General features: G+C 33.2%; 1 protein-coding gene and 1 non-coding gene across 2 annotated transcripts; both read left to right on the top strand.

The window, feature by feature from the left end:
* The first annotated feature begins 23,998 nt into the window (after positions 1-23,998).
* On the top strand, positions 23,999-24,965 carry LOC107621671 (dehydration-responsive element-binding protein 3). The gene has a single exon (XM_016323692.3). It carries the CDS (start codon positions 24,119-24,121, stop codon positions 24,815-24,817), a length of 699 nt encoding a protein of 232 aa, XP_016179178.1. The 5' UTR covers positions 23,999-24,118; the 3' UTR covers positions 24,818-24,965.
* A 34,042-nt stretch (positions 24,966-59,007) lies between these two features.
* Positions 59,008-59,115, top strand: LOC148581676 (small nucleolar RNA R71). The gene has a single exon (XR_015895530.1). It is a non-coding gene; the product is annotated as a small nucleolar RNA R71 (small nucleolar RNA).
* The last annotated feature ends 12,974 nt before the right edge of the window (positions 59,116-72,089 follow it).

Genomic DNA, 72,089 nt, shown 5'->3' with positions numbered 1-72,089 from the left:
TTATAATCAATTTGGTGTCACTGCCATTACCAAATTACAAAGCTATGAAGATATAAAGATGACGTTATCAAGCAAGTGGTATTATCAAGTAGTTACAATGCAAGATTGGTTGGCTACATACACCGCCTTTGATTCTTAGCAATTAAGAAATATTATCTTGATTGAGTAATCTTGCATTCTTGCCTATAAATAGGCTTTAACTCATCTATTTTAAGGATGTGTTCCATAGAAGTTAAATGAGTATATATGGTTTTAAGATTTAAGCGATGCTTTTTTGTTCTTTTCTTTTATACGTGCTGAGTTTGAGAGATAATAAATATAGTAATGTCATTTATATAAGTGAATAATTTTCGAATCAATTAAGTGTAGATATTATATTTATATTGGTATTAGAGTTGGTTTAATTCAATATTAAGTGTTTGAGAGTTTGTAAAGTATGAAAGAATTTTTACATAATTATTGTTTGTTTCTAGATTTAGTATGATAAAGGCTTTTAATATTGTGTGATCTAATTTTAAATTAGATGAAAAATTTGATTATAGTTATTGGGAGATTTTTATGTATACTTATTTGAAGGTTCAGAACCTGTAGAATTTTATTGAACTAAGATTGTAAGAAAGATAATATGTTGTCCAACAGAAGAGAGATCAATTGGCACTATCACAAATTCATCAAGGTGTAGATTATACGGTGTTTGGCAAAGTAACAAATGCCAAAAATGTAAAAGAAGCTTAGAACAAGTTGAAGCTATCATACAAAGGTGTAGATAAAGCCCAAAAAGCAAATTTAGAGTCCTTGCGAATAGAATATGAAAGGTATGAAATGTCTAACTTAGAAACTATTGAGCAATATTTTATGTGTTATAGATCTTGTCAATAAGATGAGAGTCTATAAAGAAGATATGTCCGATAGTAAATTGGTAGAGAAAATTTTTTCGCACCATGCCGATAAAGTATGATTATGTGGTGACTACAATACTGAAGTCCGACGATATGGATACCATGATAATTGCAAAATTACAAGGAACCATGGAAAGTCACATTAATAGAATATTGGAGAAGTAAAAAAAAATCAATCGAAGAGGCTCTGAAAAGTTGGATGAATTTAAATAATGTTGCAGAATCAAGTCGTACACAAGAAGGACGAGATCGAGGTTTCAATTATCAAAGTAGAGGTAGAGGGAGTTTCAGAGGAAAGGTCATGTCAATTATAATAAAAAAAAAGTTGTAACAATTTTATACCACCTATCAAAAAAGAGGTGGAACAAATTTTAGGCTTGTCAACTGAGGAAAAGGTTGCAGCAATTTTTATCAATAAAAAACTATTTTTACTGCTTTCATTGTGAAAAGTATGGACATGAAGTAACAAATTACATATTTAGAATGATAAATATTAAATAACAATCAAGCAAATGTTGTAGAAAATCAGCATTGGAATACTGATTATAATCCATGTACTCAAACTTTAATTTTTACAAGTAATTTATGTGCTGAAATGAAAGTATATAGTGTTTGAACAATGCCTATAGTAATCATATGTCTGATAGAAAATAATTATTTTTTTTATTAGATGATTCAGTTAAACTATTATATTAAAATTTGGTAATAATACAAAGATCCATATTAGAGAAAAATGGTGAATACCAATTAGATTGAAAGAGGATTCTCGACGTTATACTTCTGATATTTTCTATGCTTCTGAATTTGATTATAATTTACTTAGTATGGGACAGTTATCTGAGAAGGGATATAAGATGATAACTTATTACGAATATTATACTATATTTGACAAAAATAGAAGGTTCATAGATAAAGTAAAGATGACTTCAAATAAAATATTTTCATTAAAAATTCAACACATTAATCCATCTTACAAGCTGGTTGTGGCATATGCGGTTTGGGCATTTTTATTTTTCTGGCCTAAACTATCTATCAAGAAAAAGGCTTGTTTATGGTTTATCACGGGTTTATATTTCTAATTGTCTTTGTGAGATTTGTCAACTAAAAAAGAAATACAGAGATTCATTCCCTACAAAAAAAAAGTCATGGAGAGCCAGAAAATTACTTAAAATTATGCTTTCAGATCTTTATTCTATAGAAGTTCCAAGCAAATAGTGGTAGCAGGTACTTTATCCCTTTTATTGATGATTTTAGTAGATACACATGAGTATATTTTCTGAAGCAAAAATCAAAAGCATGTGATACCTTCAAGACATTCGAGGTGTTGTCGAAAAACAAAGTGGTTGTAAAATCAAAATTCTCAAAACATTCAGAGGAACAGAATATCTTGCACGTTTAGATTACTTTAAGCAACATGAAATTCAACACCAACTAACTAGATATACTCCTCAATAAAATAGAATTGCTGAAAGAAATAACAGAACCACCATGGATGTGATCAGATGCATGCTCAAGTCAAAACAAATGCCTAAAGAATTTTAGGGGGAAGCAATCACAACAGCAACATATTTTAAATAGATGTCCAACAAAAAGTGTTCATGATAAAACTCTTGAAGAAGCTTAGAGTGGAAAACGATCTTCCATTCATCATTTCAGAGTCTTTGCGTATATTGCTTATGTCCACATACCAGATCAATTAAGAAAGAAACTAGATGACAAAGGCGAGGAATGTATCTTTATCAGTTATAGCACAAACTCATAAACATACAAGCTATATAATCCAAAATCAAATAAGGTGATCATCAGCAAAGATGTGACATTTGATGAGAAAGGCATGTGGGACTGAAATGGAAAGACAAAAAAGCAGTAGGCTGTAATTCTAAATACTTATGTTGAAGAAGAAAAAGTACAACCAGACATTGTTTTACAACCAGAATCTTTTAAAAGATCTCAAAGAGAGCAAGCTACCTGATAGATTGACGGATTACTAAGTTGGCAATGATAATGATCCATCTGATGAAGAATCAATTTTACTTTATTTTCAGATTGTGAGCCAATGAATTATAAAGAAGCTTCTAAAGACAACAATTGAAAGAATGCAACAGATGAAGAGATTCATGCTATTAATTAAGAAAAATGACACTTGGGAGCTAACAGATTTATCTGCAGATAAAAAGCCAATATGAGTAAAGTGGATTTACAAAGCTAAGTACAAACTCAATGGTAAAGTTGATAATTTTAAGGCAAGATTAGTTGCTAAGAAGTACAAACAAAAGCCAAGTATCGATTACTTTGAAGTATTATTTTCTCCGATCTTGTTATTAGATTAGCAATATTTGTATGATTATTTTACTTTCGGCTCAAAATAAATTGAAGATACATCAAACAGATGTTAAATTTGTATTTTTAAATGGCACTTTAGAAGAAGTGTATGTTGAGCAACTTGCAGGATAGAGTAAATTACCATTTTTACCCACGAAAGTTTTAAATGCTGATAAATCTATCCATAAAAAAAAACTACCAATCCTACACATGGTTTCGTACAACAAAATGATCAAAACACTAAAAAATCACCTAAAACCCTCAAATTACCATGAGAGCGGCGATTCTGACATAAAGGTGTCGTCGTTTCACTACCGTCCATGACACATTCAAGGTCGTTAAGAATTGTGGATTTCTTCAAGTGGTGCACGTGGGACGCTTGCTTTCTACCAGGAGGTGATGCAAGAAGGCGTGGAAGACTAGATCCAGTCCCTAGCGGCAGGCAGTGCACCGCCGAAGTTCCCTTTGTCTTTGAAGGTGGGGCTTACGGTTGGCAGCGGCAGTGGTGTTCGTAAAGATGGTAAAATCTATAAAAAGAATAAAGGGAGGGTTGAGATTTGGGGGAATGGTGTTGATATTAGGGTTAGAAAAATGGTAATTTGGGATTTTTAGGTGATTTTTCAATATTTAAATAATTTTGTCGTACGAAATCCATCTTTCATGGGTACAACTATAATTTCTCTTTTTTCATGAATAGATTTGTCAGCATTTAAAACTTTCGTAGGTAAAAATAATAGTTTACTCCTGCAGGATATGAAATTTTTGGAGAATAAAATAAAATTTACAAGTGAAGAAAGTTTTATACAGATTGAAATAAGCACAAAAAACGTGGTACAAGAAGATTGATTCTTATTTCACTTAGAATGGTTACAGAAGATGTCTATTTGAGCATATTCTTTATATCAAGTTCGTTGAATCTAGAGATATCTTGATCGTGTGCTTTTATGTTGATGATTTGATCTTTACCGGCAACAACTTGAAGATAATGATAGAAGGAAGACTATGATAAAGCATTTTGAAATGAAAGATATGGGGTTGATGTCTTATTTTCTTGGCATCGAAGTTGTTCAGAAAGATGATGGAATCTTCATTTCACAGAAGAAATATGCAAATAATATTTTAAAAGAATTTCAGATGGAGCATTCAAAACCAGTTCATACTCCAGTAAAAAAGAAGTTCAAGTTTCTGAGAGAAGATCAAGGAAGAGCAATGAGTCCCACTTATTACAAAAGCTTGATTGGAAGTATGAGGTATTTGATAGCAACCAGATCAGATATCGTATTTGGAGTTGGATTACTAAGTAGATTTATGGAGGAGCTTTATACCAACCATTTGTAAGCAATAAAAAGAATTCTTTGATTTATCAAAGGTACTTTAGATGATGGTATTTATTATGAAAATAACAATAACGTAAATTTTGTTGGCTACACTGATAGTGATTGGGTCAAGATATAGAAACAAAAAAAAAACCTTCAGAATTTGTATTTCATCTTGATTCTGATGTAATTTCGTGGTCATTAAAAAAATAATTAGTATTCGCTCTCTCTACAACAGAAGCAAAATATATAGTAGCAACAAATTGTGCTACACAAGCAATATAGTTAACAAAAATTCTTGAATAATTAAACTAGAAATACAGTACTCTAACAACGATATTTTGTGAAAACAAATCAGTTATTGTACTTTTCAAAAATCCAGTATTTTATAGAAGATTCAAACATATATTGATATTCGATTTTACAAAATTAGAGAGTTGATAAATGAAAATGAAGTATTAATTGAGTATTGTCTTATTGAAAAATAAGTAATAGATATATTTATAAAATTATTGAAAATCGAACTATTTTATAAATTAAAAAAAATTATTTAAAATGATTAATTCTACAAATTTATTTTAAAAGTGACAATATTAGTAAAATTAAATCAAATTGTATACAAATAACAAAGCTTAGAATGAAAGTCAAAGTCAGAATGCAATTTGAATTCAAAGTCATTACAAGTTTACTATTTATCACTAAGATTCTATAAACTTTTTGTACTATCAACTTGTACAAAATGAAATCAAACAATTAAGACTCCATAACTTTCATCAGCATGCACTATAATAGTTTGGTGTCACTAGGGCTGGCAATTCATACCCTACCCGCGGGTACTCAATTTGATCCAATCCGTTCGGGTAGGATATGCTATCCAATCCGCTGCGGGTAGGATAGGGTACGATCCGGGTATGCTTGCGGATAGGGTAGGGTACGGGTTTAGGGTGTACCCTACCCTACCCTACCTGTATCTCATATATAACACATATTTTATAAAAATTAGGTATATAGTGAAGGAAGTGAGAGTTGAACCTACAATCTCCCTTATATAATGACTTACAATAAGTGAACAACCACTAAAACTAGTTAGTTAATTTCGTAATTTAGAGCATTAGTTTTTTATTTTTTATGTTATTAATATGTATAAAATTCGAAATGATTGAATTTTATATTTATTTTAAAAAGATTTGATATTTCTGCGAGTATGGTAGGGTAGGGTAGGGTTTAGAATTTTAGGGTGCGATTAGGATTAGGGTTGAGAAATTCTCAACCCGCAGATAGGATAGGGTAGAATTTTAATAAAATTTTCAATCCGCGGGTAGGGTTAGGATAGGGTCTAAACCCTACACTACCCTACCCATTATCAGCGCTAGGTGTCACTGCCATTATCAAATTATAAAGCTATGAAGATGACGCCATCAAACAAGTGGTATTATCAAGTAGTTACAATGCAAGATTATCTGGCTATATATACACTGTCTTTGATTCTTAACGATTAGGAAATATTTATCTTGATTAAGTAATCTTGCTAATAAATAGGCTTAACTCATGTATTTTAAGAGTGTGTACCAAAAAAATGAAATGAATTATGGTTTTAAGATTTGAGTAATGTTTCTTTTAATACAGTGTTAATGAATTTAAAAAATGATAATATAAATTTGATAATATTATTTATATGAATAAATGATCCTAAAATTAATTAAATGTGGATATTATATACTTATATTTTATATAAAGAAATTGAAAAGAAGTTGTGTTGTGTCCTTCAACTTCGAGGAGCTTGCGACAAAGCATCTTATCAAATTTAGAATAGCATGAGTTTCGGGGGATATAGACAGGAAAACTTGTGCAAATATTCGTACTTTCTTATTTGCATCCATGGCTATGTTGCTTAAAGATGAACTAATAGTACATTTTTGTTCATTGTTTTGAGCATTAATTGGAAGAAAACATCATCATACCCGGTCCCACACAATGCGGACAATGCATACAGAGTACGTGTGCCAAGGTTTTAAATTCGCATTTGTTATGATCATTGGAATTCATACGAAGATTATAATTAAAATGTAAACAAATATTATATTAATTAATTTAATTAAATAAATTTATCAAATAATTTATTTACTCGAATCTTACATTTTCGTATGAGTATTCTATATATAAACTGACATAAGAACAATAATTGTAACTCAATTATCATAATTTAAAACCTTGATATTGTAAAATCATCATGAGGGTTCATAAAATACCATGATGGGTAAAATATATTTTTTGTTTTTAAAATTTGATAAAAATTTTAAAATATTTTTAAATTTTATTTTGTTTTAATTTTATCAAAAAAAGTTTTCGATTTGCATCAAATATATTTTTGACGGCTAATTTTTCAAAAAATTTAAGATCGATTCAACAACAATTTCATAAGAACAACCCCTCAACACAAGCAAATCAAGCATAATTTTCATGCATTATTGTTATATTAGTCTTAAATTTTTTGAAAATTTTGTCTCCGAATGTATATTTGATGCAAATCGAAAACTTTTAGGACAAAATTGAAACAAAATAAAACTTAGGAGTATTTTTAAAACTTTTGCCAAACTTCGAGACAAAAAATATACTTTATTCTAACATTATTAAATAACTCAAAAGATTTAATAGTGCGATAGTGTTACTTATTCCTCCATGTATATATGACAATACAAGTGACAGAAAGCAAAGATGAAACAGCATCTTTCTCTAAGGACTCTTAACTTTCTCAGTTCATGAGGATGGATAAAAATCTATAGGTCTTACCACTAACTATAGCCAGCCGAAACATCATTTCATGGGTTTAGATAATTTTTTAAATATAGAAATACAAAAATAATAAACCCAAATATTTGTTTAACTGTGGTGAAATAAAGAAACAGAGACACAATCTTTCTATCCAAAAAAAAAAAAAAATCAGCATTTTTCTCTTTATCTCCATATTCTATTTCATAGATAGAATCTAAACGCAACCTTTTTAAATAAAGCATTTGAACTTGTATTTTTGTTATAATATATAAGATAACGATGTTTCATTATGGTAGGCCATGAACATTTAATACTACAGCAGCCATGAAAGTGTTACAAACGTTGCAGTCACTTTCTTTTATGTGTTTGTGACATAAATAGCCATTTTAGTACCCATTAATTTGAGCTGCCATTGAAGCATAGCTTATTGCATATCATATGTATGCGGCATATATAAATAAATGCAATAGCATTATTATATAATTCTCCTACCACGTACCCACAAGGAAATAATGATTGATATTTGATACCTTCTCTTTGTTAATTTAATTGCTTGACATAGAACCATATATATAACTAATGCAATACAAATTAATATGATCAATGTTTTAAATCATACGTAAAATTATATGAAACTGTATATATACATTTGTCTTTATAAGTGAGCGAACACATGTGACATATCAAATAAATACTAATAATTTTACACGTTTAAGTTGGGAAGTTTCCTCCCAACAATTTCTCAATCGCAATAAATATGCATGATGGTGCGTGCGTGGCCAAGCAATTCTTCATTTTTTTTTTAAGGCGGAGGAAAATTTTAGGACTCAGTTACTTATTAAGGTGTGGGAAGTTTCCTCTCAATAATTTCTAGCTCTCAATAAATGTATATATGCCATGATCAAGTCCTTGATGCTAATTAATTAATTAATTAAGGTGGTGCTGCTATATGTAGGGTTTTTTTTTTAACGCTCAAGTGTAAGATTTTCTAAGTGTGTATTATAATCTGCATTTGCCACTATCGCTCAACGTTCATTGTCATCACTACTCATTCGTTACAGAATATAGTGCAGTCCGTAGTTTAAATTTTTAATTGTGATTTGTAATCGTATTATTCAACAACCGGTTGTATATATTAACCAAGTTGAGTTAGTTGAGTGATTAACTTATGATTAAGCAAGTATTAGGAGTTTGAATATTGTCTTGTACAACATACAACAATCAATTGACAGTAACAAATCCTTAAATAAAACTTTGACCCTTGACAGATTAGTCTTTAATCTATAGGAATCCTATAAGAAATAAAAAAAATTATTGCAAAAATTTAAATCAATAAAGAGTTATATAAATAATTATATCTCTATTAATAATTTATTAGACTTAATTTACCTATATTCAAAAATTCATTTAAAATATGAAGTTACTTAATATTTATAAATATAATTAAAAAATTAATAAAAAATAAAATTAAATACTGAGTGAATATTTTTACTAAATTTATAAAAACATGCACATTACACATGATAAATGTTTTTGACAATTTTTTTCTTCAGTAAAAGTATAATTTTCATTTTTGGCCAAAAAAATTTTACTTTTTCATGCTAGTATTACCCTTGAAACAATGTATATTGTTGATAGACGTGAAATTGTAACAACTAACAAGTTGCAATATCTGCAATCATGACAATACCGTAAGAATCACAGCCTGAATTTAAAATCCTAGCTCAAGATAGATGTCGTAAATGAACCACATTGGTAAACTCAAAAACAATAATAATGAGTGTGTTCTGTTCAAAAATAAAGTGCAATAATATAATGCATGTGTCCCATATGCTCAAAGATTATTAAAGGTTCATTGTTTTCTTTTCAAGCCAGTCACCACTGAACACCACAACAGGAATCCTGGAACAGAATTCAGATTTGGTAGCAAAACCTCAAAAGATCTTTTCAGGTTCGCCTTGTCGGGCACTTAGCACAAATGTCTCATTGTTAAGCTTCTTAAATAAACCGTACTCTTAATAAACAAAAAGCAGAACAAAAACAAAAGGAGCATTTTGTGGCTGCACTTCAATGAAATTTTGAATTGCAACGTGGAGACTGAAAATCATACCTGGGATAATAAAATTTCAGTAATTATTTATATGAAAATATATTTATGTAAAAATAATATTATAAAACGTTAAATAATTTAATATATTTGACTAAATATATTTGATCGAATTAATGTTCTTATGTGTATGAGTGACCGATGAAAATCTTTGTAGAGTGAGAACAATGATCATCGTACGGGCTCCGGAAGAAGGTGTCCACGTCAACACAAAAATACAGCTCATTTTCTTAGGTACATTTTTATCATCTTCTTAGAATTTTCTTTAGCTTTTGTGAAAACATAGAAAAAGCACATTCAAAACATATATACATCAATCCAATCCATGGAGGATTTTAATTTTCTGTCGTTATGGATTCAAAGGCTTAAAAGTTTATTTGGGCCGAAACAAAGATACTTAAAGTGGATAAAACAAGGGATACAATACAAAAGAAAAAGTTTGAATAGTATCTATCAAGCTAATCTCACTTAGCTTAGCTTAATGAGATAAGATTTTGTTATTACTTATTAGCATACATGTTAGGCAAAGAATTATGTCTAAACCACAAATTTAACTAGAAAATTACCATTATTCTTTTCGTCCAACAACCAAAAAAAAAAAAATAAAATAAAAATTATTATAATAATTAGATCTTTAAAAATTTCAATTTCAGTAATTCCTAAAAAAATATTACTTAAATTCTTTAAAATAACAAATACGTAAATTTTCGTCTATGAATAGTACGAAAATTTATTATTTTTCGTAAACTAATCTCATCACCTATTTTATATTTATTATAAATCCTTCGTTTCAAAAGTTATTATTTTTATATTGAGCTTCTATAAACATACACATCTTTATAATTAATGATACACGTAAATATTATCATTAAATTTTATATAATGAATCAATGAAAAAATATATTGTATTTATCTTTTACAATTTTAAAAAATTTAATTAATATTTTTTTAAAGATGAATTAATCTAAAATTTAAATTTTTAGAGATTTAATTGTTATTTTACGCTAAAATAAAATTGAATAAAATGTTAGCTAAAAGAATTAATTCTCAAAGAATAATTTCATTATTGATTCCCACAATGGCACCACTACTATATATAAGCTACAAGGAAATTTGTTACGTGTCACAAAACTATAGAACAAGGGCCTAGATGAATTTGACACCGAAATGTCTCTTCGATGTGTGGGGTTTCTCCATTTATCACAGGTAATAAATTAAATACTTAAATAACCCTTTCAATTTGCATGTGTGCTGATGTGCCAAAGTTGTAAAGTTATTAACGATGTATAATAAATGAAAAGTTTTCAAGTATATTAGCAATCAGATATTTCAGTAATTTTTAATTATTTATTTTAATTATATATATTATATATATTTTTATAATTAAAATAAACGATTAAAAATTATTGAACTATCCATATATCAATATATTTAAAAATTTTCTTTTTTATGTTTACATTTATTTCCATCGTATATTATACTACATAACTTAATTATAATAGTTACTTTATTCTTAGAAAGATTTCAATAATTATTATTAGTAAACTTTTCTTAGTAAAACTTAAATAATTTTTTTAACTATGTAATATTGTTTTAACAACATTAAACTAGAGCGATTACTGTCGTAATTAATGCTGCGTTTGTTTACGAGAATAGAATAAAATAAGATAATAAAAATAAGATATAAAAGATAAAGACATAAAATTTTGTATTTTTATATTCTATTTAATAATAAACTAAAATAAATGATGAAAATTAAATTTATTTTTATTTTTTTCATTCAAAAAATATAATAATAAAAATATAATTATAAAAAATTAACAAAAATAATAAAAAATAAAAAATAAGTTGTGTCTCTTATTAGTGTTTTTGTATCTTTCTTATAAGGATGGATACAAAATACATTAATTTAGTGTCTCTGAATACATTGTCTTTGTTCATATTTCCTCTGTAAAATATGATTTTGTGTCTATATCTCTATTTCAGTATCCTATTTCTGTAAACAAACGCAGCCTAATAATTTATATTTTAAGAATACATAATTTCGGAAGATAATAGGAAAAATTGTATATTCGTATGTCTTTAACTAATAAACTCATTTAACTAATAAACTCAAGAAAAATAATTAGTGTAAGGTTATACAGCGACTGCATTACTTTGCAATTTCTATCTAATAAACTTAAGAAAAATTGTATATTTGTATATTCGTATGTCTTTAGCTAGCTTGCAATTTCTATCTTAGACGACTGCATTACTTTGCAGATTATTAAAAGTGCATCACCTCGTACTCCATGAATAGTAAGTGTTTTAGATTATTAAGAACACTATATTTTATTTGTTTTCATTATTAATTCAAAGATGTAAGGCAGCAGCAAATTATTTTTTTTATTACAGCTGATATGGTGTGTTACCAGGAAAAAAAAAAAAAGTGTTTTGATGTTTTATGAGTGTATTATGCAATCTAAAAAGGGAGTCACTCAGATAAAGACGTCTAAAACGTCTTTTTTTAAAGATGTTTTTCAGTAATTAAAATTTAACATATATAATCGATTAAATCATGTTATTTTTGTCAAAATTAGACTAGACAAATTGATTTAACCGAAAAAATAGGGAATCAAATCTTGAACTGGTCTAAATTAATATTATTTTTTTTATAAAAAATGACTACAATACCTTTATTATAGAAAATAATTAAAATACTCTTTTATATATATATATATATATATATATATATATATATATATTAAAAATTCTAAATCCTAACCCTACGATAGAAAAATAAAGGACTAAAATTTAGGATTCTCAAAATTAATATATATAACAGAAATATTTTAGTCATTTTTTATAATAGGGTATTGTAGTCATTTTCTATAAAAAATATTAATTTAGACCAGTTGAAGATTTGATTTACTATTTTTCGGTCAAATCAATTTGTTTAGTCTAATTTTGACAAAAATAACACGATTTAATTGATCATATGTATTAAATTTTAATTATTAAAAAACATCTTTATAAGAAGACATTTTCAACGTCTTTATCTGAGTAGCTCCCGAAATGGCACCTAGCTAAATTCTTTCTTTTTATTTAAAAAAGAAAAAACAAAAATTTCACACATCAATTTCAAAAAATTTCATCCAATGATTTCACTTTTTATTTTTCTTTTTCAAAAAATAAAATCTCGTCCTCCATATATAGCTTGGTCCAGATGGTGGGATTGGTCCCTTATTATTACCAGATGAACCCCTTAACATCGTAGAAGCTCCACCACCTATTCCCTTATTTTTTTGCTCCATAAGTAAATAATTTTTGTAGACTTGCTGAGACTCCTTCATCCAGCAACAGCAGTAAGATTATGAAACATCAAAGTGAATGTATTGTGATTCTGATATTATGTTAGAAAGGTAATAGAAAGAAAAAAGATTTATGTGTATTTAAATTGTATGAAATAATATAATAAAAAATTTTCATAAATGTTAAGAGAATCAAAATAATAAAAACATAATATTTTATGAGAAAGTCTATGGGACCAGCAGTTTTATTAAAATTTGGCCAACAGTTAACCATTAAAAGAGAAATAAGTAATTCTACACCATTGGATGTCATCTTTTACCATTAAAAACACATATAATGGCTAATTGATGGTTAAATATCACAAATTCTACTGGCCTCTAGCACTTCTCATATTTTATAATAAATATTCAGATATGTTAAATAATTTTAATAAAAACAGAGAGATCCTAATATATTCTAACAAATATTTTTAAATTTCACGGAAAAAAAAACACATGTAAAAAAATTGCCGTAAGGCGGCGTATCATTTAATTAGAGTAATGTTAGGTAACCAATAACTTTTTTGAACAACATAAACAACCACTAATCAAATCAAAACATACTACACATCTAAATTACCTACCTAAATCTTAATATTAGAATAATCATTTGCACAACTAGTGAAATGAACATCCGATATATCCATTGTTCCTATTGTTTAGTATTTTCATTATTTACCTATATTTTTTCTTTAATTATTAACAATTTTTGTTTTGATATTTGAACTTAGGATAAGTAAAGTAGCTAGCGATGATTTAAAAGAGTCACGTTACATCTAATCATCACGTATGAAATTAAAATTAAAGTGGTAGAAATGACCACAGGGATATTGCTTCATCATTTACAAGTGGCAAATAATAATAATAATAATAATAATAAATAAAAATTATATAGTACAGTATCGTATACTATAAGGGCAAGGTATAAAAACAAGGGTCCAAAACCTAAATCATTGCTGGCTCTGACCTTAGCCTTAAAAGCACACACATGCATAGGTTGGCGATCCATGTACATGTTTTGTGTTAATTTATTTCAGCGCAAATTAAATGTATTTTTCTTCCATTTTACAAAATATAATTGATCCAAGACGTAATCAAAATGTATGTCTAAGTGGTCACATACAACTAACTACCTATTATATGTATTATTTTGGTTATTTATGTTAATTAATATAGTTTTTTTAGAGTGACAAATTAAATATTGTAAACAAAAAAGAATAATATATTTACATGAGAGTGTTAATATAATATCCACACACACAAAAAAAAAAAGTCAAAAATCACTTCCCCAATTTCTCTTATTTAATAGCCAACCCAAAGAGGTGATGAGAACCTCAAATCAAAATGGTGTAGGAGACATTTTAACGTGTGGTATAGTAGTACCCTATAGATGGGGATGTCCATGAACATGAAATGAATTTGGTGTTGGAAATTTGTTTGGGTGCAACTCACTCTTTTCATTTGATCGCTCATTATGTTGGGATCAGATGAGATATAAGTCAATTTTGTTTCTGTTATTATTATTTTTTATTTTTTACTTTTTTATAATAATTGTTTTTTCTACCATTTTTGAAGTTTCAAAACTAGAGGCTTTTAATGCAATAAATAATTAAGATTTTAAAAATACTCATAATATCTGTAAATGTATAAAAAAAATATTGAAAATCTACCACTTAAAAATTTTAAAAGTGTCTTTCATATTTATTAGCAAAACCATGCTCCTTTTAACTCAACTCAAAATGGATAGTAGATTTGGTTTACTTTGATGAGCTTGACATCAATAAATTAAGGAAAAGTCTAGGGACCAGCAATTTTATTGAATTTTAGCCAGCATGTAACCAGCAGAGAAAGGTGAGTCATTGGATGAAATTTTACACCAATCTCACACCATTAAATCATCATTGATGGCTATTTGACGGCTACTAATCACAAAAGTTGCTGACCCCCTAGCATTGCTCATAAATTAAAGCTAAGGTGCTTTTATCCCTTGTGTTTTGAATTTTGTTTGGTTTAATACTAGTATTTAATCGAAAAGTCTTGAAAAACAAAAATTTTTAGCCAAAAAACTATCAAAATTTACTATTTTAATTTTGACTTTATTTAATATACCATGTAATACATAAATATGAAATAAAATAAATTTAGGCTGGTTTGGCTGATTTTTTTCTCTTTAATACTATTGATATTTAATTTTTAGCTCAAAAAAATGTTGCTTTTAGGCAAAAGAAGATCAAACTTTATTGATAGATGAAAAAAAATATTACAAATAGATCCAATATCAAGAATATTCAAGAAGAATGAATATGATGAAGAACCAAACAATGAAGGTTCGCTAGAGAAGTAGAAAATCAAGAACAAAGAGAAAAGAGAGAGTGATATTGACTGAATATATAGTTTGTATATGCTATTAAGTGTGTTACATAGAGAGAACGATATATTGCTATTTTATAGCTGAAGTTTGGTGACAGAAAGCTATTAGATAGTAACTGAATTTGAATGAGTCAATTCTTGTTTCTTGGATGTTGAGTTGTTATTATCCTTTACATCCCCCCTTAAACTGAGAGAAGGCTTTAAAGCTACTCTCAGTTTGTCACGAAACTTGGAAAGTAGAGTGATTGGGAGAGGTTTAGTGAAGATATCAGCTACTTGGTCTATGGCTGGAATATTGGTGACAAATAGCAGTCACTTGGTCTCTTACAAAATGAAGATCTAGCTCAAAGTGCTTGAATTTACTACGCAAGATAGGATTGGCTGCAAGCAAGCAAGCACTTTGATTATCACAATAAATGGTAGGAGAAACTGGTATTGGTATGAATAACTCTTTGAACAGGTTTTAAAGTGAAGCAAGTTCAGATTGTGCTGCAGCTAATGCTCGAAATTCTACCTCGGTTCTAGATCGACTGACTGCGTGCTGTTTGTTGCTTTTGCATTCTATCAAATTATTGTCTAAATAAACACAATAGCTAGTGATTGAATTTCGATCATGACAATCTGCTCCCCAATCTGCATCAGCAAAGCAGAGAAGTCTAAAGTTAGTACAACTGTTAAACATTAAGCCTTGATCAACGGTACCTTTTATGTATTTGAGAATTCATTTGATAGCTCTCCAATGATTGATGGCTGGGTTATGCATATACTGGCTTACCTTACTCACTGAATATGTGAGATCTGGTCTTGTAAGAGTCAAGTATTGTAATGCTCTAACTTTGAACTTATACAACTTGGGATAATCAAATAGGTCTGAATCATGTAAACTCAATTTTGAAGAGGATACTATTGGGTTGGTACTGTATTAGCCATTAACATGTTAATACGAGTTAAAAGATCAATAATATACTTTTTTTTGTGTTAAAATAAGTTGCTGGTTATTAATAAATATAGCTTCTAAGTCAAGAAAATAACTAAATTGACCAAGATCATTGAGAGAGAAAATAGAGTTTAGTTTGTCAATGAAAAACTGTAACTTTTGAGGATTATTCCCTGTTAATAAAATGTCATCAACATAAACACATAGTAGAGTAATAGAGTTTGATGTATGTCTTACAAATAATGAGGGATCTGTTTTAGTATTGTGAAAATCAAACTGTTGCAAGGTGGCTGATAAGGTTAAAAACCAAGATCTTGGTGCTTGTTTGAGGCCATATATGGCTTTCTTAAGGCTACAAACTAGTTGAGTGTTAAGAAACCTTGAGGCTGTTCTATCAGGACTGTTTCATGCAATTCTCCATTGAGAAATGCATTATTAAAGTCAAATTGGCACATTTGCCAACCCTTGGATAGTGCTAAAGAAATCACAACTCTAATAGTTTGTCACTTAATCATAAGAGAAAAGGTTTGATCAAAATCTATCCCTTCTGATTGAAAAAAGCCTTTTGCCACTAACCTGGCTTTATATCTAATTGGATGGCCTTGTGGATTCTTCTTTATAGCAAACACCCATTTACTGCCGATGATAATAGCATTTGAGGGTGGCAATACTAATTCCCAAATTTTGTACCTGGTTAAAGCTGTATATTTAGATTCTATTGCTATTCTCCAATTTTGATGTTGAAGAGCTTACTATACAGTATTAAGTGGATGATGAAGAAAAGAGGGATCCTCTTTAGAGTCTAACAAGTGAGTGAGATTAGCAGATGTGTTAGAGTGTGCAGATTTTGATCTTGTAGTCATTGGATGAAAATTAAATTTCGGTGGTGGGTTTGAGGAGGTGGTGGTGAGGGAAAAGGGAGTTGAATTTCAATGTTAGAGATAGGGATCTGTCCAGAATGTAAATTGTGAGATTGTTGTGAGGCTGATGGTGTATTTGTAACTGGTGTAATGGGAGGAATGAGAAGAGTAGGTGCTGGTATAGAAGATGTAGGAGGTGAAGATGAGATATGTGATTCTGATTGAAAGCTTGGAACAACAACAAATTGGTGATTAGAGTAAGTATCTCTAAAAGATTCAGAAGTAGAATTAGTAATAGTTTTAGTAAAATCAGTTGAATATGGAAACTTACCTTTATCAAAAACAACATTACGAGATAAATAGAACTTACCATCAGGGGAAAGACATTTGTAGCCTTTATGTTGAGGATTATATCCCAAAAATAAACATAGATGTGATCTATAATCAAACTTGTGTTTATTATAAGGTCATAAAAGAGGATAGCATGTACACCCAAATATCTTCAAAAAATTATAATCTGGTTGTTGATGATACATCTTCTCAAAAGGAAATTGATTTTGTAAAATAGGGGTGGGCAATTTGTTAATCAAGTAAGCCGCAGCAAAAAATGCATCATTCCAGAATTGTAACGGCAAGGCAGCAGTGGCTAAGAGAACAAGACCTACTTCAGTGAGGTGTCTATCCTTTCTTTCAACAGTGCCTTGTTGTTGATGAGTATAGGGACAAGACATTCTGTGAATTATACTATGTTGGGCTAAAAAAGTCTTAAAATCATTAGATAAAAATTCAAGACCATGATCAGTTTGTAGTGCTTTGTGGAGAAGGATTGGTTTCTGGAATTCGAGATGGTGATGAGTCTGAATCAGGGACAACAGTTTCAGCGACTCGAGAAGGAGAGTCCGAATCCAGGGCCACCTAAAAACCAGTAGAGTTTTCAGCCTGGTTTGTTGAAGAAGCATGTCCAATATTTAAAGTTTGCGTTAGAGAATGATGGGTATGTTCCTCTATTAAATCAACTACTTATGTCCCAATGAAAATTGGAAAAGCTACTTGGAGAGGTTCAGCAGCTTGAATTGATGAATGAGATGCTGGTAGTCCTGAACCTTGTGGATGTTGTTGAGGTGGTTAGTCGGGTGCAAGTGATGAAGTGATGGATTGAGCAGCAGTAACAGACTAAAATACAACATACATGAGTTAAGATTTATGTTGATTGAACCGAAATATATTTAAAAATAATATAATGTTACCGGAACAAGTCTTGTTCTTCGAATCAATTGGGAGCCCGAATTTGAATCAATTGTATCATCAGAAGGTAAAGACGCTGCAAGGAGATTCTGGATGGATGGCTCACTGTCATCGGAAGAACTCTCGCTCGATGGCTGCAACTGTAACTGATAAAAGATTGAAGTCAAACGGATTGTAAGTGGATGTGGTTTTCGAAGAATTTTAGTTTAAATATATAAGTAGAAAGTAATTACCCTTCTGGAAGTTTTTGAAGGACTTCTTCGACTCTTTTTGGGAGGTTGTCGTGAAAAAGCTGTAGCTTCGATTTTTCTTTTTAAAGGCCTCTTGGGAGAGTCTTCTGCAGCAGGGACCACTCAAACAACAGAACGTTTGATCTCTTCTAAAGTACAATTGTACTTAGAGTAGTAGGTGGTCCACCAATCGAAGCAGGATTTTGTAATGTATGAGCTTCGTTCGTAAACAAGGTGATTGTAACCCTCCCTTTGTTGTTGATTCTTCGAGAGGTAGATGTCAAGCTCTTTCTTTGAAGTCAAAGTGATATGGCAAAAGGGTTTCCTGTTTCTGGGGAGTGGAGTTTGGATGGTTTGTGAGAAGCCTAGATGTCTAGCTGTGTAGTGAGGGGGCATACAGAGTTGCTTTGAAACGTTCTTTTTTATGCTAAGGTAGCCCTTGGAATCACCTGGACAGCTAGTAAATTGGTCCAACTCCTATTAGCAAGTTCGCTCTCTTCGGTATCGTTGGGGAAGAGGAGGCGTTCGAGCTAGGTAGGACCACAATTTCGATGCAAAAAGGGGGTGAAATTGAAGTCCTCATTATGGAAGTCTTTACAAGAGTGAAAAAGGAAAAAGAAAGCCCAAAATTGGTCTTCATCCAATTCAGCTTCTGGAAAATTTGGCTTGAAGTTAGCCAGTCAAAAACCCTCAATGTGCTGTTTGTTTGAAACACCACCTCCAGGCTTTATCATGTACTTTTCAAAAATGGCGTTTAGTCAAAGCTGGAGAAGCCAGAGAGGGCTCCCTGTACTGATCAAGTAGTTGTTTCGAAGACAGTTAACGAATTGGCCAAGTTCTTCGAAAATGTATCCTAGAAGTAGCTTGGCCAAATTAAGGTTGTTTCCTTCATGAAGTAGGGCGGCAAGAGGAATAAAAAGCTTCTGCATTTGAACACTTCAAGAGCAGAAGATAATTGTGTTTAACTAGTAGAACAAAAAAACCACATGTTCATCATCTGTGATAGGGCTACCATCTGCGCGCATATGATGAACAATGAAGTCACTGTAGGAAGTTGTGGGGGCAATGTTGTACTGTTGTTTAGGCTGCATATCAGAAGTGAAATCTGGAGGACTAATTGGGAGTCCTGTAATAGCAGCCACATCTAGAAGTGACATGCCAATCTTCCCACAAGAAAGGTGAAAATTATTGGTAGTCCTATTCCAGAAAAAGGTTACGGCTCCAATCATCCAAGGGAGCGTTAAAGGAGAAAAGTCAGAAGGTCTTGAATCCCGAGAGCCCTCCAAGCAGAACTCTTCGATGGAGCAAGACATTTATACCAGGCTGTGAAGTCGGTTCCACGAGGGGTGATTTTCGGGTTGTTCCTAAAGGGTTTTTGATTGATAAAGAAAGAAATATCAAGGTCTTGATTAATCAACAAGTCCTCCCCTTAAGTATTGGGAAAGAAAGGGAGTTTTTTGTTCGCCTGTTCCAAGTTCTCAATAGAACCAATAAAACAATGGGTATCTTCACCCACAGTAAAAAGAATGAGAATCCTGGAATCATCAATTGAAGCTGTGGGTCATCAATAACTTCATCATTTACCTGGTTTAGCACATGCAAGGCCGGAGGAGCCGGTGGTTGCACCATAGGATGTTTGCCCTTGTCCAGAGTAGGAACGTGAGATGAAGAAGCAGTCATTGATGAGCAGAAAAAAATGAAGGTCGAAGAATAGAGGTTGTACGAGAAGGGAGAATGCAAGAGAAGTTAAGAGAATAAGGATTCGAGAAAGTTGAACAAGATGGAAGTGTTGATTTTAAAGGGAGTTTTGGTTTAGCCGTTATTACAGAGGAAATTCAAAGAGAAAAGAGGTAACTTTATGAAGAAGGCGAAGTGGTGGAGAGAGAAAGTGTGGATCGTAGGAGACGTGTCCAACGGGTCAGAATTAATGGAGAAGGTAAATGGTAATTATTATCGGTTAAGGAGATTGACGATTGGATTAGGATTAAGTGTTTCATCTTCCAAGATATGACGTCGAAGGCAAACACATTAATCCTAGGGGACAATTTGTTAGTCGAAACAATTTGTTTCGAAAGATTAAGCTGATTCGAAATGCTGGTGAAGGGTCAGAAAGGAAGTAGATGTCGAGAAGATGCACGTGCAAGCATTAATCGGAAGTTATTGGATACGGACTTGATTTAGACACCTTGACAAATCGAACAATTACTCGAATAAAGAATCGAATAGTTTTTAGAATGGAGAATCGAGCAGTTACACGGGTAGGGAAGTCGAAGGTTTTCTCTGAGTTAGGAAATTATTGGTAATGCTCATGAGCAAAAAGTGGGAACAGTTACCTAAGAATTCGCGTACAAGGCAGCATCGTGTAATTAATGGTCACTTATAGAAGTGGGGTATAAATATTAGTAAGTTTTAGGAAATAGGGGTTGGAACTTCTTTTCAGAAATGCACTCAAGTACACTCATATCCCAGTGAATTCCTGAGTCTGCATTTGAGTTCGATTTCTGTAGGGTTCCTTCCATTGTCTTTATCTTTTATTTACAATTCTTGCAAAAACTTTATCTTTCAAGCAAATTTATCTTTCAAGTATCGTTTAATTTTCATGTTCAATTTACATTTTAGTACCTTTAATTTTCATGTCCAAAGCCCTTTGATCCAATCGAAGGCATCTTTATTGCTTTCTTTAAATTTCAATACAAACTTTTTCGATTTCAGTCAATTTTACTTTTCGAATCCTTTATTTTACACTTCTTTTACCCTTTTGCACTTTTTGAACTTATTTCCTGTCTTAATACTCGTCTATTCGAGAACTTTTGATACACTTATAGAAAATTGGTACCTGCAAAAGAGGAGTTGGTTTCGCTCCCAGACCATTAGAATCAAACTACCATCGATTTGTTAAAAATCGACAAAACAATTGTTTTTGATCATTAGTTAGCTATTAATGTTTAAAAATATAAGATAAAATATGTTGTTAGATTACTAAATGACTAAAATAATTAAACTAAAAAATTTGAGTTGATAACTAAGTGATAGATTAAAAATAAAATTTTAAAATTGTCTTTTTTTTTTGGATGATTTTAAAATTGTCTTTTAACTCGTGTGTTTGTTTGCTCTGTTAAGTACTAACGTAATAAGTTAAAAATTCACGTAGCAAATTAAACTGTTTACGTGACAAGATGTGCCATATTAATATCTAACTTCTTCTTCTTCTTCTTATTATTCATATTATTGTTATTATTATTATTATTATTGTTATTATTATTATTATTTAATAAAAAAAATTATAGCATGACCAAACTTAACAACTTTAAAAATTTACTAGCAAAAATATATATAAAAAAATGTATCATTGAAACTAAAACAAAAATATAATGCATGTATTTTACAGTGATCAAAATGTATTTAAACATTATTTTTTTATTATCCATGTACACCAAATAAATAAATTCTGATTTATGTCTACATAAGCTTAAAAGGAAAAAAAAGGTTTTCAACCTTCTAATTATCGAAAATGTTTGGGACTTAAAAAAAAAAGTCATAGTTTGCCGTTTCTGACTTTTATTTGCATATAATTAATATCACTAGAATAAATATATAATATTAAATATAATAACTATATAACTATAAATATTATATATAAACTTATAAATATTAAGTTAAATAAAATAATTTTTAATTATTATTTTCCCTGCATTACTCATAATAATTAGCATGCTCGTGTTAATATTAAGTCGGTACCTACTAATTGAAACTATCAAGTTATTTTAATTTTGAGATAGGATGAAACTCATTTTAAAATAATCATTTCAAAGTAATAAGTGGATCTCCACATACACCCATTGATTATTTATTTCTCTATCTCTAGAAAAGACAATTTCGTAGTTCATTTTGATTATCTATTAAAAATCATTCAGATGATCAATATTTTTTTATTTTTTTTTAATATTTGAAGTAATATTAGTTAACTCTTTTAATTTTTATATTAATTTAATTTAAAGATAACTTTATAATTACTTTAAATCTCGCAATATATTATCTATTATTCTGCCTAATAATAGTAACAAGTGTATTTATATTTTATTTGGTGATAAATTAGAATAAAATAAGAAAGTTTAATTTATTTATTATATTTTTTTATTAAAAAAATTTAAAAAAAATATAATAATAAAAAATATAATTATAAAAAATTAATAAAAATAATAAAAGAAAAAATAAAAAATAAATTATATATTTTGTTAATATTTTTATATTTTTTTATCAGAATAGACACAGAATACATTAATTTAGTATCTTTAAACATAATATTTCTGACTATATTTCTGCCAAACACAATTTTATATTTCTCTATCTTTATTTTAATATCCTATAACTATAAACAAATGCAGTCTAATTATAGACCTAACACATTTCATAATTAAGATTTAACTAAGAAAAGTATATCCATCTATCATCTATATATGATGGAATCTTTTATTCAATTGAATATTAAAAAGTTTTGATCTCCTTTTCTTTTTGTAGACTTCAATCAATATATATATATATATATGAAACATCAGAATAAATGCAACAATTCATTTTGCAAACAGTAACACTCTTTAATAATTTTCCAACGAAGATGTCAGAAAATTTTCATATATAGTATTCATCAATGATGTCATAGATTCTGATTACAAAAGTACCATGCAATAAGGCTTAGTTAATAACGTACCATTAGAGCGTCGTCCTTGCTAACTCATCATAAACATTAATGAATTCCACCTAAAAAAAAAAAAAACTCACCTTGCCGCAGCCATATTCTGTGCTAATTAATTACTTATACATCATAAAATAATACTGAAGCATGTACCCTGAGAAAAGGGTAAATGTATTTTGAATTTTTAATGATCAATTTTAACTTTTAAGTTAAAGTAATAATCAACAAATTATAAATGAACAACGCATATAGCCATAGCTAGGTGAAAGTGGGGCCTACCTGCAAGGTAAAAAACATTAGGATAAAGTGAATTTCTATAGGTAATATCATAAATAGTTAAAAAAAAAAAAAAACTCAAGAAGAAAAGTTATAAGGGTGGTTGCGTGATAATTACTACCAAGGATGACCCATGCATGTTGACTCATCTGAGTAATCACCTTCTTTTCTTGCTGTTATTACCAGATATTTAAATTATGCTATTAAGATGTTTTAAATTGCGTTACCATGCATATTCTATAGTTACTATGATTTATTGTTGAATATGTTATTGTCAATTATATTTATGTGAGTATTTAGTGTCATATATACCGTATCACAAAAATAAATAAAATGTTTTCCAATAGTTCAACATGAGCATAGTGTCTTACAAGTACAGTTCCTTTTTATAGGAAAAAAGATAGTAACCACTTTTGCTCATTTTAACCATAATAACGGGATAACGTATAGTTTCTGTCTTGTGAGCAAATTAAAGAGCAGATATATGAATAAGATTTGGATAACATAGATGAAATTCTATATTGAAATAAAATTACGCAGCCGACGTGAAAAATTGAAGGGGACCAAGCGGACTGATTTTCTCATTGTGGGGTCGCAAGGAAAGTCCTCCATGGAGCTTTATAACAATTGTCTCAACAAATTAACTAAATTCACTCCACTTCCTTTGCATTTGCATGCCTTTGCTTTTAGAGCTAAGAGGGCTTTCCCAACTCATTTCAATTTTCTTCTCATAAAAGACACTTTTACCCTCAAACTAAAACAATGAGCATTACTGAACCAAATTACAACACCTCAGAAACCGAAAGCAGTAGTGCTTCAAACTCAACTACAAAAACTGTAACCGCAACCGCAACGGAAACCGCAACTGTAACCGTAACTGCCAAGCGCATTCGAGATTCTTCTAACAAACACCCCGTCTACCGGGGTGTACGGATGAGGAATTGGGGGAAGTGGGTATCTGAAATCAGAGAGCCACGCAAGAAGTCTCGTATATGGCTTGGAACATTCTCCACTCCGGAAATGGCCGCCAGGGCTCACGACGTCGCCGCCTTCAGCATAAAAGGCTCCGCCGCTATTCTTAATTTTCCCAACCTCGTACACTCCCTCCCCCGTCCCGCCTCCCTCGCCCCTCGCGACGTCCAAGCTGCGGCCGCAAAAGCCGCCAAAATGGTCAAATTCGATTCTCCGACGACGTCCTCCTCCTCGTCGGTGGAATTGTGCTCCGATGAGGAGGAGTTGAGCGAGATCATAGAGCTTCCCAGGCTGGAGAGTGGTGAGTTGGATAAGGAGTTTGTTTTCGCTGACTCCGTGGATGGGTGGATGTACCAGCCGCCGCCTTGGTTTTCGTCGGAGAGCATGGCGGTGGCGTCGACGGAGGAGGAGGACGTTGTTGAAGATGGTGTTGTAAGTGCTTCTGGAAGTTCGCTTTGGAATTATTATTATAATATTATTACTAATTAATATGTTCTTTGTTTTTTGGTTCTTGTTTAATTTGTTACTTGTGAGTGGCCTCTTTGTAATAATGTTTTCTTTTGTTTTGTTTTCCTTTTCTCTCCTCAGTTTAATTTGTACATGGTCTATGAATAAATTAAGAGGATAATTTGGTGGACGTTATAAGTTTGTTTGTTCCATTAAGAGATTGGAAACTCTCTCTATCTTCAACTTTCGATCATTTCAGTCATGACAGAGAGATAGAAGAAAATGAAATTTCTGGGAGCTGAATTTTGAGATCTTGAAAGTGTTTAACTATGATTAGTCTATATTCAAATACTAAAACAGTTATTAATATAAAATATATGTTAAAATATAAAATATATCAAAATAAATTAAATAATATATATATATATATATATATATAGTGGTTACTTTTTGTGTCTAAATTTAGTATAGTAATAATAGCATATTTGAAAAGCGTTTTCATCTAAATCACTGCTAATTCATTGTTCATCACCAGGTAATAATTGTACTCACGTATACCAATTAAATTGGTCCACTACAATAAAGTCTTTGTCTACGTTAATTTTCTCTTACTATATAAGGTACAGATTGTAATCGCCAAATCTTTAAATAAAAAAAGAGAGTTTGGGAGTAATAAAATAATAAATATCGTTAGTGATGATGTCATGATAGTGGAAGTGATGATGATCACACGCTATGTTAATGTTAATGCTGGAATGGTGGCTTACGGTTGGCAAGGGGATATTTTGAGGTAAAAAAAAAAAAAGGAGAGAATAAGATTTGAAATCTGATGGTACCTTGGTCACCATTATATTGTTCTCTGAAATGTCACTGAAAATGCATGGTTGGAGAGAGAGAGAGAGAGAGAGAGAGATGTTAATGAAGACAATGACAAATAATTTTGATGAGATGATGAGAGAAGAGACGCACGCACAAGTCCGCAACATAATAGGGATTGGGATTTGCCCTATCATGGAGGACAAAACTTCCAGCTTTCTATTGAAAGCGCTACTTCCAAACACTTCAAACTTTCTTTTTTTGGAATTAATAATCATCAACTACTACTTAAACCGTATGTATTGCTACTTCAATTTTTTGAAGGCAAAAAGTAACTTGAAAGAGAAAATACAAGGTATTGATTCAACCAAAGAGTAAATATGTGTTTATTTTTTACGATAAAAATTTTAAAAATTTAAATATTATATTCAATTTACATTTTTAAAAAAATTAATTATAATATTATTTTTTATTCAACTTCACTATTTACCAAAAGATTTTTCTAATTAATTTTGCTCCGCTCTCTAATCAGATAATACCATAAAAGGTAAGTATTGTCTGACATCATCTTGTTGCGAAAATGACTATCATTATTTATTACGGTCTAATTTAGGTGTAAGTAAAATTTTAGAAGTATATCAGTCTTAAGAATTAAGTCAAAATTAAATTCTAAAATATTACACTTAAATATAACACAATTCAAACTAGATTTTTCAATTTTTTTTTAATCAAATATATACTATAAATAGAAGGCACCATTTCAGCCCCAAATATGCACAATCCTACCCTAAAATTTATGTCTTGGACCTCATTGACATCGCATGAATCTCGTAGAAGGTATTCTACCACCATTTTATTTGACCATCGTCAAATTAGAAGTTCACCTCTTTTCACCTCTTAGGATTGACCCAATTAGGTAACACCTTTTCAATACTATTAAATGTTGGTGTAGTAGTACTAAAATTATCTGTGTTTTACTTTTCATTTTTATATCCAACCAAACACACTTCAATATAATCAAGCTTCATCCATTCAATTCAAAATGGAAACTGGGACTAATATGAATGTGATTTTTCCTGCTTGGAAGTTTGATTTTTTTTTTTTAATTTCATTCCAGGATTCCATCCAACATGAATGTGTTAGTGACTTAGTGTTGCTCATTTTTTTGGATATGTAAACTCTGTGTGTGTGTTGTGCATGGATATGGAAGTGGGGTGGTGCTAGACATGAATGTGGGATAATTTTTTCTGAACCATAAAGTGAAGAAATCGGACTGTTCGATTTTTTTGTTAAAAAAATTATGAACACAAATCGGATGGTTCGATTTGTGAGAGAAAAAAATTGGAGGGTCCGATTTGTACTTTTAATTTTTTTATTTTAAAAATAAAAATCAGATGGTCTGATTTTATTATTAATTTTTTTAATTATTTAAAATATAAATCGGACGATTCGATTTGTGTAATGCAATGTTTTTTAATTTTTTAAACAAAAATCGAAGAATCCAATTTGCTCTTGACACCACAATTGCGTAAAATACTTATACACTTTATAATTGTGTCTTACACCATTCATCCTTCCATATCTAAATTAAAGAGTGACTTAGTGTGCATTTGACTAAACAATTTTTCCTGGTCTAGAATTTGTCGTAAAAGTGATTTTAAAAGTAAAATATATACCGTACCGGACATATATGCTACTAGCAATTATTTTGAGTCCACTTTCATTCTCATAAACTACGAGGCACTTGGAATTAACAATTCATTTCGCGTCACCATAATTGAATTTACACATTATTTAATGATATCGAGTTTGAGATATTTTTGTTCTTCGCTCAGTGCCCGTTAATTATTGCGCGATTAAATTAAAATTAAAAAAAATGAAAAGATATAACAATTGGATTATGAAATTCAGATAAAGGCGGTGCTCTGGAAATTCTGGACAGTTTTAGGTGCACATTATTTTAATTTACACTGAGCTATCAAAGAGATTGAAAAATCTGCCCTAGATAGACTTTAGATGCAATTATAACCACAGAAACAGCTTCCAATGAAAAAATGGTATGCTTTTCCAATTTGCTTTTTGAAGGGGTATATTTTCGTATTTTTATACATGTTATAAAGAGGATTGTGGATTTGTGGTAACATTAAAATGATAACTATTTTTAGTATCTTATTGTTTGAAGTATATCTCATCTAAAGTGTTGTGCCTGTATAGTTCTTCGGTTTTGATACTAGTGTGTGTACTACTCCAACGTTCAAATTAATATAATTCGCTTCAGAACAATTTTAGGAAGCAAGTTTTCCCTTTGATATACTCATGTAACTATTGAACGAGTAATATAAATTTGTATTATAATTCAGAAGTTTAAAGAAAAATAGAAAATATAAAAGATGCTTATTTGAAATATAAAGATTGCAACGAAAGTTTTAAAAGTGTTCAAGAGTACGAGAGATTGTGTGTAAATACGGATGCTTTATTATAACTCCCTCCTTTTTCTCCTTTTATGTGGACTATTCCCTTTATTTTTTTACAATTTAATCTCTAATTTTATAAATTTGTTTGCTCTTTTTGTGGGTTGATTCAAGAACTCCGTCTTGGAGTTGATGTGTTTTGTCCTAGTTTCGAAAAAATTGGTAGCGAATTTTGTAGTTCTATTATGATTTCGCTGATGACTTTTGTTATTTTCTGTGATACTTTTGTTGATCTCTGAACTATCTTGTCACTTCTTTTTCTGATATTGGACAGGTGTTTGTTTTTCTAATTTTGAGACTTTATTTTAATCAATCTCCAAATGGATCTTGGGTGTCTAGTATGTACAGTCCTGAATTAGACTAAACTCCTTCATCTTCATCTGTTGGTTTGCTTTTATTGCTTTTAGAGAATTATGGATTTCTTCTGCTGAGGTGGCCGCTGCAAGGGCAGCCATCATCTGGTTTTTATGGGCTAAGAAACGAGTCTCTTTTTCATATGATATTTTTTCAAACTTTAAACTGTGGCTCAGGAGTTCTGCTCTTTTTTGAGATATAGCCATCCAATTATCAATGGCCATTTTACTACTTAAGTTAACACTACAAGAAAAAGGCGTATTTGTAACAAAAAATATTGTTACAAAACGTCGATATTTTGACACAAAAATTTTTTGTAACAAAAAAAGGGTCCATTGCAGTAAGTCCCGTTACAAAAAGTTTTTGTAACGAAAAATGGAACTGTTACAATTCAATACCATATTTTGTAACAATTTTTTCTGATACAAAAAACCAGAAGCCGTTACAAAACTGGTAACAAATTTTGATCTTGAAGGTATTTTTCGTGACAGTAAATTTTTTTCCTATCAAAAAAATTTGTTACAAAATGTAACATGATTTGGTAACATTTTTTTTCTTCAGTTACGAAAGCGAATAAGTTATTTTGTAACAACTTTATTTTTATTACAAATTACGTGCATAATTTAGTAAATTAGTTTTTAAATTAACTAATATAATAACGCTTTTAATAAGCTAGTTTACATCTATTTAATATGCAAAAACATACATAAGTCAAACAAGATCCTTCTAGCTAAAATTGTCTTGAAACAAAATAACATTAGCTAGTGAGTACATGGATTAGTTCAACCAAAACATAAAAGTTCTAACATAAAAGTTCAACCAAAACATAAAAGTTCTAACATAGATTAGTGTCTCTATGCATCAAAACATTCTTGAGCCCTCAAGGTTGCATATGGTCACCCTTTCAGCACTCCTGTAAATAAGAAAAACCGAAACCAAAAAGTTAGAAACAAGATATAACACTATCTATAATTTTTCCACTAAGTTTTATCCAAACTGTTTATAAAAAATTCGGCAGAACCTCCCCTAAAAATTGGATATTTCCACCGTTCACGGTTCCAACAAACACAACCAATATGCAACTTATGTCTCAGCCATACCCAACCAAATTTATCAAAGCAATCAATAGGACATTTGTCATTTTTCAACCATGACACAAGTAAAATATGATAAAGAGATCCATATACAAATTAAAGTATACTAATATAAAATGGGAATCATCTACAAAAATATATTAAAAACATAAGCAACTTTAGGAGTACCTTTAGGGTCTAGTTTGTTTCATTGTCAAAGCGCGCTATGAGAGAGTTGACAACAGCTTGTTGAGCTTCCAATTGAGCTTTCATTTGAGCTAATTCTTCCTCTTGCCGTGTTCGTTGCTCTTCAAGTTTTTCTTTGAGCACATCTATTTCCTTTGTTAGCTCCTCACGGTCTTGCATTGCCTCTTGAAGTTGTGCTTGAATCCTTAACTTAGACTTTGAAGCCTTTATACCATAACTTGCACCACTTTTGTCACCTCTCACAATTAGAAAAGCTTCATTTGGAGTGAGAGAATTTTCCAAATCATAGAAGTCATCAAGCATAGTGCTAATGTCATCCTACACAATCCAATTTGTAATTTGAAAATGGAGATAATATTTAACTTCCATGCAACAAAAAGAGGAAAAGCTTAAGAATGTTACATCAATTTGTTTAGCTTTTTCATTCACCCATTCTCCATTACTCTTTTGATGAGTAATTTGCCATAATTCTTGAATGTCAGGCTCGACACCGGTTCTAGGATGGCGCTGCAAATTTTTTGGAAGTGTAAAATATAGCATGTAGTTAAGTGCAAACATGACATAGCAAAAAATAGAAGACCAAATTAAAACTTTAAGACTATTTACCCGATCACGTCTAACAACTTGAAATGTCCTTCGACCAACAATATGGGGTACAACATGATGCTTTCTATTATCTTTGTTTCTTAAACTTTTTTCCTATAGAAGACCAAACTCACAAAAGACAAAAGGAGGTCAGCTATAATAATTTGCATTGACCTAAAATAGCAAAACAACATAAAAAAAACCTCAATGGTTGTCATAATGAAAATTTTAAACCTGAAAAGAAGGACTTCCAAAGTAGGACACCAAAGTCTCCCATGTCTCCGGTAGAACATTGTTTGGTGGATTTTGAAGGTGCTCCTCATCAGTTTGATACAACTCATAGTGCTCACGCAATCTTGAGCGCCAACTTCGATAACATATGTTAGCCTTAGCTAAAATCATATTGCGCATTACTTGCGTATCAGCTATATCAAACTTTTCCTATAAATGATTTGTCAAAGTTAGTTAGCAGAAATAACTTCTATAATAAACTGAATAACAGAAAATATAAATATCTATTACCAAAACGATGTCGCATATTTTTTGCTTGACATCATCTCCAACTTGGCTCCATTTCTCTACATCCAAAGGAGCATTTTGTCTTGTAACGATACCCACTTCAGATGCAAACAGATCAGCATGGATGCCATTAGGAGCTAAGTTCTCCAAAGAGATCGGCAATTCCAATTTCCCATTTGTCTTTGTTTTGATAACCCTATTTGTTGCAATCCCACGCGAAGGTCCCCTTTTACCAATACGCCTATCAACAGGGGCAGTAGGTGGTGTTGAAGTAGTGTCTGCCGGGGCTGGGACAGATGCTGCTGGGGCTGGGGTAGGGGCTGCATGGGCTGCCAGGGCTGAGGCAGGGTCTGCCGGGGCTGCAGGGGCTGCCGGGGCTGGGACAGATGCTGCAGGGGCTGCAGAAGCTGGGATAGGTGCTGCAGGGGCTGCCGGGGCTGGGGCGGGGGCAGGGGCACGCGCTGCAGGGGCCGTGGCAGGTGCTCGTGGTGTATAACCAGATGTAGCAGCCCTTGTCAATCTCCGTGTAGCCATTATGTTACGCAATCTACAATAAAGTTAACAGAGATAAAATTAGAAAAATGAAATAACATAGCATCACAGCGGCTATCACTTTCAAAATCACCAAAAAAAGTGCAAACAATAGAATCAAAATAATAAAACCCAGAAACAAAAAATAGAACAAACATATCAACTCTCCAAATAACCTAAAAATCAAATAATCAACCATGTTACACACCAATACTTTCAACCACAACAACATCAGCATAATCAACTATCAATATTTTCAACTACAATAACAGCAGAATCAAGGTTCAATATTTCAGCTAAGATTATCAACTAACAGCATATTTAACAATACTCAAATAAACTGAAGTTACCTTTAGCAGAAACGTAATAGGACCAGACCCGACCAGCAGGAGAAGAAGGACAACCGAATCAGACCAGCAGAGGCAAAGGACAACGCCGGATGAGCAGAGCAGCATAAACTATCCTAGATTAATGCAATGTAAAATACACAAAATTATTAACAGAATTTAAACAATATCTCTATGTTACTAAGGATCAAATAGTTACCTACTTTACTCAATTCACAAACACAAAAGTATAAAAAAAATATTGGAACAGAATAAAAAGAAAGCATAAGCTAATAACACTAATATAGTCAAACAGATATAAAAACTAATATTTTCAGTCACAACATCAGCAGAATCAAGGTTTAATACTACTTTTAACTGGACTTACCTTCAGCAGAGGAGACGAGCAGAGCAGACCGCCAGCAGACCAACGAAACACGGCTGAACCAGAAGAAATTGAAGACTGCAACACAACACCAGAAGAAGACCCTTTTTTAAAAATTCATCATTTCACTATCAAGCTAGAAGACAAACTTTTTAGTGCTAATAGAGGTTTCTTCTGCTTTATTATGTAACTCAGGTTTTCCAACTTTAGTATACAACCCTCAAGAAAGGAAAAAGAACAAACAGAACAACATATTAAATCATTTATTTTTACATAATTAGCATCAATTTTTCTCTTCTAAACCTACAATAAAACAGCAAGAATTACGTCCACAAAATTAATTTACAACAACTACATATTAGAAAAAATCATCACCTCTAGACTGAAGAGTGGCAGAAGCAGATCCTAGTTCAGTTCTCAGCGACGGGTTGGGGCCGTTCCACCGTCGAAGACGCAGGCCACCGGCGAGGAGATGTGACCGCACGATCAGAGCTTCGGCACGAGCAGAGCTTCGGCACGAGCAGAGCTTCGGCAGGAACATCGCACATCCAGCAGAGGACTCACCCACCAAGACGACCACAGATACGGTGGTAGCAGAAACAGAAGAGGCTAGATGCAGAGGCAGAGAAGGCGGAAGGCAGTGGAGCCAAGACGGCCACGCCGACAGAGACGGAGGTGAGGAGTGGCACCCACGAACCAGATTCGACCAGCGACTTGAGGACCACGACGCAGCCAGAGACGTCTCCGAGGGGCTACGCTGGTGACTCTTTCTCCCGCAAGCAGCTCCTTTTTCCCTCGTAGATAGGGTTTGTTGACGGCCCCATGGGTTGAGAGTTACTGAGTGTGAGGCTTCGAGTGAGGTGGGGGAATAGGGGAACCTTAGGGTTTTTTTACCTTTTTACATTCACTAGCTATTAGCCCTTGGTTTTTTTAACATTGCATTTAGTTTTTTACATTTTCTTGGAATATTTTTAACTCTTTGTTATTTATATTTATAAATTAATAAAAAAAATTTAAATTTTACAAATTAGTTTTAAGTTATCTTAAAATTCTGATTATTATAAATTATATACTAATTTTCTAAAGGAATATAAATTAATATTTACATCATTTAAAAATTAATGAATATGTAAAAAATAATCTATACAATATATTTTAAAAGAATTATATAAAAAAAATTTTTTATTTCTGAAACAAAATAAAATTATTTTAAAAAAATATAAAGATAATTTTTTTAATTCTTAAAGTTTTTAACATTTTAAAAAAAAATGTATAAATTATACACATATTTTGTGACACAAAATAAAACTTGTTACAAACAATATTAAATTTCGTGACAAATTAATTTTTTGTTACAAATTAATTTAAGTTTTTCAGACAAAAAAATATTTTGTTACAAAATACTACGAATTTTTGCAATTACTTTATGTTTTGTTACAAAACATTACAATATTTTGTAACAAAACACCGGCGCGTTACAAAAACTACCATCATTTGTAACAAAATAAAATGTATTGTTACAAAATATTTGGATGTTTTGTAACAACTTGTAATGTTGTTACAAAACATACTTTTTTTGTAACAATCAGCAACTATTAATACAAAAAAAAGGGTTTTTTGTAACAATTTTTAATTTGATACAAAATTTTTGTTACAAATGTTCCATTTTCTTGTAGTGTAAGGTCGAATTTATTCCACCATTTTACTTTTATATTTCGAATTAAATATTGTACGCTTGGAGTGTCTTCATATCCTATGGAGTCATATTCCCAGGTCATTATCCAGCATATTCCCATAGTGGGAATGAAGAAAATCAACTTATATCCATCTAAAAATGAGGTTTTGTTTTTGAAATATTCATAAGTCATGCTAGTCTCCTTTGAAAAAATAGTTTCTATTGGTCCGAACTCTTGGAACTATACCTGAAACCACTTGAAAAATTGTAGAAAAATTTTCTTGCAGAACCATATGAACCAGGAGTGTGGATTCAGAGAAAAATACTGGGTGTTCCACCAAGCATCTATGTAATCATAATAGGAGTAATGTTGAGGTTCGAATTTCCTAATAAAACTTTTATAGTAAAAAGGAGGTCTTTCCCATTCCGATAGAGTTTTTACTTTGATGATCTTAATTTTGGAGTATATTATGTCTTTTGTGGTTGGGTCTTTATTGTGAGTTAATTCAATGGATCATGTGTCAATTAGAATAAATTCATAAAAGGTTCAAATTTTTTAAATACTCATTAGAGAGTAATGAAAAGTATTTGAAAAAACTGTTTTGCAAAGGTTCTTCTATCCATCTTAAATCACTCTTTTTCTAAGGCCATTATTTTTATGGGTACATATTTTTTTGGTAAGGATATTTTTTAGATAATGGTTTAGTTTTGAATAGATCAGATAGTTGTAATAATGTATATCTATTAACCATAGGAACTTCATATATATAAGCTCTTAGTTAATGCAGATGATTTTTCGCTCTTAACAACCTGTGACATTGTCAAAGGTTTAATGGTTAATTGTTTAGCTTGTATTGAAATTGTTGGTTGGTCAAGTGATTGACCATAATCTTCACTGCTTACTTGTTTTTCGCTCATTTCTACCTTGCAAAAATTCTCTTGTTAGAAAATCAGACAATGCATTTGATTCACCTTTAATATTGATGAGTTTGAAAAACTCCAAAACTAATTTGATGATGATCAAATATTATTAAAAGGTTTAATTACTCTGTTGGTCCCTATAGTTTCGCGAAATTTTCAATTAGGTCCCTATACTTTTTTTTTCCTTTTAATTGGGTCCCTATACGTTAATTTTTTTTTTCAATTTAGTCCCTATTAACGTTAAACGTCAAAAAAATGTTAGTGAATTGTGAAATTACTTGTATACCCTTAGGGACCTAATTGAAAAAAAAAGTATAGGGACCTAATTGAAAATTTAGTAAAACTATAAATATTCAATGAAAGATATTCCTATAATCTCTATTCACACTAAATTACCGAAATAGCGACCGATTTAGTGATTGATTTCTCTTGAAAATCGGTCGCTGAACCCTTTAGCCACTAATTTCTGAACTAAAAATCTAAATCGGTCACTAACTCTGTCATTGTTCCTAATTTTATAATTATAGATTTTTACTCATTTCAAATTAACCACTATTAAAACTAAATTTTCATAAATAATTATATTTCCACAAAATATAAAAAGAATTGAACATAGATTAATTTTTCAAATAAATACCACAACATTTACAATGTCTATATCAAAATATAGAATTTAACATATTGAAAATTTCTAAATATATTAAATTTATGATCCACAATATCTTCACCATAGCAAGGTGCTTCATGCATGCTTTTGTACAAAGCTGAATCAAACTTTTAGGCCCTCATAAAGATAGAAGCTCGACTTAGATTCCATACTTATGTTCCAAAAGGACATTCTCTTCCTAAGTCTCCAACAAATACAACACCTGCAACCAACATATCACTCTCAATTAAAACATAATAGAACAAATCTTTTATTATGTGAAAAAGGAGCTCCACCAGCTACTGGCCAATATTTCCACTTGGTCATGTGTTCTTTCTCCCTTAAATATCTCCTTAACTTGTCAGCCCTATGCTTGTGAGTGCCAGATTTTGTTTAAGCCATGAAAGAAATCTCACCTTTTTTACATTCAAGGTCTTCAGGCACTTCTAGCAAGTCTTGAAGTCTAGTCTAAAATCAACTTTGTATCTAAACATTTCCTCCAAAATAAACAAATAAGTATTAAATACCAAACAAAAATTATAGCACAGAGCTATAAATGACCAAAGGCCCAAGGAAATCAACTCACTGATGTAAGATAAACAATACAAAAGAACATGCTGGCCATTTCTCCTATACTTGATGGAATGCAAAAAACATAAATGAAAAGAGAGGCAGAGTGATGATGTGAAGTTCTACTAGAAAATATGATAAATTTTAACATAAAAAAATACACTAAGATTTTTAATAAAAACACAAGAAGCCAACACATACAAGAAAACAAATGCAAATTCCTACAGAACCCGATAAACCAATGATCCTAACAAACAAAGAGGATTGATATGCATCCTGAATAAAAGCATTCCATAACCAATACCACATAAGAGATATAATGGAACCAATTGTAGCCCCAACAACCACCTGGTTCATTGTATGAAGTTGTTGTGATACCCTTAGATACGACTGGAAACACACAAGAGCATGCATCAGAAACTCAAGCTACCAAAAATATTAGTTGCCATCATTACAGTAAAACTCGGATATTTCAATGCTAATTCATATGAATAGCTTATATTAGATAAATTCATATTTTAAAAAGTTCTTACCAAGTTTCAATGGATAAATATGTTTGTGCATTCTGAATATAAATGCAAATAATGCAATGTTTGAATACATATACTGAAGGTTTCCAAGCTTATATGCTTTCCTTCGTTGAGATCATTGCAATATGGAAACAATAACATGACATAAGTCATCAACTAGACAAAAGGCAGACCTCAGTGTCATGAACAATTACCAAACGGAAATACAATATTGCCAAACAGAAATACAATATACTTACAAAATAAGAACCACATGTCAAGTACAGTCCACTGAGGACAATGCTATAAACATTTAGCCCAAGCAATTCTACAGCTGCAGCATGATAAGAGAAACAATCGCATGTATATAGTGAATCAGTATATACTAAAATAAGAACCATTTTATTATATGATGATGAAAATATAACTAAAAATAAAGGATCAATCCACATAAGCATGAGTTTAACAGTATATACCTCAACTTCAATGGTATTAAATCAGAATCCAGAATTCCCTTTAACTGCAACAAGAAGTCGATCCGGACAAGCCACTGCAGCCGAAATGCAATACCTAAGGCCAACCCCCAAGTCCCTGCATCCAACCTAGTCCTGGGCTCTGTCTGAAATGGAAGCCACGGGAGTAGGCGCGAGGCAGCGAAACCAAGCGCAAGGGATGGAGGGGCAGCGCGGTGAGGGAGAGACGGAGGCACGGCGCGGCAAGGCGAGGGAAGCATGGAAGCACGGAGGCACGGAGGCGAGACACGGCGAGGGAGAGAGGGACAGAGGCGCGGCAAAATACAAGGGATGAGTAGAATACAAGGGATGAGGCATGACAGGGACGCCGAGAGGAGGAAGCGCGGCGAGAGGCACCGTGCGGCAGATCTGGAGAGAGCTCGATGAGAGGTTAGCGCTAAGGATATGGGAGTGTGGGGGGTCACTGGGCTATGGAAGGGAGTGTGGGGTCAAGTGAGAATGGTTTTTTTGGAATTTTTAAAATATAAGAGTGTCTTGTTATCTTCAAAAAGAGAGTATTCATTTTTTTAAGAGAATATTCTGTTATTTTAGACGTTTTTGTCACGGTAGGGATTTAATTGAAAAGAAAATTAACATATAGGGATTCAATTGAAAAGAAAAAAAGTATAAGGACCTAATTGAAAATTTCGTGAAACTGTAGGGACCAACAGAGTAATTAAACCTTATTAAAATAATTAATTACAAAATTATTAATTTGAATTTTAATTCACATTTATTGATTAATAATTTTGTTGTGCAGATTTTGTTTCGGGCCGAAAATGACAAGCTCAATATGAAGTTAATATTCAGCCTTGGTACAAAAAGTTAATTGTTATGGCTAAAACAATATTTTGTTAATTGGGCTAGAATTTTGGTAAACAAGCCCAAAAATAAAATCTTGGTGCAAGACCAACTAGCTTGGTCCGAATTGAAAAGAAAGAGGGAAGAAGCTTTGCATGTTTTGGGTTATGGAATTCAAATTTTGATTAACTTGGATTTATTGAAAGCATTGGAAACATGAAAGAGAAAGTGGAATTGATTTGATTGGCATCATGAATATCACACGCTACTAAGCAAAAGGAAAGTAGAAATTAATTCATTTTAATTTCCTTATTCAATTCCATTTGAAAGCTTTTCTCTCTACTCTCTCTTCTCTCTCTTTAGTTTCGGTCACATCCATCAGGAAAGATGGAAGCAAAAACAAGTTAAAGAAGAAGAAGCTAGAAGCAAGCATGAAGCCATTGTGATGATGGCGTTGGCAAAAAAAAAAAAAAATCCACAGTAGGGTGTGGCTGAGATCTTTGCCACTTATGGTAAGAAGTGGTGAGGAAGTCTCAAACTCTCCATACCCAAAAATGGAAGAGATCCAAATCGGTCAGAGAAGAAGATCCCTTGCAGGCATGGCTCGTCTCTACTTTTGATCAACCACCACAGGAGGTAGCTACTGTAGCTACGTGGAGGATGAGGCAGAAGATAAGAGCAGGAGGAGATGTCAAGCAGTCAAGGACTCATCAAGGGCTAGGAATTCTTCTTGGGGAGCAAGTCAAGATGGAAGGCCCAGATTGATGGATCTTGGTGAGAAGGGATGATGAAGAGGTAATTGTATATTGGATTTTACATTCGGTTCTCTCTCTTCTCTCTCTGGCCGAACCGGTTTTGTGTTGAAGAAGAAGAATATTAGCTCGGTTCAACCATTTCAACCTTGGAGGCTTCCCCTTCTATAATAAGGGAGAACAGCCAAGGCTTGAGGCAAGGAGAAAAGAGTGAAAGCACAGAGTTCTCACAGCTACCTAAGCTAATAGAAGTTCTTCTCCTTCAATATTTTTCATGTTGTATTTTTCTGTTTAGTTTTGTCTGTCTTGAGTCTCATGGTGAAAAAGGCAAACAGTGTGAGGTTTGTAAGAAAAAAAATCAGTGAGCGAAAAAAAGCCGAGGATACAAAATTAAAAGAAAAAGCCATAGGTGTCTTAGAGGTCCTTTGTACATCTATGTGTTGTGTATCATGATTTTGTGGGGATCCCCTTACAAGTTGGGTTAGCACTTAGTAGTTGAAAGCTTGGTAGGTGACCAAGTCAAGTTCAGGATTGGAGATAGATTCTGGACTTGTCACGGATAGGAAGGGTAGTTTCTAGGGAGAATTGGTGTTTGTAATCTGTTTGATTATAGTGAAATTCCGTCATTGTTGTGATGGAGATTGGATGTAGGCTGCACTGCACTTAGCAGCTGAACCAGGATACTTCTGGGTGTGATTCTCTCTCTCTCTTCTACTCAATTTTTGGTTCTGTTCGTAGGAGACAAAAATAAAAAAAATCTCTTTATTGGTTATGAGACAAAAAGAAAATGTGTCTTGACTAGTGACGAGACAAAAAGCAGAAATATCTCCTAAAGCATTTTAAAAAGGCAGCAAGTGTTATTCAGAAAAAAAGGGGCTAATATTCAACCCCTCCTTCTCTTAGCCACTGATAAACCATCAAATATGTTCAATAATAAAATCAAAGCATGATAATATAGCTTGCCATCTATCAAATATTTGTTTAAAAACTAAATTTTTAACATCATTTTTTAATATGCTAGGAGTAGCTTTACAATCAGTCCTGATTAAGAAGGTCTTATTAAATAGGTCTTCTTGAAAACGTGAAACACATAAGACAATGGCTAATATTTCTTTTTCAATAGTGGCATAATTTTTCTGGGCTAAATTCCATATACCAGAATGATATTTAACTATTTTCTCTTTTAATGAGTTTGGAAGAACTTGTTTAAGTATTCTTCCATACCCTGGTTTTGAGGTGTCCGTCTTGACGATTAGACTTGCCTTAGGATCTGGTATACTCAAACAACGGATTTTTTTTAACTATAGTTTTAATCTTTTGAACTATTTTTGACATGTCTTTTGTTCAAGGAGGAGGTTGTTTTCTTAATCTTTTATATAAAGGTTCACATAAAGTTCTTATTCCTGGTAAAAATTCGGCTACATAATTAAGACATCCTAAGAATTTTTGTAATTGTTTTTTGTCAATAATTTTATCCAAAAATTTACTTGCAAATTCAACATATCTTTTAATCGGAGTAATCGTTCCTTGAAAAATTTCATACTTAAAAACCTTACTCTTGTTATAAGTATTTTTATTTTCTTTTCAGATAAGATAAGACCATTTTCTTTTATAATATTAATAATTTTTTCTAGGTGCTGAATATGTTGGTTTATTCCTTTAGAGTATACAAGTACGTCATCTAAATAAATTAGTACGTCGTCTAAATAAATTATGGTAAAATCTACATATGAGTAAAAAATATTATACATAATTTCTTGAAATTCACTTGTTGCATTTTTTAATCTTTGGAGCATTACATTTCATTCAAAATTTTCAAAGGATACTATAGAAGCTGTTTTATATCTATCTTCTTCTTTTACTGATATTTGATAGTATCAAGATTTTAAATCAAATTTAGAAAAGATAGTATCATTACTTAATCTTTTAATTATGTCATTTTTCCTGGGTAAGAGATATCTTATCCATTTTAAGGCTTTATTTAAAAGCTTGTAATTAATTACTAACCTTGGAGTTCCTCTTTTGATTTCTAAGACTTTCATTACATAAAATCCTGTACAGCTCTAAGAAGACTTTGATGGCCTGATTAGTCCTTTGTCTAAGTATTCCTAAATTTCTTTTTTACAATATGCCAAGAATTCTTTGTTCATTTGGATTTATTTTGCTTTAGTGAGATATCTTTTCATTAAAATCAACTTTATATGGTAAGGATAATTCATGTAATTTTCTATCATGAAAAGCTTTTGGATTTAGGCTGCACAAGTCTTTTTTTTATCCTATCTTCTACCCCTTTTATTACGATTTGAATTTTTTGATTTTCTAATTGCTGTTTAATTCTCTTATATACAATTTCTTGGTTAAAAAAAGTAATCTGTTTTTTTTCTTTCTATTATATTAAGTTGGGAGATAGCAATTTATTGTAGTAAATTTAGTTCTCTATTCTTGAGTTTAAGTAAAATTTAAATAGAATAGGTTGGTTTGGTATACAATAGGTGGTTACTCCATCTACATCTATATCTACCATAAATGAATATAGTAAAAGAGTGAAGGAGTTTCTTAATATAACTTGTTGAGATATTCTTTTTGCCAAAAAAAGATAGTTGAAAAGCATACTTTTTCTTTATAAATTTTTGCTTTAGAAGTCTTATAGTTTCAGTTGTTTTTTATAGTACTTGTTAGGTATTAACCCTTCTTGTATACAGTTTACATATGCTCTTGAGTTTACCATAGCTATAAACTCAAAATTTTCTTATTCAATCATTACTACTATAGGAGTATACCATTTCTGGTTAATTAGTAATGTTAGTTTATTAATGTAATTTTGTGGGGTTGTGACTTCTTCTTCTTCTCCCTCTATTATTTCTAATCGTTCCTTTTTCTTTTGTAACTTTACTATATTTTCTCCTTCTAACTTCAGTATTCTATAGTCAAGAGAGATATCCTATTATTTTAATTCAGAAATTTTAAGTTTCAACATTTTTATTTCTTCTTGTAAATATTTTAAAGAAGTCTATTCCTTAAGAGTTCTAAACCTGTTATATATCTCTTTAATTTTTACTGGCATTATTTTTTCTTTGACTTTTTCTTCTTTTCTAATTAAATCATTTAATTGGAATATGAACTCATCTTTTAAGGGAGAATCTTTTAATTGATCTATTATAGATATCAAAGTGCTTGTTTGTTCTCTGGTTAATGTATTGATTGACTTTTCTTGAGTTCTCGTAATTATATTTAATAATTTTATACAACTATCACAATTACATATTCCTAGTCTCAAACACGAGTCTTCTTCGTCTAATTCAGAAGAATCCGAGAAAAATGGTATATCTAACTGTTGTATAAAATTACCTGAATCATCAGAAGAATATTCTTTTTCTGTTTCGATTTCTGATTTATTATCAATTAGTATAGTAGCTAAAACTTTCCTTACTTCTTTATTACTAATTTTGTTTATTTTTTCTCTGTTTTGCAGTTGTTAGTGTGATGTGTAAGACCCATAATTTTCGAAAAATATTATTATGAGTTGATTTCAATTTATTTATTCATTAAAGACTCTATTTTTAGAAATTATTTTATTAAAAGTAATTAAATCAAATTTTGACAATTAAATTAGAAATTGTACTAAATTTTATAATTATTGAATAATTTTCTATATTTAAATTATACAGCTTAATAGTAGCAAAAGAATAAGAATTTTATACAATTTAGTTAAATAATAGAGATTCTAAAATTTAATATTTTAATTTTATAAACAAAGAAAATTAATTATATTATCTTTAATTTTAATGTAAAATATTCTATTAAAAGTCAATTAGTAAACTAATAATCAAATAACATTTTCAAAGTAATTTTAATAGATTAAAATTAGGTTTTTAATTAATACTCTATACCCCTAATTTTATTAAAACTATCTAAAACACCCTATCCTAATCCTAATTTACCACCGCCACCTCCTCACCCCTTATGCCTCAACCTTAAAAAAAGAAAAAAAAAAGGAAAGAAAGGAAAAGAATAGAAAAGGGGGAAAACAGGGGAAGCTTGAAGAAAGAAAGACAAGGAAGGGAGAAAGGGGTATCGAGGGAGAAGAAAGAAGGAACAGCGCCGGCGAGGAGCCCACGGTCGCCGCCGTCGCGCCGCCAAAGAGATCAGAGCTGCAAAGAAAGAGAGCTCAGGAGAGAGAGGAGCGTCACCATCGTTGTCACGGTCGCAGGCGTAAAGGCCGCCGCGCCTTGCCCAGTCGCTGTTGAGATGGCTGAGCGCGAGGAAGAAGTAGCTTTCGTCGTCACCAAGCCGTCACCGTGGGTCCATCCACGAGCCACCGCCAGAACCGTGAGGAGAGAAGAACGCGTGGTGGTGGGTGTTCTCTTAGCCATCGCTGTCGAAGGATGCTTCACCGCCGCCGTTGAAGGAACCATTGCCACCAGAGCCCTAGCCGTCGTCGCTGTGGGAGCTCGCCACCACTATGAAAATGAACCGAGGCAAGCATTCTTGCTTTTGGTTTCCGTTCTGTTTTTATTTTTGGTTTTTGTTCTGTTCTTGCTTCTAGCTTTTATTCTAATTATTAGGGTTTGCAGTTCCATCCCCTTTGAAGCTACTACCGGTTGTTTTGAAGATTTTGTCGTAAACCTCACCGTCAAGCCTAGAAGGAGTCGCCGCTGTTGTTGTCTCGGGTAGCACTATTCTTCCTATTTTGATTTCAACTCCTTTAATTCTGAAATTTATAATGTTTCTGCCTTTGTTCTACTGCTATTTGGTTTCCCTGTGCTACCCTTACTCTAATTACAGAAATATGTTTTCATTCTAGCCACTGTCGATTTATCTATTGCAAAGTCATAATTGATAATGGAATTGGTAAGATCGCTGCTGCTGCCATGAATTGGGGATAAAGGGGATTATTGAGTTAAATTCTGCGATTGAGACATTGAGGTAGGGGCGCTTTTCTTAAACTTTTTTACTTTTCAGAGTTGTTATAAATCGATATTAATGCGTAAATACATTTTTGGTGATTTCGTAAGTCTTATGAATTGAATTGAGTTGTTTTGGATGAATGAGGTTATTAGTTATATTGATTGATGGATTGATTGAGAAAGTTGAATATTATGATTAGTTGAATGATGTTGTTAAAGTAGTTTTTCTAGAGTTGTTGGAAGAGATTTAATAATGGCATTTAGTTTAATTTTGGAAACGATTCGATTTTTAGGAAAGGTTTAGTATTGGAATTTTGATTTGATATTGAACCTGATTTGTTATCGAAATTTGATTTTAAAAACCAAATTTGGAAAGGACTTGATATTTGAAAACGATTTGTTTATTGAGAATAATTTACTATTTTGGAAATGGTTCGAACAGGGTTTGAGGAACTGTTTGGTTTGAAACTGTTTAAGAAAACCGAGAGTTCTTAATTATTGATTAATGCTGTTGAATGAGGTTGATTTAGATTACGATTTATAGGATTGGTTGATTGAATTCTGGATTTTGCAATTTCCTTGTGTTGAGTGTGGTTGTTGTGAAAATTGTTATTGGAAGTGATTTGAGTGATTAGCAGGTGTTTGGTTTGGTTTGGTTGGAACCCGAAAAGGGTGGCAAAGTCCGAGTTTTAGAGGAGATACTGCCGAAATTTTATAAAATTGAAAGTTTCGTTTGAAGTAATTGTCTAAAAAGATTTGGTTTTAAACTTTATATGTTTTAAGATTGATTTATTTAAAAGAAGGAATTATGTCTTGAATTGGAATTGTTAATGAACGGAATGGAAAGAAAGATGATGAGGATTTTCTTTGAAACAAGGGTTTTGAATGAAATTGGAAATGAGATTTGAGTTGATGAATGATGATGATGTTGAGAAATATGATCTTTGAATTACTCATGTGGCTTATGAATTTGAATTATTTGAGATACGAGGTTCCCTGGATAAAGTACCATGACTTGCCACCACGTGTACCAGGTTGAAAACTCGATACTCTGTTGACCCTACGACGTAAGTGTGACCGGGCACTATATAAATTCCCGGGAATGTTACCCCCATTGAGCAATATTGATTATTTGAGAAAAAGCTATGCATAGACTCTTGGCGATGCACGTCGGGGGACAGTCTAAGGACAATTCAGACTTGTCGGGTTGGCTGGATAACCGACAGATGAGACTCATCAGCCATAGGACATGCATGCATCATATGCATTTGTATGCTTTGCTTGGGTTTGAACTTGTTTTGGTTTGCCTAATTGCTAAACTGTTCTTAACTGCTACTTGAACTATTTGCTGTAACTGCTACCTACTTGTGCTTTCCTTGTCTGTGTTGCCTGTGTTTGTCCTGGCGTGCTACACTTGAGAATGAACTTTGGTGCTGAATTAATGATTGTGTTGTTTGATTGCGTGGTTGGTTTCTGATTGAGATTTTCTTATAAGAAAGGAAAGGTTTCGGATTTCTGAAAGATTAAACATTGTTTCTTTGAAAAGGTTTTTGAAAGATTACCTATTGGATTTTTTTTAAAAGATTCATAAGGCAATGATAATCACTGAGCTTGAAAACAGTTTTCTTATTAAATATCTTATGACAACTTTGAAACTCCGTGGTGAGACCATGTGGTTAGGTTCTCACCCCCTACAGCTTTACCTTTTCAGGAACCGGATGTAGCATTATGAAGAGTTATACTGCGTTTGGTTTATATGTTGTTGTATTAATTAGATTATTTTCTTCCCTCGTCTTTGTTATTACGAGTTTGTAAGAGGGGTAGGAGGTGTATGTTATATATATATATATATATATATATATATTATATTATATTATATTATAAGATATTATGTAAGAAGTCTTGTATATGAATCTATGCCTGCTTGTTTTTTTTAATTATAAAGTATTTATTTCCAGTTTTTAAGAAAATCAGCGATACGGTGTTGAGTCAGGCTCCTATTTTAATATTAAGTATATAAAGTAGTCATAATACTTCTTACTATCAGAGTGGCGCAGCCGGAAGCGTGACTTTCTGGTAATGAGGGTGTTACATTATGGTATCAGAGCAGTTCATCCTAATTAGAGCCTTGGGGATGGACTGACCATGCTTCATTGCATTCTCTGAGTGTCTGTCATGTTGTAGGTCTTGTCCAAGTAACAAGAATTAGAATTTTATGCACGTGACTGCCTATTAATTAATACTGTTAGCTTACCGTTGCATATCTGTTGATGTTAAGTCTGACCAACTTAATGTTGATGGCTTATGCGAACGGGAAGTTAATAGATTATTATAGGTGAATTGGAATTGATAAGTAATAGGTAACGCTTATCGCGCTGCTTGCGGACGTTAGGAATTAATTCTCGAGGATATTCTTTTATATGTCTCGAAAATTTTATTGATGACTTGTAACTTGTTCTTTCATAGTGTGCCTTGAAATCCTTATTTGAGATTTCTTTCTAAAAAGCAGTTTGATTATTTCTCAATTTTACCTCTTGTTGAAATGCATTCTCGTTTAATCCTAACTGCTTATGTTTACTTAAATTCTTTGGAGGATTTGTTTGTCTTTCCAAACTCTTTTTGATTCATGTAGTCTTTTATGTAAATCTGAAATTGTTTAAATTTCAACTTAATCATTTCTTACTTGATTGTACCTATAATCATTTTTCAAATTTGATAAAAATATTTTGAATTTGGCATGTTTTTGTTCATATGTATTTTTGAAATCATATCTCAGATTTTTCTTTTTAAACAAAATTTGAAATTCCTTTCAATTTTACTGTGATTTCAATATATACTCCTAATTGACTAAATGCTTGAATATCTTTTGAGATTTCTGAGGAATTACTTTTGATCATTAGTTCAATTAAACTCCATCTTTTAAAATTTCATATATTTTGTCTTTACCTTAGAAAGAGTTTTGACGAAAAACAACTTGATGTCCTACCAACCTCACTTTGTTTTTATGTAAATTCTTAATTGATTATGTAAGGTACTTTTCAAGATTGTTGAGAAAACATTTCATCCTTAGCTTAGCTTATTTTCATTTCACAAATTTTGCATAATTTAGTTCGACCTGAATTTGTTTTAACATGACACAATATTTATGTTTTTGATGATTTTCTGGAATTTTGTAAAGCAATTGCCCTGTTCTCCTCTATAGTTTCTATTGGAGTTCTTTGAAATCAAAATTCTTTCCTATTTACATTTTGATTCTTTCTTCCGGCATGCTACATGATTTTGACCATTCTTATTTGTTGGTGATTTGAACCATTCCTTCATATTCTTGTGAACCTTGTACTCCTCTGATTTGGTTTTAGTTTATTTTGATCTAATTTATCACTACCTTTTTCTTGTTTCCTTTAGCATTCCTAAATTAAATATTTCTTGTTATGATGCGAAATGACTCTTTCCAAAACGTTTTCTCGTGCCTGTACATCATTGCTTAGTTGCAATCTTACACCTCCTTCCAAATTTATGAGAAACATAATTTTGTCGCTTATTCTTCTCTTCCTGTGAATTGTATCTCTTTGAATGTACTTGTACTTATTTCAGTGTTACACGTGGTCCTTAGAGGAGGAAACCAATGTGTTAGCTTTTCAGGGAATGACTGATAAAAGAGAAAGTTTAAGTTTTGAAAGCTTGTTCGATGTCTTATGCCTAGTTGATCTTGTTTGAACTCCCTTGATTTAAAATTCTTTTTCATATGGCCTGATTTCTTTTTAAGTACGTCTTAATATTCTTGAATGCTCTTATGTGATGGCAATTTCATTTTGATATTAACTTTTAAAGCAAGTTTTGAAACCGACTTTTAAGCAAATTTGTACTTCGGAATTCTTTTCTAAATAAAGTTTAACTTCTTCCTCTTCTATATTTGCTATAATTTTTATACACGCTTGATTGAATATAAACCTTGAGAATTTTTAAACAAACGTTTGATTTTCTTATAACCCTGCCACGATTTCACTATATACCTTTATTTGACTAAATACCTAAATATCTATTAAGACTTTCGGAAAATTATTTTGGCCTTAACTCAATTGACTTTTCCTTTTCAAACCTCACTTATTTTGTGTAAATTATTTTAACAAAAGGCAATTTGATTTCCTTCCGAGCTTTATACCTACTTTTGGTTAAGTGGTGCACCTAATTATTTTTCTCAAATATTTGAGGGAATATTTTTGTTCTTAGCCAAATCGGTATTCATTTTATTTTAAAACTCTACATAACCTATTTCAACATGAAATTGTATTAACATAATACCATAAATATACTTTTGTTATTTCTTTTACAAAATGTTTGATGCCCACTTTTTTTGAAAACGTGAAATAGTTTTTTAAATGTTTTTCATTCTTCATGAGCAATTTAGTTGAGAGTGTTCTTAATTCTACTCGAGACTTATGAGCTTTGTCTTTGGTCTTAAACATTCTTTTTTTGTAAACCTCGTATTCCTTGATTCGATTTAATTTTGTTTCAAACTATTGCGCTACTTTTCTTTTGTTATTCCTATCGGATTTTGTTGATTCAGGAATCATTCTTGAGAATTGCCCAAACTAATTTTCTGTCTGACACTCTTCATTCCTTATGCATTCCTGATTACTTGTGGTTTCAAGAATCCTTTCAAGCCCTGGCGGATTTTGTCGCTTATCTTTTTCCAAGGTCTTGTGTTCTTTGAAATAAATTCGAGAATTGCCTTAGAATCACGTACGACTTTTAGGGGTAGCAAAAAAAACTTTAAGATGCTATTCATAAACGTGAAAGATGGATTAGTATTAGTAAGTATGCAACGTTATGAGGAGTATAGCAGTTTGTTCCTCGTAAAAGTTTGCGGATGTTAGGGTTGTGACGGGTTATGGAGTTATGAGATGATTGATGGAATTGGGGAGTAAAAGTTCTGAATGGGCAAGAAATCTGTGAGCAAGCGTTATATTTGTTGTTTTATACCAGCCTGTTTTGTAGCCCTTTTTGCCACACTAGCTACTGTTTTATTTTGTGAACGCCTATCTTGATTTGCACCCTATTTTGTTCCCCCAAGCTTTTGTAAAGTTTTGAACATTTATATATGCATACTAAGATTTTTGTACTTTTCTATAAAGTGTTTAAAAAGTAGAGTGCAAAAACTATGTATTACCTTATATATTACTTTAATTTTCGAGGACGAAAATTTTTATAAAGTGGGTAGGATGTAAGACCCATAATTTTTGAAAAATATTATTATGAGTTGATTTCAATTTATTTATTCATTAAAGACTCTATTTTTAGAAATTATTTTATTAAAAGTAATTAAATCAAATTTTGACAATTAAATTAGAAATTTTACTAAATTTTATAATTATTGAATAATTTTCTATATTTAAATTATACAGCTTAATAGTAGCAAAAGAATAAGAATTTTATACAATTTAGTTAAATAATAGAGATTCTAAAATTTAATATTTTAATTTTATAAACAAAGAAAATTAATTATATTATCTTTAATTTTAATGTAAAATATTCTATTAAAAGTCAATTAGTAAACTAATAATCAAATAACATTTTCAAAGTAATTTTAATAGATTAAAGTTAGGTTTTTAATTAATACTCTATACCCCTAATTTTATTAAAACTATCTAAAACACCCTATCCTAATCCTAATTTACCACCGCCACCTCCTCACCCCTTATGCCTCATCCTTAAAAAAAGAAAAAAAAGAAAGAAAGGGAAGAATAGAAAAGGGGGAAAACAGGGGAAGCTTGAAGAAAGAAAGACAAGGAAGGGAGAAAGGGGTATCGAGGGAGAAGAGAGGAGGAACAGCGCCGGCGAGGAGCTCACGATCGCTGCCGTCGCGCCGCCAAAGAGATCAGAGCCGCGAAGAGAGAGAGAGCTCAGGAGAGAGAGGAACGTCACCATCGTTGTCACGGTCGCAGGCGTGAAGGCCGGCGTGCCTTGCCCAGTCACCGTTGAGATGGCTGAGCGCGAGGAAGAAGTAGCTTTCATTGTCACCAAGCCGTCACCGCGGGTCCATCCACGAGCCACCGCCAGAACCGCGAGGAGAGAAGAACGCGTGGTGGTGGGTGTTCTCTTAGCCATCGCTGTCGAAGGATGCTCCACCGCCGCCGTTGAAGGAACCATCGCCACCAGAGCCCTAGCCGTCGTCGCTGTGGGAGCTCGCCACCACTATGAAAATGAACCGAGGCAAGCATTCTTGCTTTTGGTTTCCGTTCTATTTTTATTTTTGGTTTTTGTCCTGTTCTTGCTTCTAGCTTTTATTCTAATTATTAGGGTTTGCGGTTCCGTCCCCTTTGAAGCTACTACCGGTTGTTTTGAAGATTTTGTCGTAAACCTCACCGTCAAGCCTAGAAGGAGTCGCCGCTGTTGTTGTCTCGGGTAGCACTATTCTTCCTATTTTGATTTCAACTCCTTTAATTCTGAAATTTATAATGTTTCTGCCTTTGTTCTACTGCTATTTGGTTTTCCTGTACTACCCTTACTCTAATTACAGAAATATGTTTTCATTCTAGCCACTGTGGATTTATCTATTACAAAGTCATAATTGATAATGGAATTACTAAGATCGCTGCTGCTGCCATGAATTGGGGATAAAGGGGATTATTGAGTTAAATTCTGCAATTGAGACATTGAGGTAGGGGCGCTTTTCTTAAACTTCTTTACTTTCCAGAGTTGTTATAAATCGATATTAATACGTAAAATACATTTTTGGTGATTTCGTAAGTCTTATGAATTGAATTGAGTTGTTTTGGATGAATGAGGTTATTAGTTATATTGATTGATGGATTGATTGAGAAAGTTGAATATTATGATTAGTTGAATGATGTTGTTAAAGTAGTTTTTCTAGAGTTGTTGGAAGAGATTTAATAATGGCATTTAGTTTAATTTTGGAAACGATTCGATTTTTAGGAAAGGTTTAGTATTGAAATTTTGATTTGATATTGAACCCGATTTGATATCGGAATTTGATTTTAAAAAACAAATTTGGAAAGGACTTGATATTTGAAAACGGTTTGTTTATTGAGAATAATTTACTATTTTGGAAATGGTTCGAACAGGGTTTGAGGAACGGTTTGGTTTGAAACTGTTTAAGAAAACCGAGAGTTCTTAATTATTGATTAATGCTGTTGAATGAGGTTGATTTAGATTACGATTTATAGGATTGGTTGATTGAATTTTGGATTTTGCAATTTCCTTGTGTTGAGTGTGGTTGTTGTGAAAATTGTTATTGGAAGTGATTTGAGTGATTAGCAGGTGTTTGGTTTGGTTTGGTTGGAACCCGAAAAGGGTGGCAAAGTCCGAGTTTTAGAGGAGATACTGCCAAAATTTTATAAAATTGAAAGTTTCGTTTGAAGTAATTGTCTAAAAAGATTTGGTTTTAAATGTTATATGTTTTAAGATTGATTTATTTAAAAGAAGGAATTATGTCTTGAATTGGAATTGTTAATGAACGGAATGGAAAGAAAGATGATGAGGATTTTCTTTGAAACATGGGTTTTGAATGAAATTGGAAATGAGATTTGAGTTGATGAATGATGATGATGTTGAGAATGTTGAAATATGATCTTTGAATTACTCATGTGGCTTATGAATTTGAATTATCTGAGATACGAGATTCCCTGGATAAAGTACCATGGCTTGCCACCACGTGTACCAGGTTGAAAACTCGATACTCTGTTGACCCTTCGACGTAAGTATGACCGGGCACTATATAAATTCCCGGGAATGTTACCCCCATTGAGAAATATTGATTATTTGAGAAAAAGCTATGCATAGACTCTTGGGGATGCACGTCAGGGGACAGTCTAAGGACAATTCAGACTTGTCGGGTTGGCTGGATAATCGACAGATGAGACTCATCAGCCATAGGACATGCATGCATCATATGCATTTGTATGCTTTGCTTGGGTTTGAACTTGTTTTGGTTTGCCTAATTGCTAAACTGTTCTTAACTGCTACTTGAACTATTTGCTATAACTGCTACCTACTTGTGCTTTCCTTGTCTGTGTTGCCTGTGTTTGTCCTGGCGTGCTACACTTGAGAATGAACTTTGGTGCTGAATTAATGACTGTGTTGTTTGATTGCGTGGTTGGTTTCTGATTGAGATTTTCCTATAAGAAAGGAAAGGTTTCAGATTTCTGAAAGATTAAACATTGTTTCTTTGAAAAGGTTTTTGAAAGATTACCTATTAGATTTTTTTTAAAAGATTCATAAGGCAATGATAATCACTGAGCTTGAAAACAGTTTTCTTATAAATATCTTCTTATGACAACTTTGAAACTCCATGGTGAGACCATGTGGTTAGGTTCTCACCCCCTACAGCTTTACCTTTTCAGGAACCGGATCCAGCATTATGAAGAGTTATACTGCGTTTGGTTTATATGTTGTTGTATTAATTAGATTATTTTCTTCCCTCGTCTTTGTTATTACGAGTTTGTAAGAGGGATAGGAGGTGTATGTTATATATATATATATATATATATATATATATATATATATATATATATATATATATATATATATATATTATATTATATTATAAGATATTATGTAAGAAGTCTTGTATATGAATCTATACCTGCTTGTTTTTTTTTAATTATAAAGTATTTATTTCCGGTTTTCAAGAAAATCAGCGATACGGTGTTGAATCACAGGCTCCTATTTTAATATTAAGTATATAAAGTAGTCATAATACTTCTTACTATCAGAGTGGCGCAGCCGGAAGCGTGACTTTCTGGTAGTGAGGGTGTTACATGATGACCTGATTTTTTACATTTTCAACAGACTATGTATTTCTTGTCACTTTTCTTTTTACTATTTCATTTTTGTTTTTTTTTTGTAGTTTTCTTTTGCCTTATTTTTTGTTGTATAAGGTTTTCTAGATTGATACCTATACTTGTTTCCATAATTCATTATATTTTTTTAATGATTCTATTTTAGTTGCTTGGTGCCTTTTCAGTTGTAATGCCATACTGTTGATTAGTTGGGTTCCTATTTTGTGTTTAAAAATATTTGAGTTTTGGTGCACGAAATTGTGATCTCTGGTAATGGCTCCAAAAACTTGGTGCTCTAATCTCAATTCATAATTTGTCACAACTTCGATACAACTAACCAGCAAGTGCACTGGGTCGTCCAAGTAATAAACCTTACGTGAGTAAGGGTTGATCCCACGGAGATTGTCGGCTTGAAGCAAGCTATGGTCACCTTATAAATCTCAGTCAGGCGGATATAAAACAGTTATGGAGTTTTCGAAAATAGATAATAAAATAGGGATAGAAATACTTATGTAATTCATTGGTGAGAATTTCAGATAAGCGCACAGAGATGCTTTCGTTCCTCTGAACCTCTGCTTTTCTGCTGCCTTCATCCAATCAGTCTTACACCTTTCCATAGCTGGCTTTTTGTAAGGACTTCACCATTGTCAATGGCTACTTTTAATCCTCTCTAGAAAATGGTCCAAATGCTCTGTCACAGCACGGCTAATCGTCTGGAGGCATCACCCTTGTCGATGGCTGCGCCCTATTCCTCTCTGTGAAAATGGTCCAATGCGCTGTCACTGCATGGCTAATCATCTGGAGGTTCTCGATCATACTGGAATAGGATTTACTATCCTTTTGCGTCTGTCACTACGCCTAGCACTCGCGAGTTTGAAGCTTGTCACAGTCATTCAATCCCAGAGTCCTACTTGGAATACCACAGACAAGGTTTAGACTTTCCGGACCCTCATGAATGCCGCCATCAATCTAGCTTATACCACGAAGATTCTGATTAAGAGATCCAAGAGATACTCATTCAATCTAAGGTAGAACGGAAGTGGTTGTCAGGCACGCGTTCATAAGGAATGATGATGATTGTCACGTTCATCACATTCAGATTGAAGTGCGAATGAATATCTTAGAAGCGAAATAAGTTGAATTGAATAGAAAAATAGTAGTACTTTGCATTAATCTTTAAGGAACAGCAGAGCTCCACACCTTAATCTATGGAGTGTAGAAACTCTACCGTTAAAAATACATAAGTGAAAGGTCCAGGCATGGCCGAATGGCCAGCCCCTCTGATCTAAGAGCCAGGCATCCAAAGATATTCAAAGATACAATCCCGGATTCAAAGATGTTCCAAAGATGTCTAATACAATAGTAAAACGTCCTATTTATAATAAACTAGTTACTAGGGTTTACAGAAGTAAGTAATTGATGCATAAATCCAATTCCGGGGCCCACTTGGTGTGTGCTTAGGCTGAGCTTGAAGTCTACACGTGGAGAGGTCTTTCTTGGAGTTGAACACTAGCTTTTGTGCCAGTTTGGGCGTTGAACTCCACTTTGCAACTTGTTTCTGGCGCTGGACGCTAGAATTGGGCAGAGAGCTGGTGTTGAACGCCAGTTTGCATCATCTAAACTTGGGCAAAGTATGGACTATTATATATTGCTGGAAAGCCCTGGATGTCTACTTTCTAACGCAATTGGAAGCGCACCATTTCGAGTTCTGTAGCTCCAGAAAATCCATTTTGAGTGCAGGGAGGTCAGAATCCAACAACATCAGCAGTCCTTCTTCAACCTCTGAATCTGATTTTTGCTCAAGTCCCTCAATTTCAGCCAGAAAATACCTGAAATCACAGAAAAACACACAAACTCATAGTAAAGTCCAGAAATGTGAATTTAACATAAAAACAAATGAAAACATCCCTAAAAGTAACTAGATTCTACTAAAAACATACTAAAAACAATGCCAAAAAGCGTATAAATTATCCGTTCATCACAACACCAAACTTAAATTGTTGCTTGTCCCCAAGCAACTGAAAATCAAATAGGATAAAAAGAAGAGAATATACTATAAATTCCAAACTATCAATGAAATATAGCTTCAATCAGATGAGCGGGACTTGTAGCTTTTTGCCTCTTGAATAGTTTTGGCATCTCACTTTATCCATTGAGGTTCAGAATGATTGGCATCTATAGGAACTCAGAGTTCAGATAGTGTTATTGATTCTCCTAGTTCAGTATGATGATTCTTGAACACAGCTGTTTTATGAGTCTTGGCCGTGACCCTAAGCACTTTGTTTTCCAGTATTACCACCGGATACATAAATGCCACATACACATAACTGGGTGAACCTTTTCAGATTGTGACTCAGCTTTGCTAAAGTCCCCAATTAGAGGTTTCCAGGGTTCTTAAGCACACTTTTTTTTTCGCTTTGGACCTTGACTTTAACCGCTCAGTCTCAAGTTTTCACTTGACACCTTCACGCCACAAGCACATGGTTAGGGACAGCTTGATTTAGTTGCTTAGGCCAGGATTTTATTCCTTTAGGCCCTCCTATCCACTGATGCTCAAAGCCTTGGGATCCTTTTTATTACCCTTGCCTTTTGGTTTTAAGGATTACTGGCTTTTTGCTCTTGCCTTTCAGTTTTAAGAGCTTTGGCTTTTTCTGCTTGCTTTTTCTTTTTTTTTTCTATTTTTTTTGCTATTTTTTTTTCTGCAAGCTTTGTTCTTTGCTGCTTTTTCTTGCTTCAAGAATCATTTTTATGATTTTTCAGATTATCAGATAACATGTCTCATTGTCATCATTCTTTCAAGAGCCAACATATTTAACATTCTTAAACAACAACTTCAAAATATATATGCACTGTTCAAGCATTCATTCAGAAAACAAGAAGCATTGTCACCACATCAATATAATTAAACTAAGTTCAAGGATAAATTCGAAACTCATGTACTTCTTGTTCTTTTGAATTAAAACATTTTTTTCATTTAAGAGAGGTGATGGATTCATAGAACATTCATAACTTTAAGACAAAGTTACTAACTACTAATGATCATGTAATGAAGACACAAACATGGATAAGCACTTAACATAGAAAACGAAAAACAGAGAATGTAAGAACAAGGAATGAGTCCACCTTAGTGATGGTGGCGTTTCCTTCTTGAGGAACCAATGATGTCCTTGAGCTCTTCTATGTCTCTTCCTTGTCTTTGTTGCTCCTCCCTCATTGCTTTTTGATCTTCTCTTATTTCATGAAGGATGATGGAGTGCTCTTGATGTTCCACCCTTAGTTGTCCCATGTTGGAACTTAATTCTCCTAGGGAGGTTTTGATTTGCTCCCAATAGTTTTGTGGAGGGAAATGCATTTGAGGCATCTCTGGGATCTCATGGTGATGAGCTTCATGCGTCTCTTGAGATCCATGAATGGGCTCTCTTGCTTGCTCCATCCTTTTCTTAGTGATGGGCTTCTCTTCCTCAATGGGAATGTCTCCTTCTATGAAAGCTCCAGCTGAGTAACATAGATGGCAAATAAGATGAGGAAAAGCTAGCCTTGCCCCAGGAGAGGGCTTTTCGGCTATTTTGTAGAATTCAAGGGAGATGACTTCATGAACTTCTACTTCCTCTCCAATCATGATGCTATGAATCATGATGGCCCGATCCACAGTAACTTCGGATCGGTTGCTAGTGGGGATGATGGAGCGTTGTATGAACTCTAACCATCCTCTAGCTACAGGCTTGAGGTCCAGTCTTCTTAGTTGAATCGGCTTGCCTTTGGAGTCCATCTTCCATTGAGCTCCTTCCACACATATGTCCATGAGGACTTGGTCCAACCTTTGATTAAAGTTGACCCTTCTAGTGTAGGGACGTGCATCTCCTTGCATCATAGGCAAGTTAAATGCCAACCTCACATTTTCCGGGCTAGAATCTAAGTATTTTCCCCGAACCATGGTGATATAATTCTTTGGGTCCGGGTTCTTACTTTGATCATGGTTCCTAGTGATCCATGCATTGGCATAGAACTCTTGAACCATTAGGATGCCGACTTGTTGGATGGGTTTTGTTAGAACTTCCCAACCTCTTCTTTGGATTTCATGTCGGATCTCCGGATACTCATTTCTCTTGAGTTTGAAAGGGACCTCGGGGATCACCTTCTTCTTGGCCACACCATCATAGAAGTGGTCTTGATGGGCTTTGGAGATGAACCTTTCCATCTCCCATGACTCAGAGGTGGAAGCTTTTGTCTTCCCTTTCCCTTTTCTAGAGGATTCTCCGGTCTTAGGTGCCATCAATGGTAATGGAAAAACAAAAAGCTTATGCTTTTACCACACCAAACTTAGAATGTTGCTCGCCCTCGAGCAAGAGAAGAAAGAATAATAGAAGAAGAAGAAGAAAATATGGAGAGGAGGGGGAATGTGTGTTTCGGCCAAGAAGAGCAAAGAGGGTTGTGTTGTGTGAAAATGATGAAGAATGGAGGGTTATATATAGGGAAGGGAGGGGGTGGTAAGGTTCAGCCATTTAGGGTGGGGTGGGTGGGAAATTGGTTTTGAATTTTGAAGGTAGGTGGAGTTTATGAGGTAGGTTTATGGGGAAGAGTGGATGGATGTGAGTGGTGAAGTGGTGATAGGGAAGAGAGATTGAGGTGATTGGTGAGGAGTTTTGGGAAAGAGTGTTTATGGGATTGTGTGAAAGAGTGGTGAGAAGAAGTGAGTGGAGGTAGGTGGGGATCCTGTGGGGTCCACAGATCCTGAGGTGTTCAAGGATTTACAACCTTGCACCAAATTGGGCATGCAAAATGCCCTTGCACACAACTCTGGGCGTTCAGCGCCAGATTGGTGCTTGTTCTGGGCGTTGAACGCCCATTTGTTGCCCATATCTGGCGTTGAACGCCAGAACCATGCTTGTTCTGGGCGTTCAGCGCCAGCTCTTCTCCAGGGTACAATTCTGGCATTCAAACGCCCAAATGCTGCCCATTTCTGGCGTTCAGCGCCAGAACCATGCTCTGTTCTGGCGTTGAACGCCCAAAACATGCTTCTTACTGGCGTTTAAACGCCAGTAAGGTCTTCCTCCAGGGTGTGATTTTTCTTTTGCTTTTTTTTTATTCCGTTTTCAATTTTTTTATTTATTTTGTGACTCCACATGATCATGAACCTAATAAAACATGAAAAACAATGAAAATAGAAATTAGATAAATAAAAATTGGGTTGCCTCCCAACAAGCGCTTCTTTAATGTCAATAGCTTGATAGTGGGCTCTCATGAAGCCTCACAGATGTTCAGAGCATTGTTGAGACTCCCCAACACCAAACTTAGAGTTTGACTGTGGGGGCTCTGGTTGAATCTGCAATGAGAGAAGCTTACTGTGCTTCCTCTCCATGGGTAAAGAGAGAGATCCTTGAGTTTTAAACACAAGGTTGTCCTCATTTAATTGAAGGATCAATTCTCCTCTGTCCACATCAATCACAGCTCTTGCTGTGGCTAGGAAGGGTCTTCCAAGGATGATGAATTCATCCTCATCCTTTCCAGTATCCAGGACTATGAAATCAGCAGGGATGTAAAGGCCTTCAACCTTTACTAGCACGTCCTCTACTTGTCCATAGGCCTGTTTTCTTGAATTGTCTGCCATCTCTAATGAGATTTTGGCAGCTTGCACCCCATAGATTCCCAGTTTCTCTATTACAGAGAGGGGCATGAGGTTTATTCCTGAACCAAGGTCACACAGAGCCTTTTCAAAGATCATGGTGCCTATGGTACAAGGTATTATGAACTTTCCAGGATCCTGTTTCTTCTGAGGCAATGTCAGTTGATCCAGATCACTTAGTTCATTGGTGAACAAGGGAGGTTCATCTTCCCACGTCTCAATACCAAATAATTTGGCATTCAGCTTCATGATTGCACCAAGGTACTTGGTGACTTGCTCCTCAGTAACATCCTCATTCTCTTCAGAAGAGGAATACTCATCAGAGCTCATGAATGGCATAAGGAGGTTTAATGGAATCTCTATGGTCTCTAGGTGAGCCTCAGATTTCTTTGGTTCTTCAGAGGGAAGCTCCTTATTGATCACTGGACGTCCCAGGAGGTCTTCCTCACTGGGATTCACGTCCTCTCCTTCCTTTACAGGTTCGGCCATGGTGATCAATTCAATGGCCTTGCACTCTCCTCTTGGATTTTCTTCTGTATTGCTTGGGAGAGTACTAGGAGGGATTTCAGTGATCCTTTTACTTAGCTGGCCCACTTGTGCTTCCAAATTTCTAATGGAAGACCTTGTTTCATTCATGAAACTTACAGTGGCCTTAGATAGATCAGAGACTAAGTTTGCTAAATTAGAGGTATTTTGTTCAGAGTTCTTTGTCTGTTGCTGAGTGGATGATGGAAAAGGTTTGCTATTGCTAAACCTATTTCTTCCACCATTATTAAAGCCTTGTTGAGGCTTTTGATCCTTCCATGAGAAATTTGGATGATTTCTCCATGATGGATTATAGGTGTTTCCATATGGTTCACCCATGTAATTCACCTCTGCTATAGTAGGGTTCTCAGGATCATAAGCTTCTTCTTCAGAAGATGCCTCTTGAGTACTGTTGGATGCAGCTTGCATTCCATGCAGACTCTGCGAAATCATATTGACTTGCTGAGTCAATATTTTGTTATGAGCCAGTATGGCATTCAGATTATCAATTTCAAGAACTCCCTTCTTCATAGGCGTCGCATTACTCACAGGATTCCTCTCAGAAGTGTACATGAACTGGTTATTAGCAACCATGTCAATGAGTTCTTGAGCTTCTGCAGGCGTTTTCTTTAGGTGAATGGATCCACCTGCAGAAGTGTCCAATGACATCTTTGATAGCTCAGATAAACCATCATAGAATATATCCAGGATGGTCCATTCTGAAAGCATGTCAGAAGGACACTTTTTGGTCAGTTGCTTGTATCTCTCCCAAGCTTCATAGAGGGATTCACCTTCTTTCTGTCTGAAGGTTTGAACATCTACTCTAAGCTTGCTCAGCTTTTGAGGAGGAAAGAACTTGGCTAAGAAATCCGTGACCAGCTTATCCCAAGAGTTCATGCTGTCTTTGGGTTGAGAGTCCAACCACACTCTAGCTCTGTCTCTTACAGCAAAAGGGAAAAGCATGAGCCTGTAGACTTCAGGATCTACTCCATTAGTCTTAACAGTATCACAAATCTGCAAGAATTCAGTTAAGAACTGAAAAGGATCTTCAGATGGAAGTCCATGAAACTTGCAGTTCTGCTGCATCAGAGAAACTAGCTGAGGTTTCAGCTCAAAGTTGTTTGCTCCAATGGCAGGAATGGAGATGCTTCTTCCATGTAAATTGGAATTAGGTGCAATAAAGTCACCAAGCATTCTCCTTGCATTATTGTTGTTGGGTTCGGCTGCCATCTCCTTTACTTGTTCGAAATTTTCAATAAGGTTGTCTCTGGATTGTTGTAATTTGACTTCTCTTAGTTTTCTCTTCAGAGTCCTTTCAGGTTCTGGATCAGCTTCAACAAGAATGCCTTTTTCCTTGTTCCTGCTCATAAGAAAGAGAAGAGAACAAGAAAAGAAGAGGAATCCTCTATGTCACAGTAAAGAAGTTCTTTATTGTTAGTAGAAGAAGAAAAGGAATAGGGGTGAAGAAGAATGAAGAATCCAAACACAAGGGTAAGGATAGGAGCAGTGATGTGAGATGAAGAGAAGTGTTAGTAGATGAATAAATAATTGGAAGGAGATGAGGTAGAAGAATTTTCGAAAATTATTTTTGAAAAAGGGTTAGTGATTTTCGAAAATAGTTTTTGAAAAAGGTTAGTAATTTTCGAAAATTAAAATCAAAAATTAAAATAATTAGTTAATTAAAAAGAAATTTTGAAAAAGGGGGGAGATATTTTCGAAAATTAGAGAGAGAGTGTTAGTTAGGTGGTTTTGAAAAAGATAAGAAACAAACAAAAAGTTAGTTAGTTAGTTGAAACAAATTTTGAAAAGATAAGAAGTTAGGAAGTTAGAAAAGATATTTTAAAATCAAATTTTTGAAAAAGATAAGATAAGAAGATATTTTTGAAAAGATATGATTGAAATTAGTTTTTGAAAAAGATTTGATTTTTAAAATCACAATTAATGACTTGATTCACAAGAAATCACAAGATATGATTCTGAAACTTAAAGTTTGAATCTTTCTTAACAAGCAAGTAACAAACTTAAAATTTTTGAATCAAAACATTAATTGTTATTGTTATTTTCGAAAATTTGATATAAAAATAAGAAAAAGATTTTTGAAAAATATTTTTAGAATTTTCGAAAATAACTAAGAAAGAAGAAAAAGATTTGATTTTTGAAAAAGATTTTGAGAAAGATAAGATTTTTTTAAAATTGAAAATTTGATTTAACTCATAAAAACAACTAGATTTTAAAAATTTTGAAAAAGTCAAATCTAATTTTCGAATTTATGAGAAGAAAAAGGAGAAGATATTTTTTTTTATTTTTGAATTTTTATGATGAGAGAGAAAAACATGAAAATGATGCAATGCATGAAATTTTTAGATCAAAACAATGAATACATGCAAGAATGCTATGAATGTCAAGATGAACACCAAGAACACTTTGAATGTCATGATGAACATCAAGAACATATTTTTGAAAATTTTTATATGCAAAGGAAACATGCAAGACACCAAACTTAGAAATCTTTCATGTTTAGACTCTATGGATGCAAGAATGCATATGAAAAACAAGAAAATACACAAAACAAGAAAACATCAAGATCAAACAAGAAGACTTACCAAGAACAACTTGAAGATCATGAAGAACACTATGAATGCATGAATTTTCGAAAAATGCAAGATGAATATGCAATTGACACCAAATTTATAACATGACACATGACTTAAACAAGAAACACAAAAAAATATATTTTTTTTATTTTTATGATTTTATGATTTTTTTGTATTTTCTTTTTAATTTTTTTCAAAAATCATTTTGAAAAAGAAAAATAAGGATTTCAAAATTTTTAATATGAATTCCAGGAATCTTATGCTCTTTAGTCTAAAGCTCCAATCAAAGGGTCAGGCATGGCTTAATAGCCAGCCAAGCTTTAGTATGTAACTCAGACATGACACGCCTAACATGCCCTATCCAAAAGAATTAGACATGGTTTTACAGCCAGCCAGGCTTCAACATGCTTCATGAAACACTAGAATTCATTCTTAAAAATTCTGAAGAAAAATATATTTTTGAAAACATTTTTATTTTAAAATTTTTCGAAAACAAAGGAGAAAATTTTTGAAAGATTTTTTTGAAAATTTTTGAAAAGAAAACAAAAAGAAAATTACCTAATCTGAGCAACAAGATAAACCGTCAGTTGTCCAAACTCGAACAATCCCCGGCAACGGCGCCAAAAACTTGGTGCACGAAATTGTGATCTCTGGTAATGGCTCCAAAAACTTGGTGCTCTAATCTCAATTCATAATTTGTCACAACTTCGATACAACTAACCAGCAAGTGCACTGCGTCGTCCAAGTAATAAACCTTACGTGAGTAAGGGTCTATCCCACGGAGATTGTCGGCTTGAAGCAAGCTATGGTCACCTTGTAAATCTCAGTCAGGCGGATATAAAACAGTTATGGAGTTTTCGAAAATAGATAATAAAATAGGGATAGAAATACTTATGTAATTCATTGGTGAGAATTTCAGATAAGCGCACAGAGATGCTTTCGTTCCTCTGAACCTCTGCTTTCCTGCTGCCTTCATCCAATTAGTCTTACTCCTTTCTATGGCTGGCTTTTTGTAAGGACTTCACCGTTGTCAATGGCTACTTTTAATCCTCTCTGAAAAATGGTCCAAATGCTCTGTCACAGCACGGCTAATCGTCTGGAGGCATCACCCTTGTCGATGGCTGCGCCCTATTCCTCTCTGTGAAAATGGTCCAATGCGTTGTCGCTGCATGGCTAATCATCTGGAGGTTCTCGATCATACTGGAATAGGATTTACTATCCTTTTGCGTCTGTCACTACACCCAGCACTCGTGAGTTTGAAGCTCGTCACAGTCATTCAATCCCAGAGTCCTACTTAGAATACCACAGACAAGGTTTAGACTTTCCGGACCCTCATGAATGCTGCCATCAATCTAGCTTATACCCCGAAGATTCTGATTAAGAGATCCAAGAGATACTCATTCAATCTAAGGTAGAACGGAAGTAGTTGTCAGGCACGCGTTCATAAGGAATGATGATGATTGTCACGTTCATCACATTCAGGTTGAAGTGCGAATGAATATCTTAGAAGCGGAATAAGTTGAATTGAATAGAAAAACAGTAGTACTTTGCATTAATCTTTAAGGAACAGCAGAGCTCCACACCTTAATCTATGGAGTGTAGAAACTCTACCGTTAAAAATACATAAGTGAAAGGTCCAAGCATGGCCGAATGGCCAGCCCCTCTAATCTAAGAACCAGGCGTCCAAAGATATTCAAAGATACAATCCCGGATTCAAAGATGTTCCAAAGATGTCTAATACAATAGTAAAAAGTCCTATTTATAATAAACTAGTTACTAGGGTTTACAGAAGTAAGTAATTGATGCATAAATCCACTTCCGGGGCCCACTTGGTGTGTTCTTGGGCTGAAATTGAATTCTACACGTGGAGAGGTCATTCTTGGAGTTGAACGCCAGCTTTTGTGCCAGTTTGGGCGTTGAACTCCACTTTGCAACTTGTTTCTGGCGCTGGACGCCAGAATTGGGCAGAGAGCTGGCATTGAACGCCAGTTTGCGTTGTCTAAACTTGGGCAAAGTATGGACTATTATATATTGATGGAAAGCCCTGGATGTCTACTTTCCAACGCAATTAGGAGTGCTTCATTTCGAGTTCTGTAGCTCTAGAAAATCCATTTTGAGTGCAGAGAGGTCAGAATCCAACATCATCAGCAGTCCTTCTTCAACCTCTGAATCTGATTTTTGCTCAAGTCCCTCAATTTCAGCCAGAAAATACCTGAAATCACAGAAAAACACACAAACTCATAGTAAAATCCAGAAATGTGAATTTAACATAAAAACAAATGAAAACATCCCTAAAAGTAACTAGATTCTACTAAAAACATACTAAAAACAATGCCAAAAAGCGTATAAATTATCCGCTCATCAAGTTTCCTAAAAAATTTTTATAATTGTAAAGATTAATGTTGCTGTGGTGTCTTGTATTTGGTTTTCTGGTTTTACACTATTTAAAATTAAATCTTTTTTCGATAAGATTAGAAAGTTATCCCACTATCCTTTTAATTGTCTCGTGAACCCTTGGATGATCATGACTGCTACTTCTCTATCACTAGCTCGTTTTGCCTTATAAGTAGTTGCTGTCATAGTCATACTACATATTAGATCTAAAATAGCTTGTTCATTTAATTCATCTAAATTTCATTCTACTAAATCAGATTCAATAAAACTATTTTATACTAACTGTGTTCTTCAAGACTTACGTCAGTTGGGGTTGGTCTTGGATAGTAATTCCTTAGTTTTAGATAATATTGATTCTTATATGTCATGTTGATTTCTATTGTATTAATAGCTATTTTTCCTTAACTTATAGACTTAAGTTTTTTCTTTAGCTCATCAATGTCAGCTTCCACGTTTGTTCTTAGTTTAATTATATCAGGACTTTGAAACTTATATATAGGCTTTTTTATGGGCTTAATTTGTTCATGTTTATGTTCAATTCTTTCTAACTGGTTTTTTATAATATCTAGGACTGTATTAGTGTAGTTAAGCTATTGATGTACCTTTTTAATGTCTCTTTTATCTATGCTTCCTTCTATTCCACTGTCTTTATATGGAGTGGCTTCTAGTTCTAAATTGTGTGCTACCTGTAGTTTTATAATTTCTTTCGGTGGATATTGAGATTCTACCATTTATCCTATGCTAGTTTTTCAAATGATGGTTGTCTTACTTAAATGACAAAATTCTTTTTTAAAATCTTGAAAGTAATTTTTGAACCAGTCAAAGGAGTATAAATTGATTTTATTTTTATTAAGTAATCATGAAATTTTTTTATTATTTCTATGATTTCTTTTTCAAAATATCTAGTAAAATACCATTTTCTTAATCCCATATTATACTCTGCATTAAAATCTTTACTAATCTAATTTTTATCAATGTCAAAAGGTTCCTCTTTTATTATAATTCCTAGGATTTGAGAGGCAGTTTGTGAGTAATTATTTTCTGTCCCATATAAAAGAGTTGCTATATTTGGTCTATTGTTATTTATTTCTATAACTTCTTCGTTTATAACGAATTATCTATAGAGTGCCTAGGAGTAATTTTTTTATTCTGGTGGTCCGATATTCTGACTAATTGTGACCTATTCATTCTTAATCTAATGTTTAGACTTTCTCTAATAATTTCTCTAATTTTTGTGTTTTCTATTTTTCTTCTTCTACTACATCTTCTAAAATCCATTTTTCAGAGATATTCTTCATTAATTCTTCATGTTGGAGGTGTTTGAACAAAAGATCTTCGTAAATTAGCATGAATGATAATAGTTTAATCTTTTGACGATTCTCTTCTAGCCCTAAAATTGTAGTTTACTCTTGTAATTTTGTAATATATTTTATACATTACTTCAAAAGGATCATATTTTTCATCAATAATTTTTTGGATGTTTTAATATATAATTTAAGAACTTCAGAAGTATATTCATTTTTAAGACTCATGAAAAAGTTTGGATAACAATTAAAAAATACTGGACCACCATGACAATTACTTTCTAGTATAACAATCAATGAATCTCTAAATTTTTTGAATTTTGTATCTCGTAGAATTATTAAAATAGATATGTTGACTCCTAGCCTAAAGTTAGGCTTAACGATTACTTGAATAAGTCCTATATGAATAAAATTATAACGTTTTTGTTGGTGTTCTTTTAGTTTCTCCTCTTCTAGGATGTTTATAATATGGTTATTGCTAGTTCTTGGGTAGCTATATTCTAACATATGTATTTCATTATCTTTTTGTTCCCAAAATGCTTGTCTTTTATAGACTTCATTTTTACTTATAAGGAGTACAGACCAATTATAAAATTTTTCTTCTAATTTCACTACTTGTAGTTCTGATGATGATTTTGAGGCTTCATTATCATTACTCCTTACTATTATTGAACTATTCTTTCCTTTGTTTAATTCATCTAAAAATTTTAAAATTCGAGTCATTATCTTTTTAAAGACTTATGCTACGGGACCACCCTAGCTTACCAATGGGTTTACTGCCTTCAGGAAGGACTTACCACCGGATGTGCTCACTATACTAACCAACGTATGAATAGCTTTCACTGCTACACTTATCTTTAACAGATTATGAGATGGAGTTTTAAAATATCCTTAGTTGCTTAACAAAGTTTAGAATAATAGCATAAGAATAAGGGTATAGAGATACTGTGATATCATAAGAGTAAGGATATGACAAAGTTTAAAAATAATATAAAGTTTAGAATAATAGCATAGGAGTAAGGATATAGAGAGTGTAAAATATAAGATTAATCGCAAGTATTTGTTATAAGAAAGTTTTCCAGTTTGAGGTATGTAGTTTGTTCCATTTATATTCTGAATTTTATATTTTCGTGAGATATATCGATAGAAATAGAGTTTTTGTTTTAAACTCCATCCTCTATTATTAGGATCAGCTGCTCAGTAGGCAGCCTATTTTTTTTCTCTTGGCAATATGTTTAAATGGTGGCCTTATGAGAAGATACCAGAATCAAGCTTTCACTTGGCTCTGATACTAACTAGTGTTAATATCTTATTAATAATATAAATATTTAAATTAAAAAGATATAAATTGAATAAGAACACAAACTCTAAGATAGAATCCCTAAATCAGTCCACAGAAAGAGCAAACAGATTTACAAAAACAGGGATTAAATTGTAAAAGAATAAAAGGGATAGTCTACTATAAAAGGAAAGGGGGAGGGATTGGTAAAGCATCCGCATTTATAGACAATCTCTCATACTCTGAAACACTTTTAAAGCTTTCGTTGCAATCTTTGTTTCCAAATAATCATCCTTTGTATTTTTTTCAAGCTTCTGAATTACAATACAAGTTCATATTACTCAATCATATTGTGAGTACTAATATTTAATTCATCATTAGTTTATTAGATGTTATTATATTATTAATAGTGCTCTTGTTCTTATATATATATATAGTAATGTGCTGTAACAGATTGCTAAGAGCAGAATAACTAACTCTAAATATACTACCAGAAAAACGCTGAGCACCGTCAGATTTATCGTCGATAAAATGGAAAAGATCCAATGATATAAACCTCGCTAGTAAATATTTACTGTCAGAATTTTTTCGTTGGACGGTAATTTCCGTCGTATTTAGTGGCAGATTACCTGTTCAGAAAATCATTTGGTTATCGACGGATTTTTTCGACAGTATTGTTGGCGCCAAAATAGATTGTTGTCTGCACTATTACCGTTAGATTATTCCCTCGGTAAATCCGACGGTAAACGTAAATTAAAAAATGAAACAAATTGTCAGTTTTAATTTTTTATTTAAATTTATTTTCGGTACAATTAATAATCAATTCATAAAAGAAACCTAATATTTAAAATACATAATACAATGTTCAAATAAATTAAAAGTCAAGTGCATCAGATAAATATAATGAAATAATAAAATGAAACACTAATAACTACAGATTCAGGTAATCCTCGTCGTCGTTGTCAGTCCCGTGGCCTTGAGTAGACAGCGCAAAAGGCGGTGATGTCTGTGTAGGACCGCTGCCACCAGTAGGGATGATGCCAGTGGTGTGTGTGTGAGGATCTCTTGATACCTCTCCCGATATTCGTTTAGCTCCTGCGCCTGCTGGTGAAGGTTACGTTGGAGCTCCTGCACCTGCAGCCGCAAATCCACGCCTTTCTCAGGCTTGACGGCTCGAATGGTGGCAGAGCCTGACGATGGCCTCAATGTGGAGGTGTAGAGGCTACTGGTGAAGAATGACCCTAGCCCGTATACGCAGTTCTTGTACCACGCTGAGGCGGTCTCACGCCAAACAGCATCGGGATTGATGACTAAAGTAGAGCCATTGGCGGTATCCTCCCCACTTTGCTGAGATTGCTGAGTCGCGGCATCTAGTCTCTGCGTGTAGGACTCTTGTGTAACATATGTTATTATGATTAGTAAGATAACTATACAGTTAATTTCTAATAATTTTATACCAGAAGATAATAAGATATATGTCTACTCACATAATAGTCCTGAGACCGCTGATCAGCAAATCTCTCTTTGTTCTCTTGCTTGTGGGTAACTTGAACGTCTCTGCCAATGTTGCCTTGCGATTTAATGACCTCGACTGCAGATGTTGCATTGAAACAAATATGATTAGGAAGCCTAGTAATGATATGTAAAAGAATATAACTAAGTTATTTACAAAATTAAAGACACTACATAGCAACCTGACCTTGGTCTTCATAAAGGTTGTTGAGCTGTCGGTATACTTGGACGACCTAGCCAATGTCCTATTAGCTCTGTTGGTGAGACGTCGATGTCTGAATCCCTCATCGATTTTCCAATGAACTAATAGAGCCTTCTTTATTGAGCCAGTTGTCAGGTGGTCCCGCCTCTGACGAACATCATCCAGCATCTGTTGGAGCCACCGACCCATTCTATGGTCGAATATCTTCCTGATGGTAAGATTGTGCTCAGTGTCTCATATAAAGTGCTACTACACAAAGATACAACAAAATTAGTTACTGAAAATGGAGAATATAATTAAATTAGCTAAAAAGGTTTGAAACTTAAAAAAAATTAATTACTGCCCATTTCCAAACCATCGCTGTATGGTTTCAGCGGGGATCTTTTTGTAGCTGGGTCAGGGGTGGTCGTACATTAGCTTGATGACGTTGGTCATCTCTTGAGTACATACGTTGTTGTTCAGCATGAACCTATCAATAATCCACAGACAAACCATAATATATAGAGATTTTTATAGAAATTTCGGCTGAGTTTCATCTATAAATAGACTACGCCACAATTAATGAAATAGGAAACACATTCAGGCAATGAAACCTAAATTCACTAAACAATAATCAATAACTAGGAACAAAACTTTCAGCAATGTCACAATCCATGAAATAGGAAACACATTCAGACAATAAAACCTATATCCACTAAACAAGAATCAATAACTAGGAACTAAAATTTCAGCAAATCCACAATCAATGAAATAGGAAATACATTTAGGTAATAAAACCTAAATCTACTAAATAAGAATCAATAACCAAGAACTGAACTTTTAGCAATAACAATAATCAGAAAATATATGAGACTAAAAGTGATACTTACACCGTGCTGCCATCAGGCCAAATGGTCAACCGTACGATTGAAGGTGGTGGAGGGGCATCAGCTGCCTTACTTCCGTGAGAGGACTCCGGAGCCACAGCTTCCATTGCTGGAGGCAGCGTCATCATGGCAGCGGGCTGCTGAACGGTAGGTGGCGGCGTCGTCGCCGTAGATGGAGGCATGTAGTTGAGGTTAGGGACCATGATGAACGACTGATCCACTAAAATTGCAACCTGTGACATCACCGGGGAGGTCGGAGTAGAGGGAGAGGATCTATAAGTCTCCCTTTACCCCGACCACAACTAAAACCACGACCAGGAGCTTGATTCGACAGACCTCTACCCATCGTCATGTATGAAAATAACATACAAATTAAGAGAAATTCAGAATAACACATCAATGCTATTCAACAGTAAGTTCAACATTAAATCAATGCTATTCAAACAAATTTTAGCAAGTTCAACACAAATTCAGCATATTCAACACAAAATTAGCAGCATTATCCATCAATTCAATCAATTTTCCAGCGCCTTTAGCAATATAACACAAACTAATGATCCTAAAGATAACCTATCTTAACCACCTAAAATCAATATACTTGGCAAAAATTTTGCGTGTATAAATTACAAAAAATATTAGCAAACAACTAACAAACAGATGCGAAAGACAAACTACTAAAACCCTATTGCATGACTAGCCAAAGCCATAAGCACATGCTTCTTAAAGCATCAATATTATTATTATAGAAATTATACACCCATCCTAAATTTTCAATTCATTGATAAATTCAATATACTTGGCAAAAGAACAAAAGATTTACAGCAACAAAAGCTTTAGCTAAGTGATTTTTTAAGCAACACAACAATAAATTCAACCAAATTTTAGCAATTGTTCAACAAAATAAATAGTCTTTTAACATCAATTTACACAAATTCAGCATAGTCAACACAAAATCAGCAACATTATCCATCAATTTAGTCAATTTCCAACACTTTCAACAATATAACGACACAAACTAATAATCTTAAAACTAACCTATCTTAACCACCTAAAATTCACTAAAATAAAAAAAATTAACTCTAACTAAATTAACTAAATAAAATTAGAATAATGAAATAACCTAACCAAAATATAATTTTAAAAAGAAAGAAAAAGAATTTAAAGAAACCTAGAATGCAGAACTAGGAGAGAACTGAGAAGAGGTGAAGATGCAGTGACACTATGACGTTGCCGGAGCTAGAGAAAATGGAAGGATGGTCGCCGAAGGCTAGGGAAGTCGCCGAAGGCTGGTGGGCAGTGGCGGCGCAATGATGGTAGGGGTGACGGTGGTTTAATGGCGCGAGGAGAAAGGATAAGAGGGGAAGAAGGAGAAGAAGGGAGGTATCAGTGGTGGGTTGACGGCGACAGAGAGGAAGCTGTGATGGTGGTGGTCTCGGCAGTGGCAGTGGCAAACGGTAGTGAGTGAGAGTGTGAAGGAAGTGAGAGAGGGGATGAATCTGAAATGAGAGAAAAGAGGGTTCGTGATTTGAATTTACACCCTGTCACCGTCGGAAAAATCCGATGGTAAACCGTCGCGGATTATCAAAATGCAGTGTTTCACTAGTTGGGGTTACTGTAAAAAATATTAGACGGTATATCCGACGGTAAAGGACACACTAATATAATTTTTTTCCTCCAAATATTACCAGCGGATTTACCTTCAGAAAATTCGCCGGTAATTACTTAACCTTGCGAATTCGACATTGTTACCGATGGTAAATAATGCGACTTTAATGACCGATTAGAGTTTCTAATGTAACACCCTACCACACAGAACTCTATTCCTAGGTTGTAAATCAAAGGTGGTGAGGTGCCACGACCTCTAAAAACAAAAATACATACGTAGCTATATTTGAAGAATAATTTAACTAGGAGCCTTGAAAGAAAAGATGAAGAAAGTAACACCGACAACGCGTCACACTTGAAAAGCGTTAAGATGGAAGGCTTAAAACAAAAGAAACAAGTATATATATAAAAAATTCTAAAACAGAGATACATAATCAAGCTTTAGACTTGACTTGCGAAGCAAAGGCCGACCAGAATATATATATATATATATAAGATAAACCAAAAAAGGAAAGGTAAAATTACTGATTCTCCGAAGTCAACCTCTAAGAAAGACACACACAAAATATAAGCTAAGTACATAATATAAAACACCCAAAAGTAGATCTTCGCTTTTGAAAGAGTCTCCAGCACGCTTAGTGAGGTGCCTCACGTCCTGCATCTGAAAAGCAACAAAATACGTATGGAATGTGAAACAGAGGTTCTCAGTATGGTAACAGTATCCAAAAGATAAGATATAAGGCTCCGTGAAGCCAAAGGCAATCCTAGACTTCTACAACCCAGATCAAACACTAGAGTTCTCACTAACTAGAAATATGGTAATTCTACCTAGGAATTCTAATCTATCTCCTCTATTCCAGTTCTCTACAAACCTCTTAATTGCCAGGTGGAACAACCCTTAGCTCTCCTTCACCACCTGGGGGATTTCTCAAGGTCAAACACATACAAAGAATACAAGTAATACACAATTAAGGAAACAGGTACAGTATTTAAGTCATGTAGCATATAAAAGCAGATAATAAAATAGGCAAGCTAAAACAGGTATGCATACTCAAATAAATCATACAAATGAACATGATGCATGTTTGTCCTATGGCCGATGAGTCTCATGTGTCAGTTATCCAGCCAAACCCAAGATGTCCGGTAGCAAACCCTGGACAGTTACTGTGTGCGTGCATCCCCAAGAGTCTATGCACACACACACATAAGTGTCCGGCCATACTTGCTACGCAGGGTCAACAGAATCTCAAATCTCAACCTGTAGCAAGTGGGGCGAGCCACTGCGTTGACCCAGGGAAACTCATGATCCAGATAAGTTTTAATTACCATCCTGCAGCAAGTGGGGTGAATCACAACCATTGCTACTACGCAGGAAGCTCAAACCATCATAACCCGGAGCAAGTGGGGTGAACCACACCCTTGCATCTACCCGGGAGCCTTAACCAACCAACTTGGAGCAAATAGGATGAAACCACTATCTTTGCATCTACCCAGGAGGTACGTTCTTATATGTCCAGGAGGTACAAAGGAGGGGATCCAAACTTCTCACAATCTTGTTGAAGGCAATTTCACAATACCAGGAGGAACAAGGAAGGGGATCCTCACCTTCCACCATCTCTCTAGGATCGCACTTTTGAGAAAGAGTGCTCAGATGAAACAATCATGCCCAAAATCAATTTCATAAATCAAAATATACTTCTCAAGCTTAGGTCCACTATATACGTTTTCTTTGATCTACTCAATACACTCCACAAAGCACTCTAGTTAATCCTTCAACAATCCTAAGTCACCGGCTCTAAATTTAAAACTGAAAATACCCCCTTTTATTTTACCCAGTACACTCTCACTCGTCCCAAAGTCCAACACTAGCTATTGGACCTTAAACAAGGGTTACGGAAGTTTACAAGCTCATCGAGAAGGTCAAACAGTTAAAAACAGAATTTTATGTAAAAAACAGGGCTCGTGCGTACGCATCATTGCAGTGCGTACGTACAACTTGTAAAATTTCAAGGTGTGTGTACGCAAGAGTCTTGACATATGCTCTAGAAC

This window comes from Arachis ipaensis, chromosome B10, assembly GCF_059453495.1.
Source record: "Arachis ipaensis isolate K30076 ecotype BB chromosome B10, ASM5945349v1, whole genome shotgun sequence".
Classification (NCBI taxonomy): domain Eukaryota; kingdom Viridiplantae; phylum Streptophyta; class Magnoliopsida; order Fabales; family Fabaceae; genus Arachis; species Arachis ipaensis.
Note: the sequence above shows the minus strand (reverse complement) of the source record. Positions and strands in the feature narration are given on the sequence as shown.

Excerpts from the sequence above, each read along its gene's own strand:
- LOC107621671 (XM_016323692.3), top strand. The coding sequence starts at position 24,119 with ATGAGCATTACTGAACCAAATTACAACACCTCAGAAACCGAAAGCAGT.